This window comes from Anopheles nili, chromosome 2, assembly GCF_943737925.1.
Source record: "Anopheles nili chromosome 2, idAnoNiliSN_F5_01, whole genome shotgun sequence".
NCBI classification, from domain to species: Eukaryota; Metazoa; Arthropoda; class Insecta; order Diptera; family Culicidae; genus Anopheles; species Anopheles nili.
Genome location: NC_071291.1, coordinates 71,225,435 through 71,297,523, shown reverse-complemented (window position 1 = coordinate 71,297,523; position 72,089 = coordinate 71,225,435). Strand labels below are relative to the sequence as shown.

At 48.5% G+C, this 72,089-nt stretch overlaps 1 protein-coding gene across 1 annotated transcript; it reads left to right on the top strand.

Moving 5' to 3' along the window:
* The first annotated feature begins 16,691 nt into the window (after window positions 1-16,691).
* LOC128721803 (ecdysone receptor-like) lies at window positions 16,692-67,661 on the top strand. Its single transcript, XM_053815595.1, has 6 exons — window positions 16,692-17,208; window positions 65,653-65,826; window positions 65,891-66,210; window positions 66,303-66,449; window positions 66,524-66,676; window positions 66,744-67,661. The coding sequence occupies exons 1-6, from the start codon at window positions 16,692-16,694 to the stop codon at window positions 67,659-67,661; spliced, it is 2,229 nt and encodes a 742-aa protein (XP_053671570.1).
* Window positions 67,662-72,089: the final 4,428 nt, after the last annotated feature.

Here is a 72,089-nt window from a genome sequence, read left to right as displayed (position 1 = left end):
GCCTGAACGGAAGACGCGTCCCGCATGCACGGCGACATTGTTTATGTGGAAATGGCTTTTCCCTTTCTGTTCCCCCCTTTAGTGGCACACCACCCACCCACACACACACGCACGCTTTCGGTTGATCCAATTCTATCACTAGCCCCCGTTGGGATGGGAAGGAAAAACCAGACGAGATCTGTGCCGTCCCTTTTTTCATCCTTTTTTTTTGTTTTTCTTCCATCACTTCTGCCCGGCACGCCCTACCCAACTCGGAATCACGTTTCCCTGGGCCCGGGTACAGTTCATTGGAGTTTATTTCGCTCCCATTCACCCCACCACCCACACACACACACGCCCCGTGTCACGCTTCTTTTGTCTCCCGTTGGCTGGCGGCGGTGGTTAGTTTTCAACTAGTTTTCCACACCACCCAACGCCATCGCCACCCCCAGTGGGATGCATTTTCCGTGCCGTGAATGGGGCGACGCCATGTTTGGTGTGTGTGTGTGTGTGTTAGAGAGTGTTTTCCGTGTGCCTGGTGCGTTTTTTGTTGCTGTTGTTGTTGTTCAACTCCTCCACTGCTGTGCTCTTCACCATGACACTGGCATACATACGGCTGGACGAGGGCGCGAGCGAGCGACCCTCTCGGAGGACAAGCTCGTCGTTGAGTTGGCGGGCGCAGGTTTGTGTTTGTGTGTGTGTAGGTCAGTGGTGGCGCTGGTTCGCGGGCAAACCCCACCCAACCCTTGCGGGGAGAGTCGGTGGCGGGGTCGTCTGGCACGTACACTGGGTTTGTGTGGTAACTGAGGTTGTGAGACACTTTTCTAGCTCCTTTTTGTACGTTGAGACATTATGAAATCAGGCGCCCAGGATGGAAGAAACTTTTTCCACCGCCATTTGTAGTTCGCGCGAGTTTTCTCTTTCCAAAGATGGATGGTGCCACCGAGGAGGGTTTTTCTTCATCATCCTGGAGCGAAAAGCGTGACAGTGCGTGCAGGAAAAATGGTAGACAACGATTTTCACAGACCATACCAGGCTGGGATGCCTGACAAGAAAATGTATGATTTGAAGCAAGAAAACTGTTGTTTCAATTCGCATTTTGAATGCATTTTTAGAGTGCATATCGACAAAAAAAAATACGCTCCCACATGCAGAAACATCTGTGTTTCGGTATCACGGAATGATGGAAATAGTCTGCAGAAGTAGAATAAATTAATTCTCCTACGATCGTTATCTTGCAGGGCAGCGACGCAAAGAGTGCATTTCTTGCGTGGCGAAAGGGAAGGTTGCATTAAGAGCGAAAGGGAGAGCGATCTCCATTGAGGGACAAAAAAAGCGGCTGGTCGTATAAGCACGCGAGAGTACTCGCCGATGTGTTGGTAGAGCAGTCACTCACGTGGGGTTTGCACTCACGCTCGCGGTCTCCCCATCGCACAGTGGGACAAGGTCGTGTAAATTGCGTCATAAAAATGGTGTGTTACGAAATGTCATAAAATCGAATGTTTGTAAAATGCTATATATGAAAATTTATAGAGGTTTTGTTAGGGGTTGGGAAATTAATTCACTTATTATTGGAATATATTTAATGTCAAATTTTTAAACATTGCTAACATCGAAAGTGCATATATTTTAGCGCAGAAATTTTATAATGTATCTGTTATATTGATGATTCGGTTTGAACAATCAAAATGAAGGTATAGTTTAACGTGTCCTAATACCTGTTTCACAACGAACCTTCGCGATGTCCTACTGTGCACAGCCGGTTGGCCGCGACCGTGAGCGACTTCAGCTTCCCTCTCGCTCGGAAAACCCGAAACGCAACGCGCGCTGCTGCGGGAGAAACATTTTTATTTCGCTCTCAACTTCGGTGAATGACGGACGTGCGTGTGCGCTTCGCTCGAAACACACCGGAATTGGACCGGCGGGCACAGATTTCATCCTTTTGCCCCCGTGGTGTCGGTGCGTTTGTTGTTTCGCGTGTTTCGCGGTGCGAACAGTGTGTGTTTTCTTCGGGGCCCCCGGCGATACCCGGCGTTTATTCCGTGCCCACACAGTGAGAAAATCCCGCGTTTATCTGCATGTGATCGCGCGGCTACCAGCGTCCGCGTGTGTCGTCCCGATCGAGGTATAGGACGCGATTTGCGTTGTGTCATAAAAAAAAAACGTGCGTGCGTGCTTCCGGTCAACCGGGTGAGAGAGAAGTGTCACAGGGCGAGAACCGAAAGAGCAAGTGGGATGGAAGAAGCTAACGGCAAATTAAAAATGTGTTCACACACGTGTGCTGACCGGAAAGTAACCTCTCAAACTGTGTCCCAAGAAAATGATGCCGGTGTTATTCCAGCCGTGTAGTGTTTGATCGTTAAGCTCATCCTCATAACGGTGTCGTCATCTCATAACGGGGCGATCATCTTGCTGTGGATCGATTTGCGTACCCGGCCCGAAAATAAGTCAATTTTTGCGAGCCAAGAATATTTCTCCCATCACCGACGCGCTTGACACCTGTCAGTAACGCCACCTACCTGCGCACGTTTTTGCTACCCGTACCCGGATGACCAACACCACGCAATGTCATCATCCCGTTTGCCGGTTTTAGTTCTGATTCCCCCACGGCCTCATGGCTGCTCCACACCGTTAAGCCTTTTTTTTTCTTTGTCTGTACCATTTGACCAATCTGCGGCTCTCGTGTGGCTAAAGTGCGTAGCCTCGCCGGGGATGCTATAACTCACACAATCGCAGTGCGTATTGTCACATCGATCTCTAATCATCTCGATCACGGCACAACGTGCCGGGGAGACGAAAAAAAAACTCGGAATAGAATTCGACTGACAACGCGCGTGATTATGATGAAGTGTGGGGACGAGTTTTTTTTTTGTTTTCGCCATAAAGTAGGAATTTTTAAAGCTGTGCGCGTGCTTTTGGAGGGAGAAAGGTTTAAAGTAAAAGTGTGAACGCAAACACAATCGACACTCTATCGCGGTTGGCACGCGGTAGCAGTTTGGGTGACGACGAAGAGAAAAAAAAAACGCCAATTGTTCTAACGTGAAAGTGTGCTTTGAAAGATTATGAGCTAGAATATTCAATATTGTGTAAGCAAGAAGGAAGAGAACGAGAGAACCGTGAAGGGGCAACGTGGTTTGTAAAATGTCCAAACGCTAAACGCAAGTTGTTCTAATGCCCGAGTAAAGTATGCCAAAAAATGTGTACGAATGGTTCAAACGTGAAGGCGGCATTCACTCGTTCTCTTCTTCTTTGCGGCGCGTGTGTGTGTTTTTTTGTGTGCGTAAATGCGTGTTTTTTTTTAAGTTATGCCACGGGAAAAGTGCATCATCCCATCCACCGTGCAAGGATAAGGAAGCAGTTTGGGAAATTCGCTCTACAACATGCTTTTTTCTCCTTTATTTTTATTCCTCTCGAAGGATTAGGAGCAGTTTAATTCCACGCGGTTCCGTATGCATTTCGGAATACATTAATAGTGAACAAAAAAAAAGGGAACACGTTTTTTTTTTCGTACAAATGTGTAAGTTGATTTGTTAAATTCTTCCGCTCATCGCTCACTTTGCTACAAATGCCACAGCCACAGACAGTTTTGTTTTGCTTCGTCCTAATCCGACACATTCCTCAAACATCGAAAAGCAAAAAAAGAATCGTCACCGAGCGGACCATTTGCGTCCTCCCAAAAGAGCAGAAGGCAACCATCTTTTTTTTTTTAATATTGTTTCGTGTTCGTTTCACTATCCATCCACCGACGCCACCGACACGCATTAGAAAGGGGGCCTGCAGCAGGAGAAAACGAGACGGTTGCAGGTCTGATCTCCCGACCACCGCAACTCACACCGACGCATCCGCGCGGCGTATTAGAAACACGCCTCGTCGCAAGCAACGAAAAGTGCATCAGAATGCATTGCTGTGTGCGTGTGTGTGTGTGTGTGCGCGCTCGCATGAGAGAGGGAAATGTAGAGGGAGAAGCCGCAGCCGTGCTCTGGTGGTTGATCTTTGCCGAGCCTCAAAGTCAGTAGGTTACTTTTACTATTCCGCTTACGATTAGAGACACCATCACCACTACTACTAGGCACGCTGCTGCTGCAGTTGTGCAGTGTGGCCCCCTAATAGTCGGGGTTGTGCATAGGCAGTATGCAACGCGCGAGGCCTGCGGGAGTGAAAGAGAGCGCGAAAGAGCAGCAAAAACACTGGCAACACTAGCGACTGGCAGTGCCATGTGTGTGCACTTGAACCTGATTCTGGTTCATACTTCTTCTCGTTTTTCCACCACTCGTTCATCACTCGCTTTCTCTCTCTCTCTCTCTCTCTCTCTCTCTGTCTCTCGGGTATCTCGAGCGAGTGTGTTTGATGATACACCACCCTCCACCTTCCTGCGGCTGTTCGTCGACGACCCCCTTCGGGTCAGACGCCCAATCGCATCACCAACACACGGCCAGCCAAGCCAGCCAGCATCTCGTCGTTACATAGTAACCCAGATGCAACTCGATGCTCGATATGGGGTGTGTGCATGTGTGCGTGTCGCTTTTCTAATGCAACTGCACCGTGTAGAAAAGCGGTACGCACTCTCGAGGGGATGTAGGAATCGGAAGAACGGAGGAATAGACAGAACGGAAAGCAGCGAACGAATGTGTGTGTGTCGGTGTGGTGTTGGTGTGGTTGAGTGGAAAATCAAAGATCAAGGAAATGCTAGGCGAGAAAACGTATGGCAGGGCGAAACTAATAGCGTTCGTTGGATGAAAACGCGATGGAAAATGCAATACTTAAGGGTTGGTTCATTCGTTCGTTGATGTTGATAAACTGTTTGACGATTGTGTTCGGCAAAGGACAAGCTTTTTACACTACTATTCTCCCTCAAGGATGGGCTTTGTAGCAAAGTGACGTTAGAGGCTCAATATAAACCCTGTATCATTCACAAACTTTACATACAGATCGCTGATGTGCTTGAAACCAAAATATCCTTTGAAGATAAAACAATTTATCATGCTTTTATGTTTGATTCAAACCGATGATTTTCTGAACTCCCTCAAAGCCAAATAAAACTTTGACATTGGCTTTAATGTTGGTACGACGTGTGTGGTGTTTTTAATGTGGCTGCACCCAAAGCCAGCACAACATTCGGTATAAACCATTTATGCGTGCAGGTGCGCCAACCTGGCTACGCCTGGCGGAAGCGACCTTTTTCGCCAATCAAGGTGCGGTTGGCTCGAGGTTGGCGTAAGGGTTGGGAATAAATTTAAATAATTTCAACCCCCGCATCTAGGGCGAGAGGATTCGATTTGACGGGTCTTTTTATATCATTTTTACCTCACTCCTTTGCGAACCTGACAGAGAGGACGGTAGCTGCATTGAATTAGAGCCACCCCCTCCTGGGAGCGTGTGTGTGTGTGTGGCCACGTGTCATAAATGGTTCCCTCGCGAGCTGATCCTAGTGACGCGGAAACCCGTCCGGGAGCAACCAATATGGGTTAAAATTAAAATCGAAAACGCGAGGAAGGAGGCGCGTGCCCGTAAAGTTGTTTGCGAAGAGCCAATAGGGGGTGGAACATTCTCACCAACACGCCAACAACACGCTTCTAATGAAGAAAATCTCCTTAATGGGTAAATGCGTTCGAAATATACAGCAGTAAGGATTTGCTCTTCCGCCCATGCAGTAAAAATCATAAATGAGACGTAATAGATTTCGCTGGTCGTTAAAAAAAGTCCAACAGAAACATGTAACCCACTGAAATGGGGCTGTAAATGGCGGAAAATAGCTTTTACTTTTGTGTTTTTTTTTTCTTCCAAAGTAACCAAGGCTTTTTTCCTTTGCTCAAAGCGCAACCGCTTACCAGAAGATAAACAAACCATTCTCAGCCTCAAGCTTAAGTGTCGCTGGGCTTGTGACGCTGTTCGACGCCGAGAGAAATTGCTTTCATTCAGGAAACCACTCAAGTGCGGTGTAAATAAGTGTTTACGACAAAAAAAAACGGATGGCTTTTCTTGCGCTCGCGTCGTGTAGGCGCGTGTTTAGATGCCAAGCGAAAGCCCACAATGTACACGCTGCCGACATCGCGGTGGCTCGATTTCTTTCCTTGGAAAAAGCCACCTGAATGTAGGCCACCGTTCGGAAGGAGTAGATCCTTCGAAAAGCCAAAAATAACACATCCTTTTGAAGCGTTTTATTCCGCGTAAATAAAATGATCGTTTTGATGGAAGTGGTTCACAGTTTTGCTCGAAGAAAATAATGATCTATTAATTCTCACGCTTGTATGTAAAACGAGTTCAACCTGCGTCTGGGTCATTTTCGGTTACATCACACACACACGGCACCCCGCAGCACGATCGCACGTTCCCCATTCGTGCCGTCAACTCACCACGCTGCTCGAAAATGGTAACGAAAGCGAAAAATTGAACCATGTCAGGTTTATTTTCGGTTTCGCGCGTGTTTCCGAATTACCATTCGCCGGCATTCGCGGTCAAGTTTAGAACACCCGCCCGGCGTTGTGCGTGTTTTTGCTTCTTTTTTTTGTGTGTATCTGCTTCAGCTACTGTCCGGCTCTGTCTTCGTCTTTTTTTTTTTTTTGGTGACCACCCTAACCGGCGACAGACGGCATCCCCTACACGTCTGTCGATTGGAATCAATGTCAAAGCTACTCCGCCGTTCTCGGTGGTGAGGTTTTTTGATGGTGACATTATTAGTATTTGCTTTTCATTCGCTGACCACCCCATAGGGGTCAACTAAGGATGACATTCTGGGAGGGTGATAAAACAAAAACCAAAACAAAAAAAGTTCGTCCCGACGTCGGTGGCGGCGAGGCCGTCGATAGGCGTGCGAAAGTTTGTGAGCAGAATTGAAAAGAAAAAAAAGCAGCATATTTAAATGAATGTGACGAACGCTTCCGAAAGCTGGTGTCGTGGGTCTATGCACGCCTTTTTGCTTATCGTAAATTATAGGACCAGATCTCAATGTCGGGCGTGTGCAACCTTGCCACGGTTGCACATCGAAATGGGACGGTTGATTTGCGGCAAAATACACGCAAACGCGCGTGTGGCTCTTTTGTGTAACGTCCCACTTTTAGTGCCAAATTTATGCTCTCGTTTAAAGCACACGAAAGATAAAGTTGTTACAATTTGCATTTTTTATGGCATGGCTGTGGCAACCTTCGCCACAGGTGGTCAGGTGAAATATGGTAAATCTTTTGGAATCTTTCGAACCGACCGACTAATAATGCTAATACATGTTGCGTTTAGTAACATCTCCGACTAGGACAACTGGTTGTGTTTCAACAGACCTGTTCAAAGTTGAGCTAGCCAAATTTAGGCTCCATCCCCAACCGAACCGGAGGCTGAGCACAGGGGGATCGTTTAAAACGAACAATTCGTTCTACATCTGAATCACCTCACGCGCCATTCCATTCCTCCACGAAACGCAATCAATTTTCATCACCCAAAAGAACAAAAAACCAAAATGCGGAACGAACTGGGATCGAAAGCCCCGACCGGCGGTGTGATGAGCAACAACGGTGCGATAGAAACGAGGAGAAAAAAATCAATTCCATTCGCTCAAAAGAATCAGAAGGATTTCGTCTTATTGCCCCACTGCGCCGCGCAGGTCGCTCACCTTCCTTCCTCTTTAACCCACCGCAGGAAGTGTGTGCTTTTTTTTTCTTCTTTTGGTGGCCGTGGCCCATCTCTTTTCACCGATGGCCAACGAATCGGTTCACTCTCTGCATCGCTAATGATATGAAGTTTCCCGGAGCAACGCATAATAATAATACGAAAAACGCCGCAGGAAGTGACGGGATGAAAGGGTGGAGAGCTGGAACAAAAAAGCCAAAAAGAACCGAAGGCAGAACGCACCACCCGGACGGTGGATGAGTTCTAAGCACGCGGGGTTAAGATCGCAAGGAAGAGCCCCCTAATCTGGCTAGAGATGCGGCACAAAAAAAAGCAAGAACCTGAGCCCAGGAAGAACCCAACCAGGAAGGCAGCAAGAGGAGACATAAATAATAACAACCCCTTCGTGTGCCCGGAGGGTTGTGGATGGAGAGCGCTGCGCTTGGGTTTTTTGGTCTTTTTCCCAAACTTTTTCCCATCGTAAAAATAAAATATAAAAATCGTTCGCTACCGTGGGCGGAAAGGTAGCACGAGGTGTTCGTTTTACGTGCTGATAATTTGTGCAGATGGGTGATTTTTATTTCGCTTTCCAGGTGCAATTTAGAACCCACCGGAAAAAAAGAGCAAAAAAATACCATAAGGATATATTTATTCGGGCCCCTTTTCGGGGGTTCGTTTCCTGCGGCCACAGAACCGACGAAGTCTTTTGTTTTTGTGACGTTTCTGGTCAATGGGCTGAGGCGGTTGATTTCATAATGTTGGACTGAAATCCTTCTTCCCGTACCTGTGTGCTTGTGTGCGTGTGCGTGTGTGTATGTTTTGTTATGCATTTCCTCGCAACTACCACCACTAGCGCGTGGAAATTCAGGTGCGTTGCTTAGAAAAACGTTTCTCGTGTGTGCGTAAGGGCTGTATTCCTCGGTTGCGTGATGCGTAAGACCTATTGTACCTGCGATCAGCTAGAAAAAGCTGGAAAGGAAGAAGCCTAACATATGAAGACTTTTTTTCCCAACCAAGTTCTGAGCCAGGTAGATCGCACGAAAACTGACTCTAGTGTGTGAGAGCGAAGGAGGAGGATTTTTTTTGGGTTCACTTTCGAACAACATAATTTTTCTGTTTCTCTCTCAATGAGATATGGGCTCTTCTTCCTTTAGGGACCCCGTGGGAAGGGTTGATTTGCGTTCTATCTCAAACGCGCATATTCCCGCTCCTTTTCATGCGGCTTGACATTCAATTTCTCAGCACCGGCCGCAGGTTGGAGCGAGTAAGATGGCGTGCCGGGGCAGCATCACAACAATACCTTCCTGCCTGCAGCCTTGCGTAGTTTAGTACCTTCAGAGGGCTCGCTCACCCTTGCCCCTGTAAGGGGCGAAATTGTTGTTCAACTCGCTCTCTGCGTTGGCTTTAATTTTATGTTCAGATTTTGATGCTCGTCATCTCCTTTCCGCTCCGAGGCACGCTGGCCGGGGAGTAGGGGTTGAAAATCGGCAAAAAAAAAACCCTCTAAATAGCGCTCCGTTCCGTTGTGTGTGCGTTCGGAAGCAGCGGCGTATGCGCGTGTGTGATGGCACTTGTGCGTAAGAAAATGTTACGGAAACCGCGGAGAGAAGCCCAGCAAAGAAGGGGAAGGAAAAACCGGTTTTCTGTTGGCCTCTGGCTCGGATCCTGCTGATTATGCTAGCCGGCAAGAGGCCACGTTCGCTCGCTCGCTCGTCAAGATCGCCTGCCTTGAGATGGCTCCGTTTATTTTTTTTCTTGTTTTTTGATGAAGAAGTTTCGATTTCATTCCGCGAGGCCCAACGCTAGGGAACGAAAGGGAATCGAATCATAACAACGAACCCGATCGTGGGTTCGCGTGCGCCTGGTGGTGAGATGAGAATGCGAACGAGGAATTGGTGGGGCTTTTTTTTATTATTGAACCCATCCCATCCGCGCAGGGTATGATCTTCGAACGAAAAGCTGCAGAAACAGATCGGGAAGGAGTCGATCGATGTTAGAAGAAGCAGCCAGTTTTCGGAAACGAGCGAAACATGCAAAACGCTATCGCTTCTAATCTAAAACCGATCCGCGAACGGACAAATATCTTCAGCAGGTTGCAATTTATGCCGCTCATCGGTCAAGCTGCAGCAAAACGGCGAGCGAGCGGATTGGAAAAATATTTAAACACACACGCTTACTAACGAAAAAAAAACGAACCTATTTTAAAGCCACCGTCCTTGAGGCGCTCGGGGAGCACATTTTCATAAAATTTTGACATCCGTTTTGTTTCTATTTTGTTTTCCGCCGTGGTTTAGTCTTTCGTTTCCTATTCAAATTCACACCGAGGCATCCTCCTCGCTCCACCTGTGAGGTGTTTTTTTTTTAAGAATTTTTCGTCCATTGGTTGTGGAAGAACTAGTTTCTCTTTTATGATAGAATTGCCAGCCGATGGGAGGAACGCTAGTCTTCGATGGAATGGGCGAGTATCGATGGCGAAAAAATTGACTTCTAGCCATAATTACGACCATCCAATTCACGGGCCGCCGGCGGCGTGGTTTGAAGGTGGAATAGAACCATTTTTGCATGACACCCCTACGCGCGGCATCATAATTTGCCCATCATCATTTTGCCCAAAGAATACCGACTGCCAAATGAACGCTAAGTCCGCTTATCGAACCGCGGTATTGTTTGAAAATATTAAAAAAAAGAAGGTAAATGAGTGATGGGTTCTTTGGAACTAATATCCTTCCAGCAGATGAGCGCAGTGCAGTTGATTATCATATTTTATTGAGTGTCTGCCCAAAAGTGGCCAAATTACGATGCCGCGGATTTGTATGTAAATTCAACGGCGAACAAAAGCCAATCGACTGGCTCACCTTACGCGGTGCTTAAGAGCATAAAGGAATATTAAATTACGCTCAAATCATTAGGAATATACTCAATAAATTCCATGATTTTACAAGTGAGCTTACGTCTCACAACGGAGCTTCTATTTGCTGCTTGGCGGCTCGTGAATGCGTCAGAAACGTGAGTCAGCGTACCTTGCGTGTGGATATCGAAATAAGCCCTTCGCGATCGTTATGTCAAGCCCTCAAACTTGCCATTTGACCATGAGCCCTGATGTGAATGTTTCGCGATTAGTCTAGTACGCGATTCGCTAGGTGCGAGTGTATTTTTGTGGGAAATGCGCCTCAAATGCGGGCCACCCAACGGCCCTAGGCGCTAAAAAAAGGGCCAACTTCTTCGACGTTCGCGAGCAGTGTCCTGTCAAGTGTCGAAGCTAGGGGTGCCGCTTCATCGAATATTCAAAACCCGCGTTTTTTTGCACTTTCACGCCACAACAAAACCCGTCTAGCTCGGTTGGGGATGGCGCGAAGAAGAAGAAAAAAAGGGCCAAACAGGTGACAAGCCCCGAAGCCGGTGCTTTCGATGCATTGGCCCCTGTTAGGGTGCTGCTGTCATAGGTTCACTTCGCGGTTCTAGCGTGGTTTAATTTATGACCTGCACCACGGCCTAGCCGGGAATGCACTTTTGCACTCGGAAGCGTCGCCTTTACCAGGGAGTTGTGCAGGTTTTAAAAGGCAGAAAAAAAAACGCCCCTTTTCCTCGGTCTAGGTACGTAAACAGCCCCAGTTTCTAGCCGATGGAAGTGTGCTGTGTGTGCCCTTCGCGCGCAGTGCCAATGGAATTCTGCCGGAGTTCAACGGTCGATCGAGAGCGCGCTTGGCTTTGCGTGCCAGGACTGCGTGCTTCGTTGCGCTGAAGCACCACGATCGGACTTATGCTGGTGCGGTTCTTGCAGCATAAGTGGCGCAATTTTAGCATCCATCCGCCCTACCCATGACGGTGGCGATTTGTGTTGACCGTGAACTTGATGAGCCGCAGAATGGGAAAAGCCCCATCGTACGTCCTTCACGGACCGGCGAGCGTCCTCGGGAAAGTTCAGCGACTCTCCCAGCGAACCCTCGGGGGGAAGTAGGCTGTAATAACGTGCCTGAACCTTTTTATGGCGCACGATGTTCTCGGCTTAACGGCTTCGGGAAAGGAACGGCATCACCCGTCCGAGAGCTGGCTGATGGGATTGCTGGTGGAAATTTGAACCACGCAGAAAGAAGGATGACCCCGTGAGGCAGATGCTGCCAATCGTTTTGAATGGCTTTTAAAAGCGATCACTTTATTGACCAGAGCATGCGAGAACACCTGGTCTGGGTCGTTCGCAGGGTTGGGTGAGCGAAAAATTGTTAAAGATTTAAGCGTCCGCTTGGTTTATTGCACCACCGTAGCGCTCTCCCCGGGGTTAACACGTTTATGACGCGAGCTTTGGAAACACACGATCGTATTTCATTCGCATGAATCCTGCATACCATTATGCCCGTTTGACGGGTACGTTTCTGTCGCGAACGTAGAGAAGAAGGTAATTTTGGCTTTTATGAGGCTAACGCTTTGTCGCAGCATAGCAAAAGCTGAATGTGCGATCGAAGGAATCGTCACGGACCTCACGCTGCTCTAAAACCGTCCGGGTTAAGGTCATCCAACCAGAGTGCAGTGGTGTTGAACTGCTTCCTTTAACGAACATGATGCAACATCGCATACCCTTCTAGAGGATGAAGCTGTTTAGAGGTCCCTTCTAAACAGGCTACTCGTTATCCAATTTGCGATTCGGGCAACCAATTGCAAATTCTCCACTCAACTGCTTCGTGTCATGCCGTTTCTAGAACGCTTGTTTGGTCAAAAGTTTGCCTTTCTTCTGCTGGTTCTTGATTGGTATTCGACTACAACTAATTTCCCTGTCTCGCTGGAGCCTATAAATCATCAGCATAGCCCTCTACCAGGGCAGGATCCGGTTTACTATCTCTCACATCGAACATCCGGTCTCTGTAGGCTCGATCGTAAATGCGTAATTTAACAAAATATTGGAATTTGATTTAAAGTGGTCTTCCCGGCTTTATTACCTTAAATTTTAAAACCAACAGTGGAATGTTAAATAAAGATACCGCGGGCCAATCGCGCGCCCCCTGATATATGTCCCTGAACGCGTTCCTTCACACGGAGACCTTCCTTCTGCCCTCCCAGAGCTCTCTGCCTTCCTGCCTGCCTGGATTTCGACGTCCCGACCTGCCCGTCCGAGGTTGAAACCTTGCTATGGCGGCCCGATGCAATAATAGCACGACGACGCTCCACCACAGGGTCCCACTCGCTGCACCGTTGACGTGCATATACATGTGCACACACCTCTCACACGCGGTTGTTTCGCTTTCTTCTGTTTCGCGTCGTCTGCGACGCCACCATCGCTTATCGTCCTCGAGTCCACAGAAACGGCACAGTTCCACTGGTGGCGATTTCAATTTCGCTGGCGAGGCGATAGCGAACGATCGCGGCGTCGTTTTGTGCGATGTTGGCGAGTGATGGGAACTGTACGCAAACACCATGGAGGGCTATTTGACCCCTGGGTGGAGTTGACCAGACACAAACCCGCCTGAAAACGGGCCAGAAAAAGCCCGCTTCTGCGGTTAATAAATCGAATATCGTGCGGGTTGCCGGTGGGGGAATTCTGGAAAGTGTACTAAAATGCCGCGTCAACAGTCGGCTCCGAGTGAGCGGAACATCGTGGCGCGGTGCATGTTAGATTTCCGTGTCGTTGCGCTATCAGCAATCGATGCATCTTGCACGGTGACGCCTGGAACCTGGCAAGGGGAACCTCGAAATCATTGTACAAACAGAAAAAGGCACTCCAGCAAGCGTCGGTCAGCTCGATCATCGATGCAGTTTGAATTTTGTTTCCATCGCTAGGCCGAGGGATGTGGGGATATTTATAGGGCTTTTCCGCTTTCGAGCGTTATTGACTTTGTTGTCCCGAAAGTCTAGCGATTCTAATCGTTTTTCGAATGCACGTTGAGGATGATTGACGAGAAGTCCGGGCCTTTTGCTCTTTGAAGAAGGTATGTTAGAGGTTTTTGAAAGGTAGAAGAACTATCAGCTAACTCTCTTTGGGTAATAGACAACATAACCTCATGTTAAGATGTTTATCCTTTAGGATCTTAGAGACCTTTTCCGTTATTCCTTAAGAACCTTAACCGGTGTAAGACTCTATGAAGAGCTAACAATTCATATCAACATACCAACTCTAGATTTTAATGCGTCAAGTTTTGAAAACATAAAATTTATCATCACCATGACTCATGACACCATTTATGCGTCTTTGTTACCCCCTGATAGTGAAAGGCTCATATCCGTGCGCGCTAATTACGCTCTGGTTCTACGCAAGATAAACGTCACACAATCGCGATGGGACACCGCTGATTCGCGCGTCCTCGAGACGTTCAAAATATAGGTTATTAGACTTCTGATCCCGGATTTGTGCATGCTCTCTCGCCCGTTCACCCTAATGAGGTTACGATAACCCCAGGCTCGGTGTTTTCCGTGGAGATGATTAACACACCGGCGGCTGGTGTAACACTATCATGCAATCTCTAGCCCTTAGGGGCTACGTTTGCCTGCACGAGCGATTCTTGAAATAACGCGCCATCTCGTGGCATCTGCGTGCCCGCTAAAGGCCCGATCTGCCAGCCAGAGCCTGTTATTACTTTGTTACGATGGTTTTTTTATTTTGCCCTCGCTGCGGTACACTCTGTGTGTTGAAACACAACCTTGCGGCCAGGAGAAATGTCCGTCTCGAGACTTTGAGCCTCACAGAAGTTCCACCCTCACCTCATCTTCTTCCTGTTACAGCTTTTTTTTTGTTCTTCTTCTCCGCGCTCTTCGGCGTGTTAGTATCTCTTATCGCTTATCAATTCACCGGTTGGCCTAGTTTCGCTCCGGCTTTGTAAACGCTGCGGCTCTGATAAGACGACGGCCACGCTGCCCCATCCCGGGAGCTTTACATTATGCCCTTTTTCTTCCCGCGGGTGAACCTTTCCGGGGGGGTAGAGAAGGTGAGAGCTTGATTGTCTCGCGTGGAATCGCTGATTACGGATTGTATAAAATCGAACCGAAACGGGCGTTCGATTGTATCGTGCCTTCTGGCAGAAAGGCCGCGGAGTTTATAGGAGCAAAGAATTCTGGAATTTACATTTTTGCACACAAATCTGATTGCACCTCAGGTGACTTCCGAACGAGCCAGCAGAGTTTCGTCGAAATGTTTTGATCAACAGGTATCGGTGGGCTTCCTCTTAGCATCCTTTTTTTCCGCCACTCAACACGGCAACGAAAACAACAGAAAAAAAGCACCAACCGATGCGAGGTATAGCAAATGCCAAATTCCAGTGCGAGAAGCAGGAATCAGGATAATGAACGATACCAGCGGCGGTTAGTCGTCGAACGGGGAGACGGAACAAAAAAAAAGAGAAGCGAACAGGCTTAAATCGCACTGGAAGTGTGTGGAACCAAACAGACCGAGAGCCATTTCATCATTTAGCCCTCACCAGGGAAGGAACTCGGCATCCCGGGCGAGCAATAAAAATGAGAGAAAAAAAAAGAAGAAGTATCCTGTCGCTTTTGTGTCAGAAAAGTGAAGGGAAATTCCAATACACGCATGAACCGCCCGAGGTTGGGATTCGTTTCGTTGGAACCAACATGTGGCCGCTCTGTTACACATGTACGTGGCGTTGGTCTGAACCGGGCGTACAGGTTGTTCTCTGATCCGCGTCCGGTCGAACGCGCGAAGCAAATTGCAGAATACCCGTGGACCCCAGGTTCAGGTATATCCAGGCCGAGGTCCAGTTTGGTCCGGAGACCGGTTCCGGGGCACGGTACCGACCTGTATTGAAGGAGAGCATTGAAGACACACGAGGCCAAAAGCCTAAGTGACATTCGTTGATGAGGCTCCCTTGACCGTGGCGGTTACAATGTTGACGAGGGCCTATTAGGCAGCCCGGTTAGGATTGCATCCATCAGGTATCGGGCTGTCAGCGGCAGTTGGTACTCATTCATGGTGAGAAAACCTGAGGCCGGATTCTTAGCGTGGAATGTGGCATTCTAGGGCTTTTCAGCGGCGTGAGCTGAGGGAAACTTTCTCAACTGTCGTCAATGCGTCTATGCGTTAGTTCTCAAGCACATCAGCGCGCGGTTGTTGGTTTGTGGATGCCGTACGGTTTCGCTATCGGGTCAACGAACGTGTTTCCACTAACCATTTTTTCAATTATCCTTCCCTCTTTATGGACCGTTTGGTCGAACGCACATTAACTCTACAGGAATAAGTAGCCAAAATTGACGAACAACAACATTGAAAAAGAAAAGGCACCAGAAAATCAATAACCTCTGGGAAGTGATCTGTCCGGAAGGCGCAGCATGCAACAGCACGGGCAGTGCAGTGACTATCCGCGAGTGACAGCAGTAGTAGACCTCGTCACGGATCAGTTTCCAGGAGGTCCGGAACGTAGCAGTGGTGCCGATCGGGGCACTTCCTACGCAGACCGCTATCAGTTTTGTGACTCTGTTCCGTTGGTGCGGTGATTCATCAAATCGTGCGAAAAAAAAAACACGGCGTGAAGCGTGACACACAAGTGTGATGAGGCTCTGGGATCTATTTCAGCAGTAGTGGAGCCGTTGTGTTGATCGCTATATTATAGCAAGAAAAATCATTCAAAGATACACCATTTCGTGTATTGCAGTTGAAAGTTTGTGGCCAGAATAGTAAGTGAGAGTGAAGCAGAAGAAATAAGTGATCGATCCTACGCATAATCGTGTAGAAGAATACAGTGCAAACGTTTTTGGATATTGCATAACGTGGTGTGATTCCACAGCACGCAGCCTATCGTTTGGCCTTTCAGAAGCGAAAGAGCTTCTTAGCAGCCTTTTGCCTGACGCGCGAAGAACTCCTCTCGCCGCGCAACCTCAACTTCTCGACCTCAATAGCAAAAAACCCCCAGAAGCATACAAACCAGCGGGTAACAGTTCACCTCCGTAGAGTACCTCAGAATCGGCCTCACGAGCAGTTGGACCTGCAGGATTCGGGATCCAACCGTAAGGTGGGCCGGTTCGTCAACACGTAGACCTCAGTGAAGCAGGCGAAGGGAAGCAGTTCGCGCCGGTAGGGAGTTCGCGAGACGCGTTGGACGTTGATTGCCGCTCCCACCGGAAGGGAGGCACACCGAAGTAAGACCTCCAGAAAGCAAAACTAACACGGACCATCAGCCAAGATGATGAAAAGAAGGTGGTCCAATAACGGGGGCTTCACGGCCCTACGGATGCTGGACGAGAGCAGCTCGGAAGTGACGTCGTCCTCCGCGGCCCTGGTCATGTCTCCGGGTATGACGATGTCGCCGACATCGCTCGGATCACCGGAGTACAATGATCTTGAGCTGTGGGGTGCGTACGACGAGAATGCCTACAATGGGCACAGTGTGCTGTCAAACGGAAACAACAATCTCGGTGGTGGCGGTTGTGGCGCTGCCACTGCCAATCAGCTGCTCATGAACGGCATCATGAATGGTGGTAACAACCTGAACGGGATGATGAATGGGATCGGACTTGGGCCAGGATCCGTGGGTCCTAATGGAGGCGCTCAAGCTAGCACCAATCAGATACAGCAGTTCGTCGGGAACCTGATCAACGGGATGAACCATTCGCAGACGATCATCCCGCCATTGCCCTCGATCATACAGAACACCATCATGAACACACCGCGCAGTGAATCTGTCAACTCAATTTCGTCAGGTAAGTGTCAGAGTACATCACCGGAGAGATGGCGCAATATTGGATCCTTCTTGTGCGTCAATCGATCAACGACTCCTTGGGTGCTCCACGTCATTTCTTCACGCGGATCTTCGCTCAACACGAAGATCTCGCCGTCCCTCGTGGGGAAATCCCAACAATTCTCGCACCATCCGCCTATGACAGTTGTTACTTTCATTGACCTACATCCGACTGTAGGAGGGGTATCTGAGTGTAAGCGAAGTAACCTTCGCATTTCGTCCGCGATAGTCCGCGGTTGTCGTCACTTAATGCTGCACGTCACCGTCTCGACGATGCTCGATGGAGGATGATTAAGCATTTGTGGCTGTGAAGTTGACCTTCTACTCCTTTCCCAGATAACAACAGCTGTACCTCGGGAGCGCGATATCATCTCTCATTCTTTTTTAGACGAATCAAGCTCAGCTAGATGACGTGAAGCTGTCATACTGAAATGAACGCTTAAACTCAAATGATCCCTCGAGGTCTTTGGGTATGATTTAGGAGGTCTTAAACTGCGAATATGTTCCCTCCCATTCCCAAACCCTCTGTCCGGGAATGCTTGTTGGGAATGAAGCGTCATGTTTCTGATGTAGAGCACCTCAATCGCCAACATTTTTATCCCTCTCTTTCTCTCTCTCTCTCTCTGATCTAGCTATCGAACCTCATTCTCTTCGCACATCCTTGTCAGTGTCAACTTTTATTACCACTAATAAATTACTCTCTCCACCGGCCAAACGAGCACTTTAACTGGCAAGCAATGGCGCACGCACCGTTGACAGGTAATGCCGCCCGGATTGGACTCCCAGCCAATGTGACAATATCCACATGTTCTTCGTGCGTGTATGCTTGGCTGTTAATTATTTTTTGTGCTCTTTCCTCTTCTTTTGCCAACTTTCGAGCACCGCAATAAGAAAGTGGTCGTCTCCATAAATATCACCATTCGCTGGGCTACGTTCGGTCACTTAGACCCGAGTGGAATTGTCCACCCAGGCCCCGTTGGAGGTGGGTTATAAATTGATCATAAATTATGCTGCCAATAACAACAGCGCGCACGATGGCGTCCTCCTCATTCGTGCCAGTCGCTCCTTGACGGATGCGCTCTTGACCTCAATTTCGGGGAGGAACCAACTAGAACCGTGTTCGTGCAGTCAGTCGAGCAACCGCGGTTGATGTTCCAATGTTTGCGCGTATTAAAAACAAACTCCACAACAGCTCCATCAAATTGGCGCGCTTTGGTCGTTCGTCGGTGTCCAGTTTGAGGCAGTAAGATGCTGTTTGTGGGGTGTTTGATCACGCATCGCCACCACCGCGGGTAGTATGAGTTGCGTTCTAATCTATACTACCCCTAGTTTCCCTTGGCGGACAGCAGTAAACTAACACGCAGTGCGTGCGGCCATTGGCGATGTGTGCGCGTGGGGGACTCGAGCTCGAGATAATCAACGCGCGATGACGGACGGCATTTTTCTAGGTCACCCAAACACGGACCGTTTCACACAAACACCAACCGATTCGCGTGTGTGTGTTTTTTTTTGTGTCCTTCCTTCCTTGATCTAACCCTCTAGCGTGTCTCTCAATCTCCCTCCCGAACTCGACAGCTCCTGAATGCTGTTCGATCCACGAACACACGTGCAGTTTGATTATCAAAACACAGACCCGTGCGCGTCGCTATCGAAATTAGTAGGTGGCGCTATGTTCCGCCCGGCGTGAGCACAATTTTTCAGGGTCACAGCTTCGCGCACGGGGTTTGGAGCTTTTCTCCTCTTCTTGCCGATCTGGCGATTTGGTGGTGCGAAAATGGCTTTTTCAACCCTCGCGTGGATGTGTTGCTGTTGTGCGTATCTCGCCACATGTGCCACAAGAAGAGTGCCGGAATATGGGGGGGTTGTCGACGTCACTGCACCCCAGCTGCTGTTCTACAGTGAGTGACACCTTTTTGGCGGCACTAGCATCATTCGTGGAATTTTATTGCTATTTTGATTGATGTTTTTTTTGTGGAAAAGGTATGATTCACGATACCTCGTTGTATGTCGTACACCTGAAAAGAACAGCCGTTTATTAACAGCTTCAAAAAAGGACACGAATCCACGCATTCCTGAGCAGCAACAATGAAATCAGTTATGGTTCACTATCTCTCCGCCACGCAAGCCAAGGTCGGGTTTTGCTTGAGCTTAGATTAGTTCGAGCCGGTGATTAATCGGGTGGCCTTTCAAGGACCCAACGCTTATTTTGGTTGTTCGGTTTAGCGTGGTTGTGACAAGAACGCCCACTTCGAAGGACGTTTAAATTAACTCGCAACTTACGCGTCGATAATACGATTAGTTTGCCTTGGAAGAAGCTCACTTGATGCTGCAGGTACGTCCCGAAATTGAAGACCTTCATCCTGGGGCTTCCATCTGAAGTCCTTCAGCGACGACAATGTGGTAGCATCTCACGTACCTACTTAACCAAAACCACCCCAACCGCCGGAAGTAATAACAACATTGCGTGGGGGGAGGGTGACTTCTCGTAAGCCGTTCGTCATGTGTTTGCCTCACCACCGAGCAATGTCGATGTTTCGTTATCAGTGTGTCGAGCTCAGTTCCTCCAGTGTCCTTCATATTCTCATAGCTCGAGCCTGGTAAAGGCTGCCTCGAATATCAATCGATGTTTTGTGGCGTTTCGTACGTGACGGTCTCCATTTTCTTTACGCCCGCATCCCTGCCTGGGGTGTCGCATTTTTCCCAACCCTCTCCCTCTCTCCATCAAGCGCTTCTCCGAACTTATCAATCAATTCGATAAACCGCCAACACACACCGCTCCACTCGGGGGAATGCGTCCTGCTGACCGTTCCGGTTCCATAATCCCCAATCCCAGCGGGTTGCCAGTGACGCCGCCCATCTCCATTGTGCGCGTGTTTGTGCCCCATTGTTGTCCGTGTGGGTGTGTGTGTGTGTGTATGTGTGCCACCCCCTTGTCGCGCCCCGAAATGAGGTTAACTTTGAGCCAATTTGATTAAATGATTACCCTCATTTCTTTCCGTTAGGTTCCATTGCAGGGTGGTTCTTTCGCTGTACCTTTTTTTTCTCTTCGTTGTGTTTTGTTTATTGGTTGAGCGAGATATTGCATTTATAGGTCAAGGAAGGACACCGAGAGAGAGAGAGAGAGAGAGAGGGAGTGCGCATCGTTGCTACTAAAATTATGCACAAGGCCGGTCCCCGATAGATAGTGAGAGTTCAGGGAGATGATTACGAGCCGGAGAAGCCAGCGAGCAGCGAATATACGGGGTGTCGATTTGACTTAAAACGCTTTTTTTACGAGCACCCGCGCGAAAGGAAGCACGACACTCACCACATCCAACTGACCGTGAGGCTTTCAAGGGTTGTTTCCCCCCCCACCCTGTCCGTGCCTGCGTTTCCTCGTCGTCACATTCCACCGGATCGTAAACACTGTGTCACTATTGCTTCGAATCCTCCGTTATCAGGTGTTGCATTGTTGGCTTGTTGTTGTTTTTTTCTTCTGTTTGTGAGTGTTCGTATCGCGTTTTCCGCTTCCTGCTCGTGTTAGCTGTTGCATCATAAACGCACACGAGGGGTAGTAAAACCCACCCCCCCTCTAAAAAACACCTCCATGGTCGTGATCCACACGGGGAGAGGTTTGTTTTTATTCGCATTTTTCTCAAGGGCAACAACTCAATCCCCAACCACGGAAGCCGGCCACGATTGGGTTTAATATATTAACCGCCGGCAGTGTTAATAGAGCGGAACTGACACCGTTCGAAGCGACCTAATCGTGATAGTCAATTGTCAAAAAACAAAAAAAAACGTTTCTAAAAACAACACCATTTACGTTCTTTTACACCACGCAAGGGAAGGACGACACAAAAAAAAAAACACATTCACGCCATTAACCCCACTCGGGTGGAAATTACGCGCGCACCCCTTCGTTTCCAAATTGCCGGTGTGCTGTTTTTTTCTTTTCTTCTTCTTTTTTTCACCCCACGGGCGCGCGTTTTGTGTGTCAAGGTTTTCCCCCACGAAGGCCCTGCCCTTAATATTTCGGTCGCGTCCCTAGCATGCGGGAATGGGTTGTGTTTAAAAATTCCGCTCATCAAACAACACCGCCCGGGGGGGAGCGCGCACGTGTGTGTGTGTGTGTGTGTGTGGGAGGGGTGGTAAATTGCACACGATTGCATCATTTTGGCGGGTGGCCAAAATTGCTGTACTTCTTTTCGTGTTTGGTCGTCTCAAATGAGAAAAGGTGGAGGCGGTGGAAGTGGTGACGAATCGCTAGGAAGGAGATACAAAAAAAAAAACACCTTCTACCACCGTCTCAAAGAACGCTCGGAAGCCTGAGGGAGGCGTAGGTATTTAGCCGTCATCCTGTCTTGGACTACTCCCCCGCCACAAAAATGCGCTAAAGTTCAATGCCCATTCTGCAACAGGCAGAGATTTGTTCTCTCTCTCTCTCTCTCTCTCTCTTGCTGTGGGGATTTGTAAGAGTGCCCAGTGTTGAATGGAATGCTGCTTGAGAGGTTAACGTACACCGACGCACACATAAGTGCACATTAGATGCGTCAGGTATCTTATCATTACGCACCATCGAAGGACTTTCAAGCCCCAAAATTACCCACATACGTCCGGCAACGGCTCTACCAACCACCTCGCCGGCTCTCGCATACGTATTGCGCATTATTTAAAAATGAAAGTTCCCTCTCACCGGCGGGACCCTGCTGCAATCTTGGTTGGAAACGTCCAGAAGAAGATGGTGCCGCGAAAATGCCCCCCCCCCCCCTCCCCTCGTCTCTTCTTTCCCAACCGCAAGGTTCGTCGAACTTTGTTCATCATTCGGGTGTGTATGTGTTCGTGGTTCTATCCACAGATCTAAACGCCTACTTCGACGAGTGCACAACCTGTGGTTCCACTCTTCTAATGCATCGCTTTTCAGCAACCACTGATAAACACCCCCCCCCCCCCCCAAATGTGCAACAATATTGTCTCTTTCGCTCCGCACCTCCCCCACAAAGCACGCCTGGGGTGCGTTTTTTTGAGATTTGAGATTTTAAAAATACCCTTACCAACACTAACGCACCCCACCAGCAAGGGTGGAAGAAGGCAACTGCAGTGTGATGCAACAGAGGGTGATGCTTTTTTTTTCGGGCCGCTTCTTCTTCCACTCCCAAAATCTTCTCCCACCACAAAAACGAGTGCAGCGACGGGGTTCGGGGGGAAAGGCGATTGAACCGGCCCGGATTCTGGTTTTGGGGTCAAGTTCGGTACTCGGCGCGGTATCTCTCCCCTCAAAGCGAGGTGGGGGTGGGGAAGGGTGACGATAATTCGCGTAGAGCAACCAAAAACACAAAACCCCATACAAAGGGGGCGGGGGAGAGCGGGTTAGGGGGCGTTACTACCCCTAATGCTTTCCACCCCACCCAAACAAGCCACTATCTTTGAATGGTGTGTTGGCGAGCGGAAAGGACGATCGGAGAGAAGCGAACGGAAGGGGGGGGGGGGGGCAAATAAAACCGCATTTTTACGATGATAAACATTTTGGCGGAGAACTCGAGGAGGTGTCCCAGGCAGGGGGGTGGGTGGTTGGAAGAGAGAGAACGAGAGGGTCGCCTTTGGGTGCGCCGATCAGAATTCCCTGCGAGAGCGAGACAGAGTGAGTGGGCGCGCGCGTACGATGGGACACGCGGACGCGCAGGGGTTGGAGGCTTGTGTTTGGCCTTGAAACAATTTTGCCACCCCGTGGCTACAAACCCACCCCCTGGCGCACCCCATCCACCGCTCGAACACATGTTTCACCCTCGTTGGCCTAGTGTGCACGATTATCATCATCGGCCGTTGAATGTCGAATATTTTGTTGTTTTTTTTTTCTTCATTCAATGCCAGTTGGGGTGTGCGTTTTTTTTCTTCTTTCCCAACACCCACCACCCACCACCCTGTGTCACATGTGTGTCCGTTCCATTGCGGTGGTGTTGGTTTATTTTTAAGTTAATGCTGTTTTTTTTTCCATCAGCTTGTTTTGTTTCCTGAACACGCTTAATCGTTCAGCTGTGTGCGAGATCGCGCGAGAGAATGTTGGTGCGCCGGAAGAAGAAGAAGAAGCGTACACATTTCTGCACGTCAATACGACAAGGGGGTTCAACCAACCCCCACGCGGGTGTTCAGCAACCACAACCTGAAAGCTCAGCCTCGGGATGTGAATATGCGCGCGTACAGACTGCTTCCTTATCGCGGTCACTGGGCGATTGTTTTTGCCCTTCGGCGCCGTCTCGCTTCTCTACCTCTAACTCCTGTCAAATAGGGGTGGATGTTTTTTTTGTTTGCCTGACCCACCATCCGATATGGGAATAGAGCACAGTAATGATTGGCATTCATTCGGCTGCCTCGTATATAGGTGCGCGCGCGCGCTTCATTTTTTTTTCGCACACTCTCGGGAAAGAGGACAGGACTAGGTCACCTCATTTCTGCCCAATGTTGTTGGGGTTTTGTGTGTGTGTGTGTGTGCTTGTGGTTGTTTGCGATACTCGCTATAATACCGCTGGGATTTTACGGGCTACGAGAGGAAGCTCACCCTTCAACACTTCCTGGCGCACTTGAGCCGTTTGTTTTTTATTCGCCCTTTTTTGCGGTCCACTCTCGAGCCTTGCTTGCAGCACATGGCGTGTTTTTGTAGCTCATTGACGCTCATTCGGGTGGGTAAAAATAACCGAATCGGCGAGCCGGCCACGTGTTGGAGGTGGAAACATATGGACCGAGAAAGTCCACGAAGTGGGTGGCCCAAACCTCCCCCACCCGACCGGCTGAAAGAATGCGCCTGACGTCGTCATATGCATATGTCTCTGTTGTTGCTCTCTGCCGAGTCACGAACGCTAACGGCTTAATGCGTTCTTGACGTGCGGGTTGTCTTATCCTTGTTCCTCCCAAATAACCGCATGCAAAGTTTTTCGTGCGCATCTTCAACACGTCCCGTGTTACGCCATCGAAAGGGCGGAGTGTAATCGAAAACTCGGGTCTTCAGCGGGCTGATTGATTCAATATCTCGCGGTAAAAATAGGTCAAGCCCTTTTCCAAGCGAGAACACCCCGTCAGTGTGCGCGAGAATTCGCTCCTACGTGCGTGTTGTGCCCGTGCTACGCAGAAGGACGATGCGCATGCGTAACGCTCGGTGGGTGAACGAGAATGAAGCAAAATGGGGGGGGGGGGGGAAAAAACGGCAGCGCAACATATTTATATGTATGTTTCCGCGTGATCCACCGTCCCACATTTCGTGCCCAGATGAAGGGAACGAACCTCGAACTCGAGCACACAACAACGTGATCATCATCGCGTGGCGTGGCGGGAACATAAATCGAGCTCGAGCGCATAACAAGCGCACGCGTGTGTAATGCAACGGCGCTTTGCACCAGGGTGGCGTGTAAAACCACGCACGCACACACACACACACGCGTGTTAATGGGATGAAGAAATCGGAGGTTGGGATGGTTTCGGTTTCGTTCTAGAAAACCGTGGCGCTCACGTCCGCGATCGGTGTTGCGAGATCGCTGCTTGGGAGGATGCGCTGAAGGAAAGAGTGACAAGGAGCGAGAGACTTTGTGTGAGCGAGAGCGCAAGAGGCACATGAGACTGTAAGAGGGGACTGTGGTTTTCTATTTTCGTGCTGTTTACTAACCGCCGGATGCGGTATGGAAGCTGACGGAAACTCGAATCACGTTGGATCGACTGGCGACCGAGAGGAGTACTCAACCAGCGCGTAAAGATGTGAGCTGCAGAGAAGAATGAGAGAGAGAGAGAGATACTATCGGCAATGGGATAGATGCACAGTGTGGTGCAAAATTATAGCAGATCCGAGAAAGGTTATCTATACACGTTTAGAGGCGTATTAGATCGATATCAGTACTTTTAGTGATCTTTCGAGCTAGATTCATCTCGAATACGAAGGATAGGAGAACTAGTATTTTGCTAGCGAATTTAGCTTGCTTTCAACAACAAGAATTTTCTCCCGCGAAAGGTCGGAAATATAATCTTGACTGCATATTTATCACGAGCCGGGCTAACGTACTTTAGCAAGGGACACATGGGACATGGATTGACTGATCGACACCATCGACTGGTGATGATTTCAACGGCGGTTTGCGTCTAGCGTGCACTAGAGAGTTCATTAAACCAAAAATACCAGCGAAATGCAAGCGCATGCTTGCTGTTTGGATCGGGTTGACAAATCCAAGCGTCTTGCATTCGTTTTGGTGGAACGACAGAACTCCACCCGATGACGATGGTGACAAATCATATGCTTCGATCAGTCTAGATAGTTTTCCACCACCGAGTCGAGGAGGAGATCGTCAAAATAGCGCTCTACACAAGCAGCACTTGCATGATCCAATCGCGAGGTGACGAATTTATCAGTTAGGCGATAAATAGCAAACTACGGACCAGCACCGCTAGACCTAGGCGGGATGGAATTATTTGCGGTTATACTTCGGCCTGCCACCCAGCAGTAGCAGCCTATTTTGTGCTGGCCTTGAACTGATGATGCGACAGATTGACGTTGGAGGGCATTCTGGGTGGATTGACGGTTGCTGCAGGGCTTTTTATTTTGATTGCCACCCACTATGCACGTATCATATTTCGTTGGTAGTGTTTTTTTTTCATCTCTCTGCACCATGAAGAAGTACAACAAACATCCCCAAAACTGGTGGCAAACATTATTGTTCTGCTTCGTTCGCTACATGTTACTGTTACGCACGCTCCAAGACGCTGGTTCACCCTCGGGGTTGGTTGGAGCGCGATTTGATGGATGGTTTCGATCCGCAAGATGGCATCCCTTATTGACTTTCGCCCTAGCGCATGGAACAAATGAATCTCTACTATCAGCTCTACCAAGCCACTAGTTCGGGCTTCCTTTCGTCAGGCTCTTCGATAAGTGTTTTTCGCACTGTTTTTGCCACCGCAAGAAACGATTCTTGATGTTATCGGAGCTATCGAAGCGAGCGGGAATGTATCGAAATTGCGTCACTCTCAGTGTGGTTAAATTATCCGCAGGAAGTAGATGAAAATTCGATGGGTTTTCATTTTTGTGGCTAATTTCGTGGACTCGAAATCCCCTTATTGCGAAAGGCAGCAAACGAAACACACCCACGGTCGCTAGGAAAGCGACCTTCTGGCCATTCCGTGTGCCATCGCAACTATTAATGCCTACTTTTCTCGCTCGAGCTCCCAGGTACTTCACGAAGCCATTAATCATCCTGCAAATGAATGACATACTCACGCACCTACATCGGCACCTGTTTTGGGGAGGGAATTCAGTTTTGCTTCGTCCTACCGAATGCCACAACCAATGGGTGTCTCGATGTTGAACGACTTTTCTCCCACACATGATAGTTTTTTTTCCTCCTCGCTACGAGCTACATTGTCTGAAAGAATATAAATCGGATTAGCTTTTACTCCATTAGCCGCTGGTGTGGTGCGGAAGCTGAAGGTTGCGTAATGACACGACGAAGCACAGGCGATCGAGAGATCGATTTCGGCCAACATATGCTCCGGATGTGTTCGCCGTGCGGACACTTTTTACACACGATTTATTTCGGTTTTTACACGCACATTTGCTGAGAACATGGTTTTTGTTTTTTTTGTGGTGCTTGTAAATGCTCGTCACTGCATTTGGCTTATAAATTCTCGCCCAAGGGAGAAACAGATGTGTTTTTTTGCCGTTGTTCGTCGTCACCGTCCAAGTAGATGTTAAATTAGATAACCTTGACAATGAGCATGGGGGTTCCGTTTCATCGACTCTAGATGGCACAAAAATTGCCATTCGTTTGATGTTTTTACAAGTAATTAAAGCTTATTTTTGTTTCGTAAGCTGAATCCTCGTCACTAGCATCTTCTGAGGGTGAAAGTGAGCTAGAGCTACTCTCGTTTCCCAGCTCGGGCCTAGTGAAGGCGCACACGTTGAGATGAAATCCTTGTCGTGCGAAGAAAACAGGAAAACGCCCAGCTCCATACGGATGTTGTCACTCGTGGTTAACCGAACGATGCGACACCACGATGCGTGTCCCCGTGTGATGCGCTATTTCAGGTCATCTAGAGCAAACCCTGTCACATGTCCGTCATCTACTTTGTCTAGTTTTTGCACGAGTGAGTGGACTGCTAGCGCAACTCGAGCGTTTGCAAAAATTCACGCATTGTGGCGAATTTTGTTACCAAAACGCACCCGTTGCGTGATTCTTAGCCTAGCACTCGATTTTGAGCACCCAAAATTCAATTACCAGTCCGTCGTCTCCTCTCCTCAATAAAGTGTGGATCATCGGGGCCAGTGGCAGCGTTGGGTTAGGCTGCTAGGGGACATCTCGAAAGAGCGAGTCCTCTTGGTCCTTTTGCCTAACGATTGCCAGGTTCGAATGGTGCCCGAACGATTGACAGCTGAGAGCGAAGGTGACAAGCGATGGTTGGGGAGTCTTGCAGTGCGTGCAGCTGACAATTGACAGCTTCCGAGTGTGAAGACCTACAGCTGTTGTTAGGGGGTGCCATCCAGAATACGAACGCGAAGGGTGTTATTCTCCCCTATCCGATGAGTGATCCAATCTCAAAGCGAGGAGGAAACCCTCCAATAAACTATGTAGTAAACAAGCACTTTTATGTGTGTTATTTATATTGTAAAACTTTTTTTATATCGAATAAGTATCCTTAAAATCTATGAGTATGCATATTAACGATGATTTTTGCTTTTTTTTTCGTTACAGGTAAGCATCTTTTCCATAACGAAGACGATGTGAAATACTCCTCCCGAAAAAGCTTAAGTATACCATTTTGTTTGATTAATCCTCGAGACTGACGAAAGTGATTCTTTAGTCCAAAGATCAGCGAGTTGGAAAAGCTAGAAAAAAAAATCCAACTGTCACTCGATGACAGCTTCCAATGTTTTTTTTTGTCTTCTTCATTTTTTTTACTACTTGTGATCCACCACACAAAACCTCCCTTTAAAGTGACGTCTATTTGTTCGGCACCATTACCACCGGCGGAGACCGCACGTCGACAAATTCGCGTATTGGGTTTCATTTCGCGTCGCGGGTCTAGGAATGGCGAATCTATCCATCACAATCGGACGATCACTTAAGGGTCTGCTTCATCCTCGCACAGTGACGCACAGCAAGAAGCGAACGAGAGCAAGAAACCAACAGAGACATTGAGATGAACCCGTGTCCGTGGTTGCGAATCGAACTGCACACGATAGTGAAAACCCAGCGGTCGACTTCGACTAGGGTGACCCAATTAACCGTGTTCGACATTGAACCACAACTTTTGCGGCACCGGTTTTGGATTTCACTTTCTTCCCGGCTTCGGGGCTTGGCATGGCGAAGATCTAGCCTTCTTTTGCTGGCGGTTTGCTGACGCGGACCATATGGAGGATGGAACGGCTGGGCCGTGTAGCGAGAGGACGTATCGAGATCGCAGCAATGCTAAAGTAGAGCATAAGGGCGCTTCCGATGGTTGTCGGGGTTGGGTATCAGGTTTCCTGCGTGTGGCTTGCGGGGCCGATTTCTCTAGGATTTTAAATCGCCACTCCTAGGCAAGGTCATCTGTTTGGTACTCAAAAGAATAGGCTGAGCGAGATCCTTCGAATCGAGCTGGCTCCATAAAAGAAACAGACCCTTTTTGTCAAATCTATTTTAAAACGTAGTTTTGGGTGTTTTTTTTTGTGAACAATCAAACAGCCTCTGGAAAGCCCTAAGGCTTCGCTAGCTTAGCTATCTACGCTCTAATTTCTTTTAATCATGAAACTTGACACTACCTGTCACGGGTCATCGATTGAAGATGATGTTTTTAGGCTTAGAAATCCTGTCGAACAATTATTGCTACCTCGGTAGGTGTTCCAGGAACGCATCTAACTTCTTCAGACAATGCCTATGAAGCTTGAGGCTAAATTGTGAAAAAATAAATCTTTCAAGTTTTCCAAAACCGAGTACCCAAAAAAAACTTTCCGTCGTTTCAAACAAACAACCACGTTGTCGAACTTTCAAAACCCCCTCCAGCATGCTGTCAAAACTGTGCAGCTCAGGCAAATATCTTCCCGTGCAATTTGCAACAAAACACACCTTTCCGGTTCGGGCCAGCAAAGGTGCGTTTGCGAAATTTTGCGACCTCCGGAAATTCGCGCGTGACTCGCGGCACTGATTTGGCGGCTACTTTCCTTTCCTATACATGAGTGGGCCCGCGTTCGTGGGCTGGTAAGGGCATTATCGCCTTCGAATGAAAGCGTACAGAAGCGCCCAATCCACTTCTCTTTCTCTCTTTCTCTCACATCCATCAAGGACCGGTCTTCGGTGGTGGTCAGGTTCCGGCCAAAGAAATGTCTCATCGCGTCTTGGAAATGGCACAAACCTTCCTCCCTCCGGCAGCTAGAGGGAGTTGCCAAGCACCCCCGTTGGGCCGGTTTTTATCGCCTCAAGGTTCGCCCCCGGTACGAAGGGCCACTTTTCGCGGCCTGAGACCGGTTTATAATCGATCGGGTTGGGGTGCGTCTATGACGCTTGAGGCGAGGCGTTGGCTCCGCATCAGGTCGGGTGAAGTGATAGGTCTTTCGCACGGAGCCAACCCTTTCTAGGTTTAGCCAAAAATCGTGCGGCTCTCTAAAAAGGCCAAACTCCCCTAGCCACCCTGAGGGGTGAAGAATTGGAAGGTCCAACTGCCCTCTAAACCCCATAAACCTGGCCGCACGCGAAGGAGGCGCCTTAGGGAAGAAATGGCGCTCACTTCCCACCTCTTCAACGCATTCAATTTCACTTTCGACTTTTGGTTTTATTGCGTCTGCTTTGTGTCGTTTTTTTTTCGCTCTATGTGTGTGTGTGTGTTTGCCGGTGATCACCTCGCCTTTGGTCACCTTCGTTTCCCTTTCGTTTGCAACGCACTTTCTCCGAGACGGCGAGACGCGCTTCACTTTCATGATGCCCGCGGCCATTTTTCGCACAAACGCCTCCCAAACCTCCCAACTCGGTGACGTGTTTTTTTTTCGGTGTGTGTTATTCCACTCTGTTTTCTTTTTCGGTGTTTGATTGGTTAACTTTCGCCGGCTGCTTACTCGCGGTGTGACATTTTCAACCCCCCCGGTGTTGGGGCGGTTTTGCTACCTTTTTTTTGGGGGGAAGATTGCTGGCCTAGGATGGGTGCCAAAATCCTTGCCCACGTGAGAAAAGGAAGAGAGGGTCTATTACTTTTTTGGTAAAGGTGTTCGTGCCCGTCGACGTGACTTATCGATCTACCAAATTAACGCCTCCAACACCTGTACGCTGTGGCCTCTAAGGCTCATGCTCATTTAGAAACCTCCTACGGCACTCGAAAGCGGCGAGCCGGCGATACCAAAATGAGGTGAAAAAAATATATTAGATCTAGGTTTAGATGAAATAAATGAGCGCGTTTGTGAGAAAGCAATCCCTCTAGTTATCGCTTCTTCTCGCTTAACCCTGAAATGTTGACGATCACGCAGGGGAATGGGGGGTTATTTACAGCCGGTGTCAACCGCGGGTTGGCCCTTAAACTTAGGCCGTGTAACGGTGACACCTTTCGTAACACCCCCGGCTTTTGTTTCAACCCCTATTCGGTGTATCAGCCACCCTTGCTGTGCATGAATTGCTAATACGAAGGCAAGAGATAGGGAAAGTGACACAGACAGAAAGAGAGAGAGAGAGAAAGAGAGAGATATCGTGCAATTCAATGTTGATGACTGTGTGTGTGTGTGTGTTTTATTCGCTACGATCGCGATCTGTGTGTCTCTCGCCTCTCTCTCTCTCTCTTTCTCACTTACTCGGGGGGGGGAGCAAAACACCAAGCAGCTATGTTTTCTAAACCGCCCGGGCTTGACCTACTTTTCTGCAGCACACCCCCATACCTGACCGCCTTCAACGCTCCCCTGCCCCGGGGGGGTTCGATCGTACGCCATTAGCGAAAAACAGCCCGTTGGTGGTGACGTAGGAAAGCCGTTGTGGGGAAGTTTCACGATCACGATCACCGACGAGCGCGAGTGAGAAGGGGTGGGAGGGAGGAGAATCGGGGCCAAGCGCGTGGAAAGTGAAAGGAAGAGAGCGAGAGAGAGTGATAGAGGCCCACGATCAGGGGAAAGTGAGATTAGTTTTCGAAGTGAAGCGAGTGGTGAAAAAAAAAACCCCCCACACCGGTTGATGACGGTGAGTGTGAAAATAGTAACCTCCCCTGGGGTGGGAAATGCAAGGGTTGTCTCCTTTCGCAACCACCCCTTCCCGTGCGAGCTTTCGTGAAGCTTTCATTCACGTGTGGCAGTATTTTAGGACCGCCGCCGGGTGGGAGTGGGATTTTTTTGTTGTTCTCCTCCTGCCCACTTTGCTATTTTGTAGCAATTTTAATTTCACTTTCTTGCGGCATAATGTAGCCAAATTAGACACGCGAAAAGTTCGCCCTCTTTCACTTTCGCTGTATTTCACGCCCTCGTGACATTCGACGGAAGCCTTTGCAATTAGTCGATCGGCTGGGACGGCTGGGACGCTTCGGAATGGAAGAAACCACAGCTCCCCGTGTTGAGCTTAACCTTTTTTTTTGTGCCCCCTTCAACGCCACTGCCCTTGAACCACTTAAAACCCTTTTTCGGTCAAAAAAGAGGTCGGGTGGTGGGTTTGTTGAGTGTGCAAGGGTTGCACGCGCGCGCCTTCAGTTCGCGGTTTTCTAACCCCCACCGAATCGAAAGGGGGCTGTTCGCGCCAATTGTCTTCACTTTAACGTGGGGTGAACCATCGGCATCGAAATTTAGGCACACAGCGCTTTAGCGACATTTGCATGCGCAAAAGTGAACGCATCGCAACCCACCCCTATCGGTGGTGGTTTCCCACGGCCAGAAGGGGTGTGCTTTTTTTTTTTTATTACCCTAACCTTCTGCTTTGCAAACAATCCCCAAACCCCGCTAGACGAATCGCTTGTCTCTCGGAATGTTGGCTTGGGAAAGCTAAACTCACCGGGCTCTTTGTTCACCGAAATTGTCCGCAAAATTTCGTGTGCGATTTAATTGTGGCTTTTAAAAATGCAAAAGCGACTCGCGACGCTGAACGCTGAACGTTTTAACGCACCGACTGGACCGACAATAAAGCGATAAAAATAAATACCCGGTGGTGGTGGTGGTGGTGTGCGCCTTGAGCCTGAGCCGACTTTTCCTTTCGTGCGATGTAAGGAGTGTGTGGTAAAGGGCGCGTGCGTGTGTGTGTGTGTGTCTAAGACAGTGTCGAGGTGAATCATTAATATTCCTCCTGAACCTGGCGAGCCCCTGAGCTTTCGGCCACTTTCGCTTTCCATGTGATTCCAGACAGTCAAAGCAGTTAAAGAAAAAGAAACTCGCCGCTGTGGTTTTTGACGGATTCGCCTTTTTCGGGGTGGCCATTTTTCAGCTCATTGTCTACGGGGCGGCCTTCCTGTTCGCCTCGCGTCGATCTCGGTTGCATAAAAGCTCCCCTACCCATAATATGCCCTTATGCGCGGGTTGGATGCAAGAAGGAGAGAGAGAGAGAGAAACAGCGCAGACAACACTCATCGACCAAAGCACTGGCGGCGTGTGCACGTAGTTTGTATTTTTGGCTGTGGCCCACGTGACCTGGATAAACCGTCCGGCACCGGGTTGGCCTTTACTTTGCGATGCTGACCTCGATTTACGGCACGAAGAGAGAGAGAGAGAGAGACAGACAGAGAGAGGGATGAGGTGTTCGATTCGTGTGCAAGCCGCGGCCATGTCGCGATTCAACCGGACGTCCATTCAAAGAGAGTGAAGGCTCGTAGTGTTGGAGGAATTTTCTCCTTAAATGGAGACGCCGCGCATTATGTTCCTCTTGCTTGACGGAGGAGCGCCATCGCTTGAACCGGAGATGGCCTTCTTCTGGTGGGGTGAGTCCGTGGGCGCCTCTGCATCCTTGCGGCTGAAGCAGGCTCGCAGGAGGTGTTTTGCACATCTCATTACTGCCCAATTATCGATGGTGGCTGGTGTTGCTGTCTCGAGCCAAGGAAGCCCCAACACAACGCCCAGAGACGATACACGTCATTCGATACCCCACCGAGGGATGGGTTAAGGACGAAAACACCGACGACCGTGGTCGTGTCCTAGATTGGGTTAACGTTTTCTTACTTTTTCCTCGGATAAAACGTACCACCAAAACAGTGGAAAAGAAGTGCTCGCACGTGATGACGTGCGGCATGACGGTGGAGCTAGTGAAAGTGTCACGCACCCTTGTTCGCCGGGTCGGTTATCGTGCGTTGTCATTGAGATGCGTCAACGCGGAGATGTCGCTGATCATCATTTCACTGTTCACAGCTCCGTCGGATATTCTTCTATCAGCCATCAGTTGCATCATTGTGGTTGGGACTTTTTTTTGTTGTGAATGATCATCTCATGAATGCCTTCACGATTTGGTGATTGGACTCGGTATCCATGGAAGACGAGGCTGTGCTGTTTGCTCAATGTCAACAAAGAGCTGTCAAACGCACAGCGAAGAGCAAATCATTGTGACGCAATGTTTTATTTATGTTATGAGCGCTTTTATTTCAATTGTCATTGATCAGCCACCCAACGTTACCTGATCGTGGATGGATCTAATCTTTCTAATATAGACAGCTCAAATAATACAATAACGCGCTGAAGCGTCAAACTCCTTCGGATTTTACTGTAGATACCGTCGCTTACAATTGTATAACTAGTCATTTTCCTGCGAATTTAAGCACCTGTACTTTCAAATGTAAATGTCGAGGCTATATGTTGATCCCTGCCACTCATGAAAGTTCGATTAAATCATCAATCGATCGCTTACAGTAGACACAAAGGATGTATCCACCAATTCGCAGATGGATCATCACTGCATCTCCACTCCCGTTAAGTAGGTTGTTCACCGTGCCTGACACAATGGAGCGCACAAAGAAAGGTCTTTCTCGCTGGATATAACCCTGCCCTGTCAGGTCGAGGTAGTGGGTGTGTTGGAAAACAAAAAATTAAAAATAATAAAAACGAATTTCGCCCCAAGCGTGCACCGCGTCGCCGCTTGACACAGATTCCCCGATATCGCTTCGAAGAGTGCATTCATGTTCCGAGACTCGATTCTCGCGTGCGTTTCTTTGTTGCCTCCTTGCATGCACGCCTTTATCTTCTACCGAACCTGCGGTTGCTCTTTCGTTGGCTGAGCTAACTGCAAGTGCTTTTTTTTCTGCAAACCCTCATTTTGGTGCTGCTGCATTCGTTAATTTCATTATGCACTTTTTTGCGCGTCCACCCGCACTGTGCAAATGTTTATGTTTATTTGCGAGCTGGCGTCGTCGCGCCATTACGTTTACTACACCCATTACCGTTTTGATTGGCGGGCCAATGGCGCATGCATGTGTACGCGTTCTTTTCGAGCTCGTTTTGCATTCCCTGTCAGATCGTGAACATGTGAATGGTTTTTTTTTGTTATTTAAATTTTACTTCATATTTTTTTCATAAAAGACCCCACATTCGATGCCAAGAGTAATTTGCATGTGGGGTTGTTCTCATTGCAAGTGGTGGAATGATATGCACAATCTTATACACTTTGTACTTTAGTTTTACAACAAATCTCGAGGGGCTCTGGGTCCGACACATTTACCGTAATTGGGAATACATTCTCGCAGTAATAAGTGATTTTTTTTCTCTCCTTTCGGCGCCATACAAACCCAAGGAGGGATTTTTTCTCCCAACCCTACGGCATGAATGCGCAAAACTGTTCGCAACGAAACGGTTACTTCACGGCTGTAATTATATCTTTAGCACACATTTTTGTCCCAATTCTGCCAGAAACGCCCGCAAGCCGCACAGCATCATTTCAACGAGGTGTCGACGCAAACGAGCCTTTGTTCGAGGTGTGTGTTTTTCGAGGGACGAAGGAACAATCTTGCGTATCGCAAATAGGAAGCGTATTTACCGTCTCGCTTAAGCAGCAGGAGTGCTGGGTGGGATCGTCTTTTACTTTTTTTTTGAGAAGGAGTAAAGCAAACACAGCTTCTCCCGCTGGATCTGGAGTTATCTTCCTGGAAGCACTTTCGGGTTGTTAACGGCTACAAAAATGTAGGTCAGCAGGCGTTTGTTTACTTCTCCTTCGCTACTTAGTGACGTGTTCCAGAAGCACTCCTCCGTCCAGGGGCCGTCTAAATGGATAGATCGGGGATCTTGCGTTTGAGATCTTAAACGAAGCGTCGTGGCGGCAAAATCATAGCGGCAGTGTATTGATATCATACCAACACCTTGTCGCCTATGCTCGAAGCGATGTACACCCCAATGCTGTTCAAACAAAAGGGGTGCTATTTTTTCGGTAAATTCCTTGTGCAAATTTTTCAAACTCTCTAACGTACGAACGCACCCTGTTGAGTAGCTCGTTAGACAAAACTTGCACCCCACCACCATAAGAACAACTGTTTGGGCGAGATCGATCGTGGTGATGTTTGCGAGAGGTAAATGGCAAATATTCCACAGTGGCTGGCGACATCCAGGAGTCAATTTCTTGCCTGACCTCAGCCGAGAGTTAGTGGGAAGGTGCTAACAAAGGGTAGGTCGCAAATAAACCTCATTGCTCACGGCGTTCAGAACAAGGTTTAGAAGGTTTTAGGTTTTTTTTTCTACCATCCAGCTTTATGTGTACTTTTTTTTACGATCCGTATGGTTTTATAGCATTTCCGTACACACTTTCAAATGAAGGTTCGCCTAGAGATGCTAACCTACATGATTAATAGTTCCGCGCTGGAACCGCTTCGTGAACACCGCCCGATAGTGCTGAGCCCACTTCAGAGAAAATCAATAGGAATATTAATGTTCTCGCGTGCCGTTCCAAGATCCCGCCGAGGGCAATTAATTCTCATTATCTTTATAGCATGCACGCTGAGCTGCGAAGGGGTTGAACATACTCAAAAGCTCGTAAACGCTGCGGAAGGTAGTTACTAACAGGGTTTGCTTTATTTTTCGTTTTTCCTTAGTGGAAAGTTTACACTCGAAAGGGTCTTTAGGAGACTTGAGCGGGCTTATTGGCTGGCTGATACGCTTTGACGCGATAGGAAGTTTTTTAGCGCGGAATAATCGGGAAAAAATCGAGCATTCTTACCACCGATGGCGGCTACAAGCTCGATCACGAAAATATCTCTTCAAAAGCCACCCTTCTATGCTTACTCACACGTCGCTTGAGAAAAAAATATGGCATATCCCGTGATTTGGTTTAATGAACCCAGGAATGGAAAGCAATAAAATTCCCTGAAACATCGATCGCTCGGATTCAGGTTTTCCAAACTCTGCTGATGTTGTTCAGCTTGGGACATAATCTTCTCTCCAGTCCAGCCTTGACCAGCTGAAGCTGGGCTTTTTTCATTCGCTGGTGTAATTTTTCAAAGCCTAACAGACGGATCCACCCTTTAATGGCGATTAAAATGGGATTTGATTTTAATTCCAGCGCGCCGTTAGAAATCGGATCCGATGCGTGTGCTTAAAGGACTTTAAAAGCCTTTTTTTTGTCAGACTTGCTTGCGTTCAGAACCAAAGCTCGTTCCAGTGACGACTTCTCTCGGGGCACAAACGCTGCCGTCAACGCCTGTTTGGCGTCGTAAGCCCTTTCTGGTTGAAGCTCACGCATTCCTGCGTTTTAACGGACAACAGCGGAGGCGTTTGGTCTAACCTATTGGTGGTTCATTCGCCACCCGTCATAGTTCTTTCAACATGTTACACAACCACTCAGCTGTCACCGCCCGGAGTCGCGGCGTATGCGCAAAATCCACAACAACGGCGCGCGCTTCCAAATCACCACGTGTGAGTGTGTATTTGCCCGCCCTTACGGGATCGGAATAGCTAATGAGGATCACACCTTTTCTAGCGCTCGTTGAGACTCGCGATCCACCACCCAGTGTCTCATGCCAGCTCGATCTGGAGGGTTGCGATGGAGAATTTAAAGTGCGATTTGGATAAAACATAAGCCGCACATACACACACACGGGCGCTTAATTTGTGGGGACATTGTGGACATCTATGTTGGGAACGATATGGTAGGGTGTCCTCCAAAGTTGGACTTCTCCGAAATGGGGTGCGAATTGACGAGATTTGACAGGCATGTCTTAAGTCTAGATAAAAATTGTGATAGAATTACTTCATACCGTCGCTGGAATGGTGAGGATTTCGATTCCGATTATCTTTTGCGTCGTATAGCCGTGTCGATTGCTCACCGAAAGCCGATTCGGGTCTAGACTATTCTAATCAAGGCACTTCCTCCCTCGCTGACGCGCGACAGGTTGTTAATTATTCCGATTTAAACTACGCACCAAGTGCAGATCTATCGCTTTGTGCGCTGTGTCCTCCGCGTGATGGAGTCGTTGTTATTGATCTTGAACGGTGACACCCTTACTCAGAACCTCAGTACCTAACAGGCCGCACGTTTCGTGACAGTTGAGACTCGTTGACATTCGCCCTTAACCCTGCGAGAGCCCTTCCCTACGGCACTGGAAGGAACGCCTCTCGCAGTTCTGGTGGCACAGAAATCAAGAACACCTTCATACCTCCACGCGGTTGTCCGAGGACACGTAGGAGTAAATTACATCGCCCTAGAAACTGGGTAAGGCTGGGTATCAACCGTCCGGAAAACCGTCCCTTCGCGTGCAGGGTGGGTCAACGACCTTGCATGCCGACCAGCAGACCTTCCAGCGTGGTGTTGGACGCTATGTGTAGCACATTCTCTACCATTACTCGCCCAATTATAGGTCAAACTGGTGGATGACATGCAACTGGAGTCGATTCCGGCCCGTGACTAGTGACATTTTTCAAACTATAAAATCCGTGTCGCATTTTTTGTTCATGCTCGGGGAACTCTCGCAGTCCACCGGATACGCTAATGTACACACTTGACAGCGTTCTGATGGTGTACACGCGTACATTCGACAACTCCCGGTTCTGTCAGGGGAAACTCTTTAATATTGCGTTGACTATCGGATCATCAGGGGATTGGGCCTTTTTCTGAGGCTTGTCGCACTTTGTGGCGCGCTTCATCAATCAATCATAACGTTCACATGGTGAACTCCATCGACCCACTGAAGTTCCTATCCCAAGTGGGCGTTGTTGGTGTGGTTGAAGGCCTACAGGCCAGTCGGCAGGGTGCGGAAACTTAGTTAACCTAAGCCTCGCGGTACGGGTGGACAGAAGAGAAAAAAAAAACAACCGGGGGAACAATAAATGCTGACCAACACCAAAAAACGAACGAAGTTGGAAAGGAAGGAACCCTGGAATCAGTTTTGCCGAAAGGCAAGTTCAGCCCATCGTTGGAATAGTCCTTATTTAGGCGTCGTTAAATACATACGCTATCGACGTTGCTAGCACACATCCTCGCCGCTTTCCTTTCCACGGGCTGGTTGGTCACACCGTGGGTTTAGAAAAGTAGGACACGGGTTCGTTTACGATTCCGAGGTTGCTAGGATACCGGTAGGCCTAACGCAGTAGGCCTTTCTACATGGCCGAAACTTACTTTTCCCAGCCCAGTTGCCACGTTCGCAGGAAAGCAACTATCGAGAACTTCTAGCGCTGGTTCGGTTTCCGGTCGTCTTGTTTTACATACAATAATTAATTTATTGCTTTAAATTGCCAGGGTCGTTTCTTCCGGAAAATTTGCCCCCGATCGGTTGGAAATCGCTCGGGAATCAATTGTCGATTTCAGTATTCCCGCCGGCTACTTATCGGAAGTTGGCCATCATTATCGAAAGCTGTAATTATGCTACCGAAATTAGCCCTCCTCGGAGTGGCGCGTTATCGGTGCGATAGAAAGGAAAAACTATCCAGAACACAGAAACCGAGTTTCCTTCCAAATCTCGCCAGCGGATGGGTTCCTTTTTTTTCCTTCAGCAACGGATCACCGGAAGTGCACCATTCGGTTGCAATTATTCGCCGTCCGATGGCGCCACCGCGCGATTTCCCGTCGAAACGGATGCATCCGAGCGGAGATTGATCCAAATTTGTTTCTCTCACTCATCTGACTTTGACCTCGGAAGGGTACGGAAAGAGAGAGATCAATCTTCGCAGGTCCCGGAAGTGCACTTGGGGTAAAATTGTTGGGGGGCGTAATTTCGCTTCAAAGTTTGCCCAGAAATTCAATTTCCTTCACCAACTAATGAGTCATTATTCGATCTTGTCGGGTGAATTATGTCGGCATTGATTTGAATGATGGAGATTTTGGAAGTAAATGCGCACAATTTCAACCGATTTTTCCACACCATTAAACGGCCAGCTGGTGGCGGTGGTAGCTGGCGGCGCTGCTAAGGATGGTTAGGAGTTGAACTCAAACCGATCCATGAGTCATTTCCTTCCCTCTGCGAGTGGGTTGTGATTGCTCGTTAATGGACGCACCCAGCGTTGAGTATTAATTTAAACAAACAACCAACCTACCCATGGGTGACGGGGTTTTTTGTTTCTCGTCGTACTATTTTATCCTTATGAAAAACATATCCTTCATTTTTCCCCCTATCAGCAACATCGCAAACTTACACCAAAAATCCAACCTGATCCACAAACCGTTCACGTTTTGGTGCGCGATTGTATCGGTGAAAATGGGAGAGTTGGCTTTGGAAATCGCCGAAAACAGTCACTTATTTATTGACACTCGACGGCACGACGTTCAACCTGGCGTCGTGAACAAAAAAGAGAGCTACCGTTGGGCCGGATTGCGTATATGTTAGCTAATTATTCAAATTAGCTTCAATTCCGGCTTCCGGGTTATGTTTTTTATGCGAGTGTTTGTACAATAGCAGGGAGCTCAGTTTGGGTGGGTTTTTTTAGTGAAATGAGTACTAACTTTCGGCAATCTGGTCCCTAGGAACTATATTAACTTCAGTTTTATTATGTTGTAAATTGGCCATTATAGTTTTTTTAATGTTTTTTCTCTTCATTGATGTAACCCTTTTGCAACTTTTTTCGATGGAATGAAATTTTTATTGAAATTGTTGTGATAAGTTTTACTCCCTCCGGAAAATTTTTCTCAAGAAAAAATGTTTAAATTATGATCAATAATTGTTTTCTTTCTCTCTTGTTACCCACATCCTGAACCTGTCCCTTTCACCAACGGATCCCAACCAGCAATGGCATCGACCCGCACGCCTTCCTGACCCCGAAAAGAACTAAAGGTCCCGTTTGTCAAACACGCCCGCTTCCCGGCCGGTTTTCAAAATGAAAACAAATAATCAATAACAACAAACACACACACATTCGCGCCTCACACCCAACCGGGGTCAACAAACGGCAATTACACTACTTTAATCCTGGCGCCGCCCGCCACCTCCCCATCGCACGCCTCACCACACACTTCGTGTTCGCGTTCTCTCCGCTTTAGGCCGCCGTTCTCGCGCCGTGCGGATTTAATTCCTTCGAAATGCCGCCGCGTGCTTTTGTGTGGACGTTTGCTGTTTTTCTTGGTTTTTTATTAGCATGCGTGCTTTTGGGAGAAGGATGGCGGAGGTTGAAGTGACGGTGGATCGCGCTAGGTGAGCGCGTAAACACAAAAAGCTCGATCTGCGCCTTCCTTCGCTTAGGAGCCTTTTTACTATACGCCTCACACAAAAACCGTTTAGAGGGCCTGCGCCCGGCCAAAGGAACAATCATCATTTGTTCCGTTTCATTCCAATGGGCCCGCAGGAACTGGGGAAGTCGAGCAAATCAGAATAATCATGCCACACCGGCAACGAGAAGCTCGCCACGAACGTTCGGGCGACATTCTCTAGCTCTCGAAGGAAACCCCCATGCCTGGTGTGCGCCCTTTTAGCTAGCCCGAGGGCGGGTGAGTGGGTGGATGCGAGAAGGAACGATGAAAAGCACGATTTAAATGAAAACCACGATATTTTCTCCTTTATTCCCTTTCGACGCGGCCCCCAGCCGGCGGGCGCGACTGGATGATGTTAATCAGAGGATCACGCAAGCAATTATGGGTATGGGCAGAGGGGATAGAAACCTTCCAATAGAGCGATCTGGGCAGAGCACAACGCAACAGCTGCACGGCTGCACGGGTGGGAAAGCGAAGGAAAAAAGCACCCCAGCGGGCTCTAGAATGTGAAGTTCAAGACTTATCCGTCAGGTATATACAATGGTGGTGGCGTTCTTGTTTCCCTCGTCGCCACATAAAGGTCCCAGAGATCTTGAGTGGGAGGGGTGGAGGGTTGTACTTGTGTGGGGGAAGAAGGAGGGTTGCGAGGGTACATGATTTTTAATAAGCCCCCTGGTACGCCTCCCCCATCATCCAGCAGCGAGATCCAACCGGCGGAACGAAGATAGAACCAATCGTAGTTTCCAGCGCTTCAAGCAAAGAACTACGCACAAAAGCTGCCCTAAGAAGGCGAAGAGGCGAGCCAGGCGGGCACGCATCCCTCTCACTCTCAAACCAGCAGAAGTTGTAAATATCGCGGAAAGACCGGAAAGTTGTGTGTGAATAAACCTGTTTCCTTCGAGCTTTTTTTCCCCCCTGCTTTTGTCTGCCTTCTGCGCCATTACCATCATGTGTTTACCGTGAAGCGTCTCCGTAAGAGAGTGAGCAGAAGAAGGAAAAAAAAGTGACACCATAGTTTCGCTGCTTTACGCAAAATACATACAAATCAAACCCTGCACGGACACACTCAATAGTTCCATCCCTCAGAGAAGGGTGGTTTAATCGACACGCAAATGTACGATCTAGGGTTGCTGCGCTATCCGCTAGAGGGCGTCTCCTGGACGGCGCTATGATTGATAGTATCTCGGACCGTCTAGGAAAGAACGCGTTATTTTGCTGGAGTTCCTCAGTTGGGTTGATATTTTTTATTCTTTTGCGCGTCTATATAAGCAACCAACCAAACTGCCTTGCATTCAAATGAGACCTTTCCCACCTACGGTAGCTTATTCATCATACAAACTTGCTTTTTTTACGCTAGAGTGAGTAGCTCCAGGGGTTAGAATTTCAGCGCATTAGTTCCAGAAAGAGGTCTCAAAAGAATGCATCACCCGAAGCAACACCTCGAGAGCCTGAAAACGATTGTTTCATCGATGTTATTTTTCCTGTTTCATCACCCACCATAAGTTAATTGTTCAATTTTGTCTCCTAATCTAGTTTGTTGGTTTGTTCTCTTCTCTGTTCTTCTCTGTCTTGTGTTGTTTTCCGTTATTTTGTGTGCAGTGCGTTTGACTTCCTTCAGTGAATGAGTTTTAGCTACTTTCCACTTTACTTTGTTGAGTTTCGATTTATGAATATTTATTTCCACACCCAAGAGCCTACAATTGTACCGCACTGTGGCACTTTTGCGTACATGTAACACCCGCAGTAGGTGTTCTGCCTGGCTAAGGGGTTCTAAGCTAAGGGGTACTGTTTCATTTACCAGAGAATGGAACAAACCGACCGGCCGGTTCGATACGGCGTACGTATAATTACACGGAGAAGAGGAATACCTTCACCACATTTACGCGCCCTACGGCCTGGGGAGGTCTGGTTGCTCCAGGACCCACCCACCCTTCCGAGCCCCGTAAGCTACCTGTGCATGCGAAGGGGTCTATTATGTAGATTATGTTGGTACACCGGGCGTTACGTTAGAGCCTACCGGAGGGTGGTAGGTGTTGTGAATTCGTTTCTTTTTTTTCTGTTCGCTCTTTTCTATCGCCTTTTTTCCGCTCGTGTACTCAACCGACCCTCCGGTAGCATTAGCACCCTAATGCCCCGTAACCTTAGCTGTGTTTCGCTCTAGACTTCCTTCTATTCGTGCGGTCCTGCTCTTGGACCTCCTCACGTTCTTCCCGTTTGTAGAACGAAACGGCAACGATGGGCTTGGCATGCTAGCATCGTTCTATTCTCACGGCGTATGCCTCACAGCCACTCGATGAACTAGCACCTAGCGCCACGAAGACCCCACGGCAGGCATTTCCGTTTGTATTTCCTTTCGCGCGAGGGGTCAGCAACGAGAACGAACCGCACAGGTTTGTCGGTATACAGGTTTCGAGTGTAGTTGGTTAGTGGAATATGGTGCGAAATAGCGGCAGCATGCGAAACTGCGGCTGATCGATGAAGTAGCTCGTTTTTCTTGACTTTCAAATTCAAGGTTTGTTTGTAGCACGTTCTAGATCATACCAGAATTCATCGCTTCTTCTGGTGCGGATCGTAGAACGTTTTCTCCAATGAACCGGTAAACATTAACTGCTAATTATGGATGAATCCACAAAACGTGATCTATTAATAAGCTACCCATTGATTTGAAATAGATGTACGCGATCTACCGCCCACTGTAAACGGTTGCAGTTTGTTTGACCTCCACTGGAGCTGCACAATTGACGTCAGTAATGAGCTCTAGTTGAATTGAATCCTCAATTATCGATTGTAACATGTAAGCAACCGCAAGCAGGCCCTCCTAAGTCCCATTTCAAGGAGGCTGCTAGAGCGAGAAGTGCACCAGAGGTCTACCTCCATGTCTCAGGTCTACCGATAGATCATCTCAGCGCGATCTTGACGCTTGTGATGGGTCTAAAAGTCAACCGTTGCAGATCCGGCTTGTTTGGAGCGAAATTCTCAAAAGGGCACCACACATCTTCCATTCGATGTTGCAGATCGCGCCACGAGAGATCGAGCACTTCGCAGCTGCATCTAGAAGATGCACATACTCCGACAATAAGGCGAAATTACATCTCCCCCCACAGCTAGGGCCCACAATTTCGATCCACAAACCGCACACACAACCATCATCTGGCGCACGTGACGATGACGCCAAACAGCCGCCAATGACCTGAGCGGCGGCGCGCGATCGACAAATCAAGATAGTGCACTTTCTGCCTCTCGCTCAAGTGCCTGACAACGGGCGGCCCATTGTGCTCTCCCTCTCGTGCCGGTCGTGCTTTAGTTTTTCTTTTCCATTTTTTTTGTCGTTTCGTGAACTCACCAGATGCCCTTGGGATGCGCTCTCCAGCAGCCGGTAACAGCGCGCAGCGAACTCCGACGTTGAACTTGCCCACCACCATCGCTTGGCTGCGCTGGCTCAAAGGGCAAGGTTGCAATGGCACCGTTCGCCTATGCAACGCGATCACTCCAACACAGCCACACTCGTGGCACTCGATGGAGCGAAGGCGTTGAGGGTGGCCCTTTTTTTGCTACAGCAGCAGTTCAGTGGGCATTTTTTTGGGTGGTGGGGATGAAAAAGGGCGGCTTAGGGAGGTGCGCACGCGCGCGTTATGTAAAACAGCGATACGGTTTGATGATCTTTTGTGGCGACGTCGGCACGAGCTGGCCCTTCCGAGGGCCTTCGCTGGAGGTTATTGCTAAGGCGGTGGACGATGGAGATGCTGTCGAATGTTTCGAGGAACTCTTCGTAGACTATTCCTCACCATGCACCGTTCTCTATCGATCGCATCACAATTCCTAGTGATGTCACTAAATGATGGTATAAAAATTGATCCAACTGCGATATTGGATCAATTTGAGAAGATTTAGTACCAATACTTAATGTAGTCTCATGTGGTAAATAATTTCAAATAACCTAAAGTACTGCCATTGTCTAATTGTCGACAACTTCACTTGACAGCTGTCAAATGTCACGCACTACCTAACATGCGAAGAAGAAGTCTCCTAATGGGATTGCAACTTTGCAACAAGTGGATGGTAGTTGCCTTTTCCTGCAGTGATCAAAACCACTGACATTGCGAAAAGAAGAGTTAGTGCCCTTAAACAACTATACAAATCCCCCATAACCGGCTCACTGAATGGAAATGGCGCCACAGTCGGCGGCACACTTGAAAGATGATAGTTTCCCGTAGGTTTTCTTCCCGCCTTGTCTCCACCGGAGGTCCTCTGACCAAACACGTCCCGGCAATGCGATTGTGCACTCATAACTCCCGCCATCCCATACAAAACCGAAACCAAAGCTCTCGCTCTCTGGTTGTCCGTTTCTGGTCCGCTGTCGGTTGCATTCGGGCGTGCTATTCTAAGACGACAATAAGTCATCCACCCCACACACTCTCGCCGACAACCGCCACTCGACGCTAGACTTCCTGTTTTGCGAAGACGCTCCGCCAGCTCGAGAAGTGCATTTGTTGGGGTGGTTTGTTTGTGTGCCACACCGCAACTGTTTGCAGCGTGGCGTTGTGTTGCACTCTTGGGTTTTGTTGGCCCAGCTTCGGTACAGCTGTTCGTGGCCGTCGATGGTCTGTGGACGGACACAAAATGTTCTTGACACTCACCGCTTCCACCAAGAAGTGCATCGTTCCTGTTGCACTCGCGGGTGCATTCGCTGCAGGAACCTTAGGATGGGTGCAACATTGTTGCAACAATGGCCGTCCGGTTTTGTCCGCTCTCGTGGCCGATGTAAATAAGAACTATGATGCCATTGTCTCGTTGAATGTGTATGTTTTTTTTTATGTTTCTGCTCTGACGATTGGCTTCCTGTAGCGAGGCACGGAACGAAAGATATGTTTATGATGCTCCTAATCGTGAGTCTAGCTGGGAGACAATTAATATCATTTAGGCCATTTCCGTAGCTCATGTAGCGTACGCTCTTTTGTTCATGTGAACTAATCTGAATTTCTTTTTCTTCTGCTTGTTCCTTTCCAGGTGAGTCCACTACAACATGGTCGTCCTGCGTACAGACCTGCGCGTTTGAGGTAATATTTAATCCGATCTCGGAACGCGTCTCGGAAGTCCTAAAGCAGCTGTTCTACGATCGCATTGTGTTTGTATTTTGTGCTCCATCGTCGTCATCGACGACCAATGCACAAGTTTTTGGCGCAAGCGAAAACATGAAACATTGTTTTAGTGCCATTAAAGTGCATCGAAAATTTGCTGACCATGGCGCTGTTAGTAGGCAAAAGCGAGAAAAGAGAGGCAAAGTGAAAACAAACACCATCGCGCGCTCATAATGAGCTAATTTATTTCCGCCCAATGGTTGATGTGTGCTTTGGGGAATTTAAGAAAAATAAATCGCCAAAAACCTTAACGAATTCCGCATGGAGCGCGAAAATGCCCCACCATGGTTGGATTTGGCATCGAGCGGATTAAATTAGGGTGGTCGCATCTTGCATCTCTCCCACCACAGGGAACAAAAATCTGATACGCGGTGCATGCTTGCGCTTCCTGCTGCGCATACATGCGTAAACCCGTTTGCGAAAGCGCTCGATTCGAGTGCAACAAGAGCGCTGATTGTTTACAGTTGCTCAAAGTGTGGTGGAGGATTTTGGAATCCAAAAACATCTCACTCCCCTGGGGGTTGAAGCAGAAGTTGCAACATTGCAACTGTGCAGCGCAACTGCGACAGACGATCGAAAAGGGAGTAGAAATCTTTTTTCCCGAATCTGCGCGTGAAATCAATTAACTCTTCGTACCGGCGTTTCGTGCGTTTGTTTCTAGGAAATTGCTTCATTTTTGGTGCATTTAATGCAACGATATCGTGATAAAGGTTTTCTATACGATCCCACGACGCCGTACAGAGAGTCATTGTCGAGGTATTTAAGTTTTTAAACAAACTGTAAGCCTTGCAAAGTCTCGTTAAAATTTATTGCAGCAATATCTGCCTGCGGGTAGGAATTATGGGACGTAGTTAACCATGCGCTCATTACATTCTTATCTACATGCCGTATTAACGCAACATGGCGACAGTAATTAAGTTTGTTCGATTTTGCTGACCGCAACTTCCGACCGCTAACAGGATTAGAACATTTTAATACATTTTCTCAACCGTTCTCGCGTCGAGCTGGGCTCGGTTGCGTACGAAAGCCATTTGCCGCGCGTCTGGCGTTTGGCAATGAAACATGAGCTCTGGCGTTGGCGTGCAAGCGTGGGTGCATATGATGCAGTTCAGCCGGTTCGGTTCCGTGGGGAAACAAATAATACAAATTGCGCCAGATCCGATCCGTTCGCTGAATCGCTTCCTAAATAGCCTTAGCGACGGCCCACAAGGGGTTTTCTGCTTTAATGATGCAACAACCCCAAGGCGAGTGTTTTCTTTTCGTCCGCCTGAATAACGAACGCTTCGCAGCCAATTAATAAAATTGGTTCAGCTCCCGGATTACGCCTTGCGAATGAGTGATTTGGACCACCGTGGCTGCATCGCGATCTCATGAATCTTAAAGCAGAGCGTTTTTGGGAATTACGAATTTTAAAAAGCATAAATCATCTCTTGCGCCATAAATGGGCCTTCTCGCTCGAAGCCCGACTCCGGGGATGATGGGTGGGTGTACCTTCTCACTTTCCTCCGTTCTTGGGGCAGGTTTTACGCTGCCAGGAACAATCAATTTCATCGATACGAAAGGAAAATACGATTTTCCCTCGGCTTCTAGCTTTCGTTACGTTAGATTAGACTTTATTTTTTTTTTTCACCACTCCTATATCTATGCACGAGCTTCTATTATACTCCATTTTTGTTTTGTTCGTTGTTGCTGTACATTTTCCCTCTCTTCATCGTTAATGATGATGAGGCAAGTTTTTCGCTTGTTCCAAATGCATCCTCCTCCACCCGTACCCATCCGTTTTCCACCCCGAGTTTCGGGCACAGGGTGAAAACACACCACCACAGATGCGAGAAACGAGAGCTAGAGCATCATGCGCGCAGAACATACCCCAGAAGAGTGGTGAGCGACTATCCGCGCCGGCTTTTGCGCCTAGTCATGTTCGAAATAGTCCAGTTTCCGGTCGATTGAGGCGCGCTCGATCGTACGTCCGTGTGTGTGTGTGTGTGTGTGTGTGTGTGTGTATTGCGCACCAACGAGCTGACACGCCGTGAAAATGTACCTCCCAAAAAGCGGAAATAGTTCTTCATTATTTTTTGTGCGAAATTTATCGACCGGATGCTCGGCGGAATCGAGCTCTTTTCTATTCCACACGAACCGCGCGGTAAACGTTTCATGTTTACTGATTCTGTCATGTTTAATTATAACATTACCCGCCGAAGTACGCACCCTGCGAAGACGATTTAACACAAGGCGAGATGGTTTGGAAGGCGTGTAGAAGATTCTCAACCACCTCATCCACCTGCGGTGAGGTGAGTCGCCTTCCTGCTTCATTTAAATTCTTGTCCCACGCTCATGAATCACCTATATCCATGTACGTGATCACCTCAACAAGTTCCGCAGTCGTTCAGGCTGCAAAGACGCGTAATGAAACGAAAACGCCCATACCCGCCATTTTTCCTGTTAGGTCTTATGTGCATGATCAGTTTCGAAGCGCCGATCGCCAAGCCACACCCGATGATGCGAACTCTGCGTTCGATCGAAACCGGCCCGCAAGACCTACAAAACTTCCAAGGTGAAGTCCATTCCTCAGCCTCTCGTAGATCGGGTTGATAATGCAGTTGGCTTTGAATATTACCTCTGAGCGCCTTTCTCGCCGCGTGCTCCAAGCTCACCACGCTCTTGGTGAAGCATGACGACGACGTGCGGTGAAGGTAGTATACGGGTTTTGCGCGCGCCAACACGTACCTCCCTCCGAATGGGGCACGCTCTGGTGGAAGTCGTCGACTACGGGTTGGACTCGTCACCACGCAGACACGTACAGGGCCAGCTAGGGACGGCTAAAATCAACCCAACGCAGTGTCCACTGAGACCCGCGATCGTGGTAGTGGAGAACAGCACGCCCGCGTTGGATAACTCTCTGTAGCACCCAGGGTCTAGTGGACCTGTGCGTCGATGGGCCACAATTGTGGTATCATTCGATTGGACGGCTTCAAGAATTCATTTCAAAACGATAACCACGTCTTGCTGCGTGTGCTAGGGCGAGAATCAGCTTGGCGCTTAAGGAGAAGGTGTCCAATCTGCCCGGGGAAACTACGTCAGGGCTGGCTGGCGATCGGGTTGTAAAACTAGTTCGAGCTGTAATTAAAATTAAATATTCTCGTTTTTTTATTGTGGGGAAATAGCACAACAGCAGCAGCAGCAGCAAAAAACACCAAATGGCTCGGCTTTAAAAGTCAATGCTTTACGCCTCGGTACTCAGGTACTGCAGAGAACCGCATGCACCATCTTGGAGCCCTATTTTTGCTCGAACATGCTGGTGATATCAATTCACTACGTCTGCCTTTCGCTAGATCGCATGGGGATTATTCTTACGCCAGCTCGGTGGATTGTTTTATAGACACCACTCCACTACGGTTCTGGTGTTCGACTTGCCCCAGTACCTTCGATCGCAGTAGTACATCCACAGCTCTGGCAAATCCATTCGAAAGGAGGGGAGATTTTTCTCTCGCTCCACCGCAGCAGGTTATCGAAGCGAAAGATCGAGCGCAAACCTTTTATCAGAGACGGATCGAAAACCAGTTTCGTTGGCCGCTTCTTCTCCCTCCTCATCGCACCTCCGAATCGGTGTATGATGAAGAGGTCCTCCGCTCATAACCCAACGAACCGGCGTCCTATTGCGCCTCTTCCAATGCAATCTGCCGAGACCAGCGCTTAACCGGTGATCGTAAATGTGGAAAGACTTGTTCCGTTTCAGTTCGCACTTCAGTTTGCTGGGAGAAGGAGTAGAACGCTCTTGAAGTCTTAAAACCCCACGTCGAAGTGCAGGAAATGTCAAAGTTTACTGACGAGTAGCGCCGGGCCACTTCACGATCGGACAAACAACCTGCCAAAGGTTGATTCGCTTCAAAAAAAAACCGCAACAACAGCGCCCTCGGGCTGGCATTATGATCAGCTTCCGCCCTTTCTCGGCCGATTATCTACGGCGATCGGCGATTTAGCATAATCCGACTTCTCGCGATGAGTACCGAGCGTCAGTTCCCCCCCCCCTGTCCCCCTCTCCTCTCCTCCTTCCCCTGGTGCCCTGATCTGCCATTACGCGCCAGCATGGTAGCACCTTCTTGAGAGTGGTTCCCTTTTTATCCACGCTTTCGTGGCCTAATGAGTTGCGAGATTTTGGCCGGTTTTTCTTTTCAACGAAGCTGTGAGCCTGAGGTTCATCGAAAATGAAAATAAAAAAAATAAAGCCGATTCGAATTCTAACCGACGATCGCGGCGGTACCCCATTTAGTGCGCCTTTCGACGATTCGCTTCCCGAGTGGGGTTGAAATGTGGAACGAATGCCTTCGGTCGCCCGGAGCCCGTCGTTTGCTTCCTTTGCGCCGTGAGGTCCACCTGGTGGCGATGGAGGTTAGGTGTTCCTTTTACTTTTTACGTTCGATTATTTATAACTTCCTTCCTCCGGCTACGTCCTTAGGTCCCTCTCTCCCAGCCAGTGAAGGGGGCCTCCAACGGCAAGAGCAGCACCGAACTAGATCGTTGGGCCCTCGGGAGGCGAGATTCGATTCAAGGTCAGCGTTCGTCCATTTCGATCGATCTTATCTAGCGTGGTCGGTGGTGGAGAAGGTGTGTCTGGAGGTGTGCCACACAGAGCCCAAGAGCGCATATGTTCGAGTCCGCCCTTTTTTTTGGGAGGGGGGGAGAGGGGGAGTGTGCCCAAGAAGTCAAGGAGGAGGTTGCTCATTGCTTCCCTGCTTCCAGAAACGGGCACTTATGTGTGCGGTACGATTGCTATTTAATTTATGTTGGAGGCCTCCCCCTTTTTGCCTTTGCGTTTTCCTTTTTTTCTCAATCTTAACGAGAAACAAATATGTTATGTACCGGGTTTTGGACCTCTTTTCTATCAAATCATGCAGATAAAAACCCCCTTTCTAAAAGGAAGAGAGGTTGTTGTTGCTGACTTCTAGACGTGCCAGCTTCCAGAGAAACTCCTCTGCATCTATTTTCCGGCACACAAATTACGCTCGTTGAAGGAATAATAGACATTTGCGTTCGTGGCTCTTTTTTTTGTTTTGTTCTCGTTTCGGAAAGTCATCTAATTGCGCTTGGCTTTTCCTTCGCGCGAGCCACACGACCAGGAAAAGTTGAAGAACAATCGAAACACGTCTGGTTTTAGGTGCAGAGTTGAGCATTAACTCGCTACATCAAACATTTCCACTCACTTGCCCATTTTCCGTGGGCGTACAAACAACACTTGCACTTGGGTTAATGGTGTGTTCCATTTTCCATCAAGTTCAGGGTAACTCGCGGCCGCAACCTGGACCTCCTCCTCCTCCTCCTCCTGTGTGCTCCCGTGTTTGGTCACGTTCAGCTGCGGCGAATGGCAAAATCCGGTCCGCCGTCTCTCTAGCATTTGCTTGTTGATTGCTTTATTTTGGCTGAATTTCCGCCCAACTTCTGTGAAGTTTGACCGCATTGCGCGAGAGCAACAGAACGCTCCGTTCAATCATTCGATTCTGACGTCAAGTCAAGACTCGGTTCCGGTGTGTTTTGCTCAGCCGCCAGTTCACGCCACATTACGCACCCGCGTCGTTCTCTTGAGCAGGCCGGCGTGTCCAAAAAATCGCATCCGGACGTGGACACGACGCCAGAAGTTGACGTTCTGCAAGCGAATGGTGAAGTTTCGTGCCTTTTTCGGACCACGCAAACACCTCCACCAGGAGATACTCGCCAAATGACGGAGTCTTCCATTTTGGGGGCTTAATTTCCCACTAAAAGCTCGTAATGCGATACTTACTCGTATTTTGTTCGCTTTGTTTGGCGTCTATTTAAAACTGCATTCACCTTCACCACGCGGTAGGGGTTTTTGAATTTGCGTTTTCGCGCCCTGCCAATCGAAAACAAAAAAAAAAGGGAAGCAACAAAAAAAGCTGCATTAAAACAAAACGAGGCGTGGCACTTTCGTGCCGGCATCGAGCTTCCCGAGCGCATACAAACGATTCAATTAAAGATGGGTTTCATTGTGCACGCTGCTGCCAAACGCCAAACGTTTTGCCTCCTGACGCAGAAGCCAGAACATTCGCGCATTTCGTCGACACCGTCAGTTTTCCGTGTTCGAACCCGTGACACATTCATCGTTTGTTTTTTTTTCTCCTGTCGTTTTTGCCGTGAACCATTGGAATTTGGAGGCGGTTTGCAAAAATGCACCTCACCCATGTTCTAAGACAGGATGTTCGGAAGCGTTTCGAAACACACAAGCGCCTGGCTGCAATCACGGCAAGGGAAAATTAACGAGGCCGTGAAATAAAAAAGGCACCAGCCAACGGTGCGGCTAAAATCGCACAAAAATATAAAGCGTCGCGTGGAACGGCGATGAGCGAATATAATGCAGTGAGGAATAAAACAACAATAAAATAAAGGTAGAATTTAAGCGAACCACAGTGAAGAAGAAAAACACAAAACGCCGCCTTGCATTTGCAACCCGAAAATCCCGCGCGGGGGCTATCATGCATCCCAAGTTGGTCGCTAAAAATATCCTTTGGAATTATATCGTAGAATATTTTATTGACTTTGGTGCGTTTTTTTTCGTGGGATTTGTTTGCGTGTGTATGTGTGTTGATTTGCTCGCGATTTTTTTCGTATTCCCCCCCAAAAGTGCACCATCCTTCGATGCAGCCCATTCGCTAATGTTGTTTGAGATTTGTGTATATTTTTTTTTCGCTGTTGCTTTGTTTATTCTGTCCTTCCGCCGCCATTTGGGCTCGGGGTGAGCTATGGAGAGGATTGTGTTTTCATTTAGTGGCCATTTTATGTTCGCCATTTGGGCGGTGCGGTGCGAGAAGAAACGAAGCAAACCGTATAAACGCCGCATCAAACTTGAGAAACTCGAATGCAACCGCAACGATCGAACGCAGCAGGCCGGTGTCAATGCACTTTCGGTGGTCCTAAAATGTCACCCCCGGATCGAAATGTCTTTGTATAGGTGAATTAAGAATCAATCAACGGAGACACCTCATCGGTCTGGTATGCCGGGACCGGCTGCTTAGAAGGGATCTGTTTTTTTCCATTTCCATCTCGCCTTCGATCGCAAGCTATGCGGGAAAATGCGACTCAAAATAGGTCTATTTTGAGCGTTTTTGCACAAATGAAAATGAGCGGCTTCGAAGTAAAATATGACCCGCATGAACTGAACGCTGGAGTGGAATAAACAATGCACTTAATTTTCCCGCACGAACGTGCGTTCCGAATTTGGTGCTCACCGAAACGGAAACCAAGTGATGTCACTTTCGAGGCGATTTTCGTTTATCTTCATCCGGCACACGGTTTGTGTCAGATCGCTCTATCAGCTATCATAACGTGCGGTAAATTATGGGCCAGTTTAGCTTGCGTTACTTAGCGCAAGGTGGGAAGTTTCGGTGGAGGTGTCATTTAAGAAACAAGAGCCACTTTACCTTTAGCCATTTCGGCCTTTTGGCAAGCCTTTTGCTGTATAATGAAGCCCGGGCTCTTGTGTGGGTCTGATGCACTTCTGCTGGGTTGGTGTTGGATTTCTGCGAAATTTTAAATTCGAAAAAAAAGTGCAGCCTAAAAAAACACGTTGCTCTCGCATCGTGCACGCATTTGCGGATGATAATTAGCGATGTAACAGGCCTGTTGTGTTGTTTGCCGCCAACCACAACCACAGGGAAGTGATTTTTGCGAGGCAAAACCGCGCAATGAGCCTCGCACTCAAAGTGCACATTCTTCTGCCGCGGCGTCGCCGACATTGACCATAACCTTTTTTTTTCTGGCATGTGAGGCTCACCACAATTGGCTGCGTTATTTTTGCGCTGCTCCATGGCGCAAGGAACCATTTCATGGGGCAGAAATCGCGAATCGAGATGGTAATCTTCAAATCAAGGCTCTCGGCGCGCTTCTCGTGCGATGGTTTATTAAGATTTTTTTATGTTCGCTTCTTTCATTTCGCCTTCAAACTACAAATCGCCCGTTTCCAAACAACGCACAATGATGCTCGCTGTGTTCTGTGTGCGCTGTCGCATATCGCGATCACGCGTGCTTGTTTTTCTCTATTTTTCCTTTCGGTAATGAAACGCTTGTTTCGCGTCTTCGAGATGCGCCTTGCACGCCGCGAGTGTGCGTTTCAATGTTACAACCTTGAAGTGAATCATTACATTACTCCATTATGTTCCGTCGTCAGCGAACGAACAGCAGCTCACTTTCTTTCACATTTTCCGCTTCGGCTTTCCGTCAACTAAATGCAGACCTTCTGTTGTGTGCCGGTGCCAGCTTTTCCGGCTTCCGGGGGGTCTTTCCGGACATTTGGATTATCGTTGTTCCGCGTGTAGGAAACCGATCCTTATCGCTTCCGATCCCCCAGCATGGTCGACGCGTCACAGGCTTCCCTCAAAGTGTCTCTCACTATAAATACTCGTGTCAAACATATGGTCAAACATCGAAACGTCGCTCGAAATGAGAGGCAGTTCTTCAGCAGATCGGTTGTACGTCATGGCGTGCTCGTGATCCTCTGGGAACGCTCACAGAAATATGTCGAAACGATGCAAAGTATTTCCAACCGATCGACCTTCCGAAGCTCAGCTTCCCGGGTTGGAAGGAGAGAGCAAAAATTGATTGCATTGCGCCGTGCCGCCGAAATAGCTTCCGCGAACGCATTTGCGCGTTCGTTACGATGGTGTGTTTGAAAATCTATCAAAAATAAAAATTCCCACCAGAATTCCACGCGGGCCACGGCAAGATCGTCCTCTTTTGCGATCCCGATCGTACGCCCTGGTGGGGTGAATTTCAATGTCAAAATGGCAGCAAAATTCGTGACATGTTGTACGCGAGAGGGAGTATAAATTTAGCAAACACGGCGAGAAGCTATATATTTTTTTTTTCTTACAACCACGAAAGCTTGTAATTCTGCGCAAACTGAGGCAACGAGACGCCCCTTTCGTCCGAGAAGTGCCTTTCTCGATCGTTTATTGCATCAAAGAGGCCCGGTTTATATTGTCGAGGTGTAAAATCAGCGTACATTTAGTGCACAGTACGTTCAAGTATTTTTTTATGTTAAATTCGATCGTCCTGTCGCCAACACATGCAGTTGATTTGACCAATACTTCGTTTACAAGCTCACCACTCGGTTTAATTACATATGAGCCGTGTGACGAGTTTGCAAATTTCATCCGGTGTGTTTTTCTGCTCTTCGTTTTTCCGTTCTCTTCCGACTAACAACCAGGCTGCTCCATCATTTTCTGCTTATTTTCGGTCGCAAGCGGGGCACACACACACACACACTTTCCGTTTCACTCCGCACCATCAATCATGCGCGATCGCATCTTGAAGGAGAGCCGCCTTTCAGGGTCTCTCTAACGAGCCACGCTCGTTCGCACGTTTATTCAGTGATGTTGATTTTATTAACTACATGGGACTACAGCTTTCTTTTTCGTGCGCTTCGTGGGGCTTTCTAACGCGCATCGCTTGTTTCCTTGCTTTGACTTTACGATCGGTCTGATTTGGGTGGGTTTTTTTTTTTGCAATTTTTTGCTTCACGACACCTCGACTCGCTGATGAAGTGTCGAGTGATACACGATCGGTTGTAAATTGTGAATCGACGTCCAGTGGTAAAACGATTTATTGCCATCTTGTCGTTTGTTTCCGGACACGTGAACCGGTTCGCGAATTCGCGCATTTTAATATGCTAAAGCAAAAAAAAACGAACCGAACCGAGCAGAAGATGTTTCACCCGAGACGAGGGAGTTTTTCACAAAACCCGCATCGATCAAGCCCGATACAAGCGCATCAAGGACACGATCTCGAACATGTGTGACAACATCGGACACCGATACACCCCGCCCGGGCGTTTGACGCTGTTTTGTAAAAGGAAACGTGGATTAACGTGACGAAAGCCGTGTGAACGTGTGGCTGAACATCCATGTCTCGCAAACGGCAGTAGAATTTGCACCAGTTTCCATCGGTGCACATTCGCTCACTTTTTTTGTATGCTCATTGGCGAGAGGGAAATGTTGCCCACCAACTGCAACTATTGCTCAAGTTCGTCGAGCCTGTGATAGACCACCTCGTAGTGCCACGCTGCCACGCTGCTGGCAGACGAGAAAGAAAATGTCAATCAACAACCTGCAACAGCTCGCACGAGACGTGCGCTTGCATTGAGCAGATAAAGATATGGTCAGAGAGCTGCAAATTGCGACCGGTCTAGCCAGGTCGCTCATTAAATCTTGCAACACATGCGTGTGTGTGTGTATGCGCAAACCGTGGATTCGTGCAGTTGTGAGGCCTAAGGCCTAAGGGTTGTCGATGGTGGTTCCTGCGAGCTGCGACATAAATCGATTAACTTCGCCCCGTCCACGAGCTCTGGTGGAAGTCGAAATGGGGTTCTAGCTGTTGACCGTTCGCTGGTGTCGCTGATGACCGGTTTTTCTACCAAGTGCTAGACAGATTGGACAAGCTGTCATAAAGGCCTCCGATCAATACCCCTTTCAACGCTGTTTAAAGACATCTGTCCAAATTCTTGGCGATGCATGATGTGCCAGTTGTTAGACAAAACAAGAACCAACTGCTCTTTCTTCGTAAAATGCAGTAGCAAATCAAAATCTCCACAACACCCAGAGCATCTCGTAAGACTCTACGATCCTCTGCTATTTCACGATCAGAACGCAATTCCGTGGATGCTTCTCGGTTCGATCTAGATTTGGTGCTACGCTCGAGCGGAAACTGACCTCACTCACTGCCCTTCAAATGATGGTAGCGCCCTACAACAACAAAAAAAAAGAGACCTGTGGGCACCCTCAGAAAAGCATCATGGTCATATGCCACGTTCGTCCGATGCACTCGCGAATCTGTGTGCTGGTTTCAAGTGCGCGCAATGCGTGTCGAATTGCTGGAACAAAACGAACGCTGGCACATTCTCCGCCTGGCCGTGCCACGACGCACGCGCTTAATGTTAGGGGTGTCAGTAGAAGAGTCAAGAGATAGAGAGAGAGTGAGAGTGAGAGAGAGAGAGATGTCCGGATCTCAGCATCCCTTAGCCTGCGGGCGATAGGGCGATATAGTCCATTCAGAAAACCAAACCCACTGTACAACACTCAATTGGCCCGGATGTGCTCCACCAGAAGGAGAAAGCGAGATAGAGAGTGTGTCTGTATGTGTGTGTGTGTGTGAGGGGAGGGGAGGGGGACTGCAAGCTCGATCGTCCACTGCAGCAGTGCATTCTGGCGCAAACGAGACAAGAGTCAAGGACGCACAGTGCCCCCAAACGTCGCGTACTCTGCGCGACCTGTCAGACGCAAGCGAGAAGAGAGACACGCAAGGACGCAAGGTTCTCGGTGCTCCCGTCCACCCTCACTTACTCCCCAACCCCCTCGCCCTTTCCCTCTGACAAGTTGAGTGCGCTTCCCATTTCACTTTCCACTTAAAAGCAATCTTGAACCAAGAACCGACCCGTTGTTGCGCAGATAGTCCTCACGAGAATGGCGCCGTTCCCGCTGCTCCTAGAACGTGCCAATCTTTCTCTAGAAGTTGTTGTTTTTTTCTTTTTTTTTTGTTGCTTTTGTTGCTGCTCGCCCCCAACCACCACGCGCCCTCCCCCACCCCGGGGTAGGACGAAATGCGATCGCAAGCGCGGCCACAATTTCCTACCATTTCTTGCGGTGAAGCACGAGGTGCTAGATTCGCTAGCAACAGCAACAGCAACAGCATCAACAGCCGCAGCATGAGAGGCATATGCTGCATTGCTAGACTTCAGCTTCGTCGCTTCCTGTTCCTCCTTGTTGCACACCCGTTGTTGCACTGCCCTCCGTTTGGCTCGCCCGTAACGATGATAAATTGCATAGCGGCCACTATGATGGTGGTGGTGCTTGTGCGTTTGTGGGTAGTAGATTACGTGCTGCAGCAGGAGCAGAAATAGGTGGCGGTTTCGTGGCCTCCCCGGGTTCGTCAGGGTGGGGAGATGAGTTTGCACGGGGCAATGAAGTGTGACAAGAGCTGTTAATAATAACAAGCGACTTCATTCGAGCTGCTCTCAGGGCGGTTTTGCTGCTAAAGATAATCAGCAATTTGCATTTTGTGCTGAGCTCGAGTGGCACAAACCTATGCCGCTGGGGTGAAGGAGTTTTCCGGAAGGATCGGAATCGAATTCCATCCAAAATGAAGACCGTAAGCAGCTTCCCCTTTAGATACCCTTTTTCGATGGTTCGATTGCCGAATCAAGCCAGTTCAAAATCAATCCATTCGAGCTTCCTTCTCGATTGATCGTAAAATGATGTTACAACCCTCCGTTTTAGGGGTGGTTGCTTTCGATTGGATAATTTGTCTGTCAGCAATATTTCTCCCGCGCGCGGACATCACGCGAGAGGCTTTTTAAGGCGCTCCATTAACTCCGTGGAGCAGTTTGCCGATTCCAGGGAAAGGATATCCTTTTCATTTTCCTTTTTTCGTTGAGATGGCGCCACAAGCGCTGGAAGAAACCGAATGAGGGGGAGTCTCTTTCACACACCTCGTTGTGCCTTCCGTTACACGCACATTTGCTTGTCGAAGATTGGCGATTTTTATTGCCTTTTTGTAGTGGCGGAAAACACAGCGGCAACACAGCGATATTCCCGCGTGCGCGCGAGGTCCTGCCCTTAAAGGGAGGAAGCATTGCAACCGTTTTGTCATTCCCGGTCGAAGAAGAAGAATGCCCGCGAGCAGGAAGAAACTCTCGACAGTCAGGCGTCACTGTCGTCCTCCCCATTCGGCCCTTTCCAGCGTCGAGCAGCTTTAACAAGCGCCCGCAACTCAAACGGTTACCAAGACCCGCATCTATCTTTAGATGCATCTAGCATTTCCATCCACCCTCCCGCCGAAACGGCTTTGAGCCCTTCGCGACGATCCACGCGATGTGCACACGAGAAACCCAGTAACTTACTTGCGGCTGTCTCCTCTTTCCAGGGGTTATCACGGGTAGGAGGTTATGGAAGGGCTCTTTACACCCCATGCAAGGCTCCTTCCCTCCAAAAGCCCTTACCAAACGTCGACTCACCAGTCCGGCGATCGATAATTCTTTGTTTTATGCTGCTCTTCCGCTGCAATGCCAGCTTCTCGCGCACTTTTTCCTTCCTTTTGGGGTCTTTTTCTCTCTCTCTCGCTCTCGCTCTTGCTCTCTCACACACTCCCTTTGGGTGGCTTTCACCAGACCAGCAGCGCAATGGTTATCTTCGCCGGCTTCACTTTCTTCGGCCCAGACCAGCGCACGTCTTCATCACGCGCGTATAAACATTATTCGTTCATACTTGCAACCTATCGCGGGTGTGTGAAAGAGCGAGAGAGAGAGAGAGAGAGAACCTCATCCCTTCGTTTTCTGTTGGCTGGCTGATGCTTCTGCTTCTACTACTGCTGGCTGCTGGCTGCATGTGTCGTGCACTCTTCCCGACCTATGCCAGTAATTTTTCGAGTCGGGTAGTTTGCTGTGTGTGTGTGTACATATTTTCACAGTTTTTTCCCTCCATCTCCTTCTTCTTCTTCTTCTGCTTCACCCTCGACCCAAACAGCCACCCCAATTCTCGGGTGTGCGCGCGTTCTGCTGGGATGTCGGGGGTGGCAATAAGAATGTACCCGAGTACCGGTATCGTGCTCTAGAGCATGCTTCTTTGCCATGGTTCTCTTTCTCTCTTCGTTACACATACCCAGATAAATCGCCACCCGGGCGTCAAGGGGACGAGGTTAAGTTTCCCTTTTTTATGCTCATGCTCCTCCATGTCGTGGGCGCGCGCCCCTGCACATGCGACCGTATGTGGGGGTGGGTGGTGCATATGTATGCTGGCTTCCCCGTGCTTCTTCCTGGCCACCTCCATCCTTTCGATGGCATCGGTTGGCACTTAGGGCGGCGCGTATTATTATTATTGTTGTTTTACAGCGACATTAAAACGCGACCCTCGTGAAGTTTGCTTCCCATGTATGTATGTGTGTGTGCGTATTTGTGTGCATTGGAGTTGCCTCTCCAACCCGATGGCAGCTCACGGTTTTTGTGCTACACCGAAATGGGTGTAAAATTGAATGAGATGAACCATAAACGACCGATGATGCATTTATGGCAAACGGCAGAACCACACAACCGCGAGAACCGTGCACCTATTTATGCACACCCGCGGTGAGTGTGCATTTATTTTTAGGTCCCGCACATTCCCGTGTGTGTGTGTGTCGACGATCGCAAGGAGCGCTGCTGGAGGATGTCGTTTTGCCCATACGCGCGTAATTAGTGTGGTATGGCATGAAGTAAAATAAATCGAACGCAATAGAATTAGGTCAGCCAAGCGCCGACCGATCGTTGAACTCCGCACATAAAGTCGTTTCTTGCCCACCTTCTGGAAGGGAGTATCCCTAATGGACACTCTTTCGATCTAGCAATCGGTGTGAAGGTGTCATTCCATTTCCTCACCATGACAACCGGTTTTCACCGTGTCGCGAAAAGTCCAAAGATCCTCACACGAAAACGGTAGCACTCTGAAACTGGCGCTAAATCATCGTCCCAAGTTGAGTACGATTCCAGAACAACGCGAATTTACGCGTGTTTACCATTAGAAACCATCCCCCCCGTAAAGGATTGTGGCAACATTGTTGCTCGGAAGTTTGGCACGGCACGTTGCATTTAAAGTAGTGAAATTAATCGTCTGCCGACCATGGCAGGGGGTCTTAAATATCCTGCTGGACGGCGGACACAGCAAGCCAAAGAAGCCGAGAGCGATTTACTGTCCGCGGGCGGCTGCAAATATTGCAAAAAGCTCCAACGATTGACTCACGCCAACAGGCAAATGACCGCTCGCACGAAGTGGAATTTATTGTGGGTTTCCGCTGCAGCCAGATCGTCCCAGAATCTCAAGCTCAGCTCGGTTGAGGTCGCCAGACACCCGTCAGGTAACGGTGCGGTGCTAAAGTCTAATAGACACGCGCATTTGTGACTTGTCCCAGCAGCAGCAGAGTTCTTAAGTCACAAATCGCTTTCGGAACGGCTTCATCAGAGCGCAGGTGATCGGTTGAGATCTCACAGATCTGGACATCAACTCCCCGTAGATCTGAAAGTGCCTGCTGCAGACAGTACTTCCGTGGATGGCGTGGCAGAGATCGAGATCTTCGCCATCACCCACCGCGACGTCCTGAGCTGAGCTGTTCGGGGTTCATGTTTTGTGTTCTGGAAATAAATGAGCGTAATAAAATAACTCATCGAAATCGTAAATGCCTGTCGATTATGCCGCCACGCCGTTCCTTCGAGCCTGCCCGATTCGACGGTGGAGTTTCAAACAGCAGGATATAAGGCTTATTTGGCATTTTCGCGTGTAGCGTGCGTTGTGGGAAAGACGATTCTCGGAACAAGAGCTCATCTGCATCTGTTCCTCCCGCACCCAAAGACTTCTCGGTTCGATTTTGCGGTTCATCGCACGACAGATGAGCTGCAAATTAGTCCGATGAGATGTGTCACATTACGCTTTGTAGCAGCTACGTGCGTGAACTGTGTCAGAAGCGAACGCCTACTTCGTGCGAGGTATCTGCTTTTTTGTAGCGAATTTTGACTTATTTCAGCCGCGAGTGGCTCACTCGATACACTTCGGGTCATAAATATGCAGATTATCATTTTGAGCAGTCTCAATTCGGGTCTCGTGGTTTTTTTTTCATCTGCTTCTCACAATAACAGCACCCAACCTTCTGCTAATGGTGGGAAGGACGAAAATGAAGCTTATCTGCATCGGCTCTCCATGCTGCAAGGTTGAGTTTAACGTACCCCTCGAAAAACATTTTGATTAATCGGTGAAAAATGTTACCCACCCACATGAAGGGCTGTTCAGATCACTAACAAAAAAAGAACAACTACATGTTTTAGCGTGCAAAGGCCACCATGCGGCGAGAGTTGATCGCTCTAATGCATGCTGAAATTCCTCTGCACTATTTACGATCGTGCCCTCGTACGTGCCTATCGGCGTGCATTCGATTATTACAAATGGCACTCGTTACGGGCGCTACTCCACTCCACATGTGCCTGCACAACTTTGCCGGAGGTCGTCGATCGTCCGGTGGTGAGAGCTTCTCCCCCGGAGGAAACTACTCGCTGTTCCTTACCCGGCTGACGTCATTTGCGGTTTTGCGATAGTTTTGCACCCAGCGAGCTGTGCATTAGAACCCCACGATCACAACGTGCGGAGGATCGTACACCGATCGCCAAGTGGTAGGAAATAAATTGTCACGCCGGCGTTTATTGCTCTCACATGCATATGCTTTAAATCGAGACACGGCTGGTAGAATGTCCCCGATCGTCTGTTAGAAGCGTGGTTGGAGATCACGCTAAGGGGTTCTCACTTCTCATTCCGCTAAAAACATTCGACTCTAACAAACCATGGTAGCATTGCTACGAACCGGTGCCATTGGAGGTTTGTTGATAACCGCGTCATCGTGGGAATGATGAATGGCAATCGGGTTTACGTCGCAAATGCATGCCCGGTATGATCGCTGAAGGTGCAATAGTTTATCACTAGAAGCTAGGAACTCTAGGATCACAGAAATGCTAGGGAAGACTGAGGCATGATCCTTTAATTTTGGAATTTTTCGATGCGCCTTTCTCAGAAGCAAATTTTTAGTCTCTTCCTGGATGTGTTAAAAATACTCAGAAGTCAATTCTTCGTCTCTTGTTAGTGAGATGTTTAGGAAGTAACGGGTTTATCCTAGACCCACGCTACACGCTCAAAAGCAACCAGGGATATCCTGTGTACACGCAACAGAAACAACCGCCTTACGATAGTTGTTTGTAATTCAATTTTCAAGGTAACGTACATGAATAAATCGAACACATTCTCTTGGGGCCTAACAAATCTCCCTGGCCAGTTTTGGGTAGTTCCCAGCCGGTCGCCAAAACATCTCATCTTTATTAACGCCGTACTCTCCGGGGAAGCTTCCAAACATTCCACCGTACGAGATCTACGCCACCCAGAAGGCAATGAACCGATCCAAGGGAAATCGATCACCACCCGAATCCAACGGCACTGACTACTTCCTGGGGGTGTTTTTCATTACCGATCGATTAAAATTTCAGATGGGTTGTGAGCGTTATTTTTCTTCCGTCCTGCCGTTCAAGGATATTACGAGCGGTGAAATTTGTGATCAATTCCGAGATACTCAAAAATATTCGCTGTAGGTTAAAACCTACAAAACTGACATACGTCCCTGAAGGTACACCTTCAGTAAAAAGCTCAAACCCGACGGTTGTGTATTATACCGATCGCAGTAGGCTTCATTCCGGTCGTCCGATTTTGCGCACCGATAACCACAAACTAAAAGAACTCGCGTTTCAAAGCTTACGCGGCTTGGTGTTCTCGTCTCATCGCGTTCCAACCCGGCTCTTGTTTACAGGCGCAAAATTAACGGCCCCCCCAAAAGTGAAAGGACCGTGTCGTGCTATGCTGACTTTAATCGTGCATTTTCTTGCCCGCGAGATTTATGGTGAATTTTTATTTTCCACCCTGCAGCCTGCAGCGAGCGATCCTCGCGGGATGGCACGACGATCGCAGCGTGAGCGGGAAGCAGGAATCCAAATTTTGGGTTTTTTTTTCTCTTTTTGTTCTTGCTCTTGTGTTTATGTTTTTTTTTTTTTGTTATATGACGTTCGTTTCCTCTTTTTTTTTCCTCCCAAATTACATTAGCTCTCGATTCCAGACTCACGCGGCCTGTCGGGGAACCTGGTGCGTGATTAGCTCTGGAACCCTGGCTTGGTTAGTGCGAATGTGGTTCTTAGTCAGAACCGCGTAAAAAGTGCAGCCTTTTTTTTTGTTCCGCGGAATGCAACAACCGCGACGACACATTTATGCATCTTCCACCCCAATATGCCTCATCCGTGGTTTTCATTTCGCCTCTTTTTCCCTCTAGATCGAGAGAGACTGATTGTGCGGTGTTTCTGGTGTGTGCGTTCGCGTTCCCCTGTGAAATTCTCGCTCGTAATTCATTCGCCGCGTGTGCGTTGGTTTTCTTAAGATATCAAACGTCTCCTTATTCTCCTCGGTTGCGGCATTCGGTACGGCGGCTCTAATTCCATCGCCGTTTCGGGATGCATTTGTCGTTCTTTTTTTTTGTTTTGCTCATCCTCCTGCACCCCAATGTGTGGGGCCGCCCATGGAGCTATGTCCGCCTTCCTGGTTTGGTGACAGACGACAAAATTGCACTCGCTTCCTGTAGAAACCGAAGCGAAGCCACACGCGCCACTCGCGAGGATCAATAAATAACCGCCCATTCCGTGGGGTTGATCGGTCACAGCACAGACGAGGTTAGAACTGCCATCCCCGACGAGTGGTGGGTGTCATTTATATCGTGCGAAAACACAAACCCATGCGTGAGTCACGGTGGACCTCTCAGAAGCTGAATCAGGGACCGATGTCCGGATAGATGTGCCAGGAAAATCCCCACAACCCGAAAGCGTAGAACTCACACACGCTGCCGTCGGGTGATGCAAATTCCAGACCACGAGTCCTTCGCGGCATGATGCATCCCGCCCGCCCGTCGACCTTTGCGTGTCAGCGGCTGAAAGATATACGATGCAGTTTATAATTAATTGGATGCCTTACGGGCCGCCAGAAAACCGAGCTTCCCCAATCCCCTTGATGGGGGTGAGTTGCAGATTGCGGGAACACCCGCGGCGGTCACGATCGAGAAATGTGCAGTAGCCCCACGCTCCGGGGGGTGCCGAAAACGAAGCACGCCGCGGATTTCGAGGTCCTTGTGCTTTACTTTTTTTTATTATGCCATCCCGCGTCCTCCTGACGAGAGGTGGCTGTGGCTGGTTCCGGAAGCTGGAGGTAACCGAAAATTCAGTACAAACGTGAACCGAAAAGAAGGGAGAGTCTTACGACGTCACCTAAACACCTCCTGACAGTGCGACCTTTCACGGTTGCTGGTTTAATATCCGCACCGAGCCGAGACTGACACAATAAATACATCTGCGCATGATATAATGAGATGCTGCTTTGCTTTTCTTCTCGTCCCGTTGGTACCACTTTAATTTATTTCCTCACTGTGCTGCGAATGCAATTTTCTGCATGCGCGGCCATTGTCGGGCATAATAAACCGTAATAAACATCAAGCGCGGCGGAGGCAGTTCCTTAATTCCCGCGAACTGTCAAGCGAAAAGCCGTTTTAAGCTGCGAACGGTGACAGCACGCGAAAACGAGTTCAAGAGCAAACCATTTTTCGGGGGTAATTAAAACGTCTTTCACCGGTTGTGGGGGGGGGGGGAGCGATGGGATTTTTGTTACAGCGACGAGTAGGAAGAAGAAGAAGTCGCACAGGAGGAGAATCCTCAACCGTCAGTTCGGACTTATCAAGTTCCCGAATACGATTGCATTCGAAGATAAATGCTTTGGCGTTGCATTTCCCGGCGGTGGTGTGTTCTTTTCGTCATATTTGTTCGTGCGTGAGTTTGAGCGAAACTTAAAGAGCAAAAAAAAAACACAACGTCTCAAGAATTGACGAAACCATTACACATTGCAGTTTAATGTCACATTGTTCCTGGAAATGATGGTTGCGTGTTTTATTCTGTTTCGCGCTATCCTTTGGTTAGTGTAGTGTAAGGGAACGGACCACGTGAAGAGAGAGGGCGCACGTTGGATAATAGCAGTCAAACATTTTCGCCCTCCATTAGATACGATCTTTAATTAGCTTCCCCGAAACAGCTAACGCTCGATCGAGTTTCGCTTGGTGTCTTCACATTCACTCATGAATTCCTTCCCCATCTCATCCTTTTTGCAGGACGTGAAGATTTGTCCCCCTCGAGCAGTCTCAACGGTTACACCGGTGATGGCAGCGAGGCGAAAAAACAGAAGAAAGGCCCAACGCCTCGCCAGCAGGAGGAACTCTGTCTCGTGTGCGGTGATCGAGCGTCCGGCTACCATTACAACGCGCTCACCTGCGAAGGCTGCAAGGGTAAGTTGCAAATAACAACGATGTCACGATGTGTGACCGATTCTAATGCCCTCGATCCTGTCAGGTTTCTTCCGGCGCAGCGTCACCAAGAATGCCGTGTATTGCTGCAAGTTTGGGCACGCGTGCGAGATGGACATGTACATGCGACGCAAATGCCAGGAGTGCCGGCTAAAGAAGTGCCTCGCGGTGGGGATGCGGCCCGAGTGCGTCGTGCCCGAGAACCAGTGCGCCATCAAGCGGAAGGAGAAGAAGGCCCAGAAGGAAAAGGACAAGGTGCAGACGATCCCATCTACCACCGTCAGTACAACGAACAGCAGCAACTACAAGTCGGAGCTGCTGCCGGTGCTGATGAAGTGCGAATCACCGCCCACCGCAGCGATACCGGTATGTTTCCAGAGCAAGCATGTGTTTTTTTGTTCTTTTTTGTCTAATAATTAGCTTTATCCATTTCACACTGACCCACCCAATGATGACAGCTTCTGCCGGAGAAGCTGCTGAACGAAAACCGACAAAGAAATATACCTCTCCTGACGGCCAACCAAATGGCCGTCATCTACAAACTCATATGGTACCAGGATGGCTACGAGCAACCGTCGGAGGAAGATCTCAAGAGGATAATGATCGTAAGTAGCAGTGTGCGAGATCTAACCATCCTTGTCGATAAGCTAACGGCTCTCTCTTTCTCGCTTTTCAACAGAACTCACCCAACGAGGAAGAAGATCCCCACGAAATCCACTTCCGGCACATAACAGAAATCACCATTCTCACAGTACAACTTATCGTGGAGTTCGCGAAAGGACTGCCAGCATTTACCAAGATCCCGCAGGAGGATCAAATAACGTTACTAAAGGTAGAACGTAGTTGTTGATTTGCAAAGTGCTGCTTGCTTAATTCCACCTCTTTTTGTCCTTATACAGGCCTGCTCCAGTGAGGTAATGATGTTGCGAATGGCCCGTCGGTACGATGCCGAAACCGACTCGATCCTGTTCGCCAACAACCGATCGTACACGCGCGACTCGTACAAGATGGCGGGCATGGCAGACACGATCGAGGACCTGCTGCACTTCTGCCGGCAGATGTACACGCTCACGGTGGACAACGTGGAGTACGCGCTGCTAACCGCGATCGTCATATTCTCGGATCGGCCCGGCCTAGAGAAAGCCGAGCTGGTCGAGACGATCCAGAGCTACTACATCGACACGCTGCGCGTCTACATCCTCAACCGGCACGGTGGCGATCCGAAATGTAGCGTCACGTTCGCGAAACTCCTGTCGATCCTCACCGAGCTGCGAACGCTCGGCAACCAGAACTCCGAGATGTGCTTCTCGCTGAAGCTGAAGAACCGCAAGCTGCCACGCTTCCTCGAGGAAATCTGGGACGTGCAAGACATACCACCGGTCGGGCTGGCTAGGCACCAGGAAATGGTCGCCCAGCAACAGCAGCAGCAGCATCAGCAGTCGGACAATCCGAACGCTTCCTCAATGGCGTCCACCTCGTCGAACATCGTCGTCGTCGGTGTAAGCAATGGTGTGCAGCTCAGTCAGATGGGTGGTCAGCAACAGCAGTCGAATCAGCTACAGCAGCAGCAGCAGCAACAGCAGCAGCAAGTTCACACCAACGGCACCGTAACCACGCTCGTGGTCGGTACTAACGGAGGCAGCAACAGCGTCACCACCAATGGCACGCTAAACGGCAGCAACAACGGCACAAGCAGCAACGGTGGAAGCAGCAGCAACAGTAGTAACAGTAGCAGTAGCAGCAGTAGCAGTAGTAGCAATGGCAGCAGCACCACCAACGGACTGCTCTCCACGGTCGGAATGCTCGACCACGTATAGCTAGTGTAGGGCACGGTGTCCTCCGCCGCCGTCACCATCGAGGCTCACCGGGGGGTATCGTCTGTGGGTGGTGGAGGTGTCCTTTTCGACAGCCACCATCCGCTGGCGGGGCTCATCGGTGCCGACGGCGACGGCGGCCCGGACACCGGAAGCGTCTTTCCCGACGACGACATTCTATTTATCGTAGAGAGTTAATTTATTTTACGTTTACCTTTCGCACACCCCGAGCCGGGTGTGCAGAGGCCGGGGGAAACAAATCTCCTTCCTGCGCTCGCGGTCGCCATTGCACAAAATTCTCCCATCCAAGGATAATGGGTGGGCGTTCTTAGGCGTTTATTTTTTCGTTCACGTTTGGTCGCAAGCACACACACACACGATTTTAGAGAAAGAGGCAACAATATTTCATTCCTCCTCGTATACAAGTGTACAGTACGCAGCTCATGAAGAATTTTAAGTTTAGTTCGCTAGTGTTAGGTCCTGTTTTGTTTATATATTTTCCATTTTCCTTCCCCTCCAACCATATTGTTGCATTGTAACATTGTAAGCTAGGAAACACACAAAGCAAATGCTAAGAAAGGGAGTTTGCAATAGAACGTTTCTGTAGATAATCAGTTCGGTTATTAGCGTTGAGGGGGTTGGGAAATGCTATCAATTCGGTATGAGCTGTGCGTAACCTGTGTTGTGAGTGTTGTGAGATGAGGAAAGTGAGAGTACCACTACTATACGATAAGTGCAGCATTATACAGTTTAGATAGTGACCACCGGGGATGATTCGTCGTCGCTGCCCTTTCGGGCACGATGTTCACGGGGGGTATAGAACGGGAGCAAGAAAGCGCGCGTGTGTATTTAAGCGGTAGGGTGTACAATAGTAATAAGCTAAGGGGAAACGAAACACTAGTGGAGAAAGTAAACCTACACATAATACTGCAAGAGATACTAGTTCGATAGGGCAACACACACTACTGTGGAAAGGCGGAAGAAAGTGGAACCACATCTTCGAAGCATCTCGTGTCTGCATACATAAAATGCACATACTACTAACACCCACCACTACAGGACAGAAGCTCGAACACGTGCATTGAGCTTGTAACGCTCTAGTTGCGTTTTTTCCCGCTGGAGTACTTTTTGAGTTTCAAATGGATGACGACGCGAAGAGCTACTTCCCTTCAATGCTGCCTCGCTGCTGCATGCCTTCGTCTGCACGGCCAGGATGCAACCGCACACGAGAATAAGGCTGCCACCACGTCCTTCCCAGAAGGGCGCACTTACTGCCAGCTACAATGCGCTGCTATATATCACTACAGCTACTGTGCTACTACAGCTATTGCTTGTGAATGCTACTGACACTGCGAACCACGAACGGAGGTACGTTGCCGTTCGTCCTACGTCCGTACGGATCGTCTGACAAGTGCGCGTGGCGTGCTTCACCCGATACTGCCAATAGAACTCCCACGCATGTTTAGCAGATCCATATCGTTTTCCCGTAATCATCACGTACAACCACAGTACGTGAAAAGCTTGGTGTCCCTTCCGAACCACGGGAGTGAGTCGCGCTGGTTGGTTGGTGCTGGAGTCGGTGATACGCTGGGTTGCTACGATGAAGCAAAGGTACCCGTTAAGTACTCGATCGCAGCGTTGGTACAGGTGGGTGATCTTGTGTCCGTCTGTCTGTCTGTCTGTCTGTCTGTCTGTCCTGTGTGTGTGTAGATGGTGGTAGAGAAAAGCGGTTTGATGCGAAGGTGTGCGGAACCTTCTTTCGTATCGTTTGGCTGTGACTTGTTAATAATTTTTAAGAGAAGCATATATTATTATTACGATCATTACTATTACTACACTGTCATCTTAACGGTTGAGGATGTGTGCAGAGAAAACTGTGCGGTGTGACAAAGCACAGGCACACGTGTGTGAAAGGCACCGTTGTTCTCTGACATGGCAAGGATATATACATATAAATATAACGAGGAGCGAACAGGCAGAGTTAAAAGTGTCCTGTGGCTGGTCCCCTCCACAGACAGCGCGATGGAAATACCGTAGCGAGGATAGGATTAATCTAACGAGTAAGTGAGAATTCTGCATGTGCTTTCGGCATGAAATTAAAATCCACACATACCTAGCAAAGAGGTGGTCCACAGCGATCCGTAGTTATTTTCCGATATTTGGAACGAATGGTGTGTCAGAACGAACGGAACGCGAGTCTGTTGTTGTTAGGCCGATTTTAGGACAGAGAACGGTGAAAGGAAACGACAGCCAATGCCCCAAGGAGTGTTTCTTTTCTTTTTATTTGAACCGCACGATGGCACACTGCGAACAGGCCCTTTCGCATCTGATTGAGTGAATCGAATGGATGGCTATGCATCGGGAACAAATTATCTGCCTCTTCTCCTAATATAGGGCTCACGGATGCAAATTTAAACAATCATACTATCGTTCATTGCCGCAGGTACAATTTTACGGCCACGGGAGCAGTGTTTTATGACGATAAAAGCGTGTTGAGACATTAGAACATTATTAGATTTCTACGTTTTGAAGCACCCATGAAGGAAAGACAGCTAAAATCTAGTTGAAGAGATCGTATTTGCTATTAGTTTAAAAATTAGATCCATTCAAGATGCTTTAGAATGTCGTATTTGAAATAACCTCATTTTTTCTTTTGAATTAATTTTTTAAAAGAGATTTAGCTTCAAGTTAAGTCCGTAGCCAATGGAATATTGTTTGAAAACACATTTTCCCTTTCTCTGATCTGATTTCCGCAATAAATCGGAGGACAGCTAAATCTAGTGAGCTAGTAGTTTGAAAGGAAAGAGTTCGTAATTTCGCGATTGTAATAATGGCAATGTTATAGTAGAGAAAGTGCATTTATTTTTATTTTCTTCCACTAGGTCAATACAATTTTAACGCATTGGTGTTGTGACGAGTGTTTTACATACCCGTTCTCTTATTTATTTGTCCTTCAAAATCTTAGGTAAAAAGTAACCATACTTCTACGTGGACTTGTTGATGTTCCCATCCATCCGTTTAGAATCAGGCAGGCAGTCGTTGCACTAGACACATTTGTTCTCGCTTTTGTCTAAGTTGAAATGGATCTTGGCTTCGCTAATCGTATCTCAAATTAGTATCCAAATTAAATGAATATTAGTCAATTTTTGCGAATCATTTAGCCAAAACGACGTACACCGTTAATTGTTTTCCGCTCCTTTGATCGACGAGCCGTTGCAAGGGTTCAGTGTGTTCAGGGTAGAGAAATTTTAATTAGCACCATAATACCCGTCCTTTGGCATTAGTTGTCAACTATCTAGTTTATGTTTTTAGTACGTTTTTTACTTCCGATTCGATAGCCAGGGAGTGGATCGCGTTCCAGGGAATCCCTTTAAAACGCCAGCTAGGAATGATTTTTGCCAAGTACAAGATAACAACACTAAATCTGCGTTTCAGAGAGCAATGTCGAAACTATCAGCCCTCTCACCTCGATCAACTTTACTTTACTTTTGGGGAGAAAATCAATAATACATTTAACCGCTCCCCACAGAGCACCCGTGCAACAATTGACAGTAACAGTTCAGTTTGCGACAAGCAATGCGTACGCAACCGGAAAGGAAGACGGAGATGATAATATGTTTTTATTTTCTTACGTTTGCTCTTTTTCGGAAACGGAGGTGCCTTTTGATAACAAACAAAGAAACAAACAAACAAATAACCAAACAAAATACGCAAACAGTGCAGGAACAATGAAATGAAACACAATGATGCAAATGAAATGACGTACTTGCAGAATGAAGCATACAAATCCGGTTTGAATTATCCACATTTCCCACGCTTCAGCGACCAGATCAGTGCAGAGAACCGAACAAAATGATCTATAAAATATGAAGGGTTTATTTTGTTGCTGATGGAAGCGTTGCAAAAACCACACTAGAAACAAAATCACGTAAGAGTAAATGTAGATCTTTTTTTGTTTTGCACAGTGGAAAGAGTAACAAGACAGAAACACGAGTAACCTTACTAGATGGTAGAGGATTGGTTTTTGAAGCCGGAAATGAGTGATTTTAAAAAGCAGTGCAAACAAGTGTAACAAAACGGTTCTTAGAATGGTATAAGAAATGGGTTCAATCGCTGGAAAACATTTGAGAGAGAAGGTACAGACAAACAAACAAATAACTGACTGAATACCGGTGCGTAAGGACATCGGCAGCAAAGTGTTGGCGGGAAAGGTTTCGATGGAAAACAAAAAACCGCAAGCACACCTCAAACATACACTCATAATCCGCATTGCGCAGCAACGGTGAGGATCAGAAAAGAAAAGTACTTTTTTTCTGGCTAATGAAAGAGGAACAACTTATGATTGATTTTGTACAGAAAGGATACTGATTTTGGACAACAGGAAAACTAGACACTCAAAACCGAGGAAACCTACTCGCGATCGAATTGCGA

Bases quoted from the DNA above. Each gene is read 5' to 3' on its own strand.
- LOC128721803 (XM_053815595.1), top strand. From the start codon at position 16,692: ATGATGAAAAGAAGGTGGTCCAATAACGGGGGCTTCACGGCCCTACGG. The intron at 17,209-65,652 runs GTAAGTGTCAGA...TCCTTTTTGCAG, and splicing joins TGTCAACTCAATTTCGTCAG to GACGTGAAGATTTGTCCCCC. The intron at 66,677-66,743 runs GTAGAACGTAGT...GTCCTTATACAG, and splicing joins ATCAAATAACGTTACTAAAG to GCCTGCTCCAGTGAGGTAAT.